Below are 72,089 nucleotides of genomic sequence, written 5' to 3' on the forward strand. Positions count from 1 at the left end.
ATTCCTTTAGTGGCAGTATTTGAACCTAAAAACATCATTCATTTTTAGAATTAATAGTTATTAGCTAGAATACTTAAGTAGCATGGTTGTAATTGCCACAAAGCCTTAAAAATATCAAAAGTCAATGATGGAATGAACCAAATATCCATCCATTTTCTGAAACAGCTTGTCACAGGCGGTCCAGAGCCTGTTCCGGAGGCTACAGGTGCAAGGCAGGGAACAACCCAGGATGGGGTGCCAACCCATCGCAGGGCACACTCACATATGAACCGCTGTGGGCAATTTGGTAACTCAACATGTTTTTGCCTTGTGAGGGGCAAAATTGCAGTATCTGTAGGAAACCCCACAATGAAACAGAGAGAACATGTCATCTGCACATACACGGAGCCATGGCAGAGGCTCGAACCCTGGTCTTAGAGGCATGAGGAATCAGTGCTAACAACATCATGCCACCCCCTGAAACTGAAAGGTTCCCTGTTACTAACTGATGTGTATATATCTGATGTAATAAATGCCCAGTGCGCCAGTGACTTGAGTAACTCCACAAGCATTCAGGCCCAACCCTAACTGACAGCTGGCTGCAGTGGCCGTCATCTTTCAGTCACTGACAGGGACTTCAAACAGGAAATTGCCTTATGCTACTTGCAGTGATCCGTGTCTGTAGACTCTTTACCTGGCTACATGGAAGACTGTTCATGGGGGGGGGGGTACACACCTCACTCCACAGTGCTTGATTAATGCTGGATTATGAATCAGAATGGGGGTGGCAGGTAGGGGGGGAAGGAGGCAATGCTGCAGTCACCATATTTGGGAAGTCGACCAGGATTGCCTTTAAGCAGCGGGGCTGAACTCTTAACCCCTGTCCTGTCACAGCTGGGTAAGATTGGGGAGGGGGGCCTTCACTAGAGTGCTTTTGCTGACAAAGGTGAGAAGGAGATTTATCTCTCTCCCTGGTGGGGTTGAATGAGGGTTTAGTTTATCCCTATGCACTTGTAAGGTTAAACTCGCAGATTTCCTGCTACAGATGTACAGGCATTAGAAGCTAGGAAGTGAGGACCAGGCTGGATGGGGGAATTAATATCCATAGAGAGCAGAGGATGCAGACAGGCTCCACCCTGTAGAGCCGACTACTGCCATCCCATCCCTTCATTACCAATAGATCCACTGACAACTGGAGAAAATACAGCTCAGCACTTATCAAGGTCGGCGTGAATCTGAGACCCAAGGCGCCGTTCGTTCCCGACCTCCTTCAGCTCCGAGCTGTTTCACAGCTTTTACAGACTCCTGTCAGAGCTAAGCTGACGGTAGGCCTCCACTTCCTTTCAAAATGGTTTATATCTGCCAGCCAGGCAGCAGAATAAGAAAAGAGAAAACAATTCCAAGAACTAAGTGCAATTCTATAAGGAACCTAAGATTAAGCGAGACCCAGCCCAACCATCCAGCCGTTATCCAACTAATTACCATGGAGACAGTCAGAGGGAGGCCTGGAGCCTGTCCCAGGCAGTACAGGGCACATGGCAGGGGCGCAGCATGGACAGGATGCCAGTCCATTGCAGACTACATTCTCACACACATTATTGGCAATTTAGAGACATTAATTAGCCTAACCGAGTGTCGACGGACCAGAGGAAAAAAACAGCATGACATGCATCATCACTATGTCACTGTGACCAACATAATCACTCTTCATTTAAAAAATAACAGTTCTTAGAATCAAAAACTTCCAAAATAACAATTAACTGAACAGGTTTGACTGAGATGACCTTTGACCTCAATCTGCACTTCACGACATTCTGCCCCTGGCAGAGAGGAAGTGACTTTCCCCCTTTCACACTGGGAAGTGGCCTGCTTCCTGTTTTCACTGTTACCTTATCAATCACATACTAATTGTACTGTGGCATTCTGGGGTATGGAGTAATGAAAGCTCTTTTCATTAACCCTTTCGTATCTCACTGCTTCCACAGTGAATTATTCACTAACTAATTAAGTCCACGTAGTCAAAAAAATAGACTATGTTTTAAAGAATGCATTTTCAAATGCATTACGTTTATTCCCTGTCGACTCACTTTCCAGTAATCACCAGTATTCTCTTTACTTGAACATACTGTTGCATGCTATACACAGAAATTAAGGTTGATAAAGTAAACCTTATCGATCAAGTTCTTGAAAGCAATTCACTTTCAAGCAGTTTCAAACCGAGAACTTTTCACATGTGACACAAACATTACAATCATCATGCTATGGAAAATAGAGATAACAGAGATAACAGAGATAACATCCAGAGAGAAACACTGAACGTTCTAAACCAAAGAGAAATTACTACTGATGCTATGGAGATACTTGCCGTACTAAGTTTTCAAAGACACAAAATGGTGGCCATCTTATAGATGTTTATTATATTTGCGATAATTGCTTCCATGCTGCTCGGCTTGAGAAAACAACAATTAAAATCCAATCAGGCACATCCCAGGACGCCCGTGTTCCGCTCACACAAATCACACATTCCCGCTACAGAGGACTCTCAATGTATGTAAGGCACATATAGTAACAGTAGGCACAGACAGTTATTACAGCTTGTATGAAAATGATTTTCTGTATTATTTATACATGCTGGCTTTCCATCCAAGGTGTTCTCCAGACTGGGCCCTGGGATACGATCCAGGCTCCTCCTGTGATGCTACACTTGATCAGAATTTGGAAGATGACTGGATTTGAAATCCTTAAATAGTAGCAATTAATATTATTAAATAAGATCAGTGTGTGGGTGCTATATAATTTAGCAGTATAAATAGAAGGGTGTTGCAGATAGATGTGAATGTGGGAGCCCACGGCTTTGTCCATAAAATTCTAAGACATGTTATTGTGCACTGATTGCATCCACTTAGTATGTCAACAAACATAAAAACTTTGTACCAACTCCAGTTACTGCAACAGCAGTGGAACAAGGACTGTGTTTGTACATCTATTTGAAGTTATATACAAGCACATAAATATATGCAATTCCAAGAAGACTTAATGATGTGGTTAACAAGGACCGTACTCCCACAATTTCTGAAAAATAAAGAAATAAAGAGAGAAAGAGCAGTCAGAGATCAGAGCTTCACCGTAAACGATCTCTCGTTTCCAAGTGAAGAGGTCCAACTGGGATCCCACACGCCTCCCAGGATCGGGCCCTGTCCCATGGCACAAGCCCTTCTGAGAACCATCAATCCCACCCACCCATCTCAACCAGCCAGCCACCCACACACTCACCACCCCCCCCACCTCCCCTCTCACTGGGGCTTCACAGTGGCTTCTTAAGATACAAACCCCCTTGGGCATGAAAAAGACATGAATAAATGAAACCAGGACAGGACCCTAATTACTTTCACATTTATTGCGCATGCTTAACCTTTCTTCCTTTGGCTGGAGATGTCTAGCATGAAGATAGGATGCGGTTCTGAAATGCCTACTTAACATGATAATGACAAAAAATGCAGAGAACCTTAAACTTGAAAAGGGGGGTGGGGCTTCTGCCCTACATCAAAGTCTTGTGATGAACCCCAAAAACTAAAACCAAGATATTTTGGTTCCTAGGATAATTGCAATTACAGTCACACACTAGAATGTCTTGTATCTGTTTAAGAGGCAATCAGATTGGGCAAATTCCAGAATAATCAAAAACCCTTGTATAGAGCATGTGTAAATGATATATATTTACTCTTTAATCGAAAACATACAAACAGGATATAAGGTTTTGGGAACAGTTTCTTAAAACATCTGGCGTAAAGGGACCACAGTTAGTAGTTGTTGAAGGATAAAGAAGAAATTATTACCAGAGAAGGTGACATTTTGGTGCTTTACTGCGTCATACATACCAAAGTTGGGAGGAACACTTTTCAATTTACCACGTAAAGTGTTTAAAACCGGGGACTCTGGAGCAGCAGAGGCATTTTACGCTTCTTCTTTCAGCACATTTTCATTTTCTCACGTCGCAGTCGGTTAATAATTTGTCGAATAATAATTTGATGAGGTATTCCCATGAGTCCGCATATCCGCCTTTGACCTCGCGCCTCCGGCCGTCTGTCGGTGCCTCAGAGATTATTCCTTTTGAGCCTAATTAGTTGGAGAATTTGACAGGTGACTGCAGCTGAGTTGTGGGGATATTTTGCATGTAACACTACGTCAGACCTTCAGCCATCTACCAGCTCCTTCATTCTTTGCTGAGCACAGAACAGAAATGCAAGGCTCAGTTAATCACTTTCAGGCACGCTGGCATTGCAGCACCCCCCCCCCCATCCCCCACCTCCATGGGTACAGCGGTGCGGCCCACAGCCTGTCCACCTCGCATAGTGGCAGCATTGAGCTGGTATGACAGCGTCCTGCAATGTGCAGCATTCCAACCACTGCTTACTTTATTTCCTGTTCTGGCTTGGTGCCAATTCTCCCCCCCCTTACACTGACATGTTTAGCTGTTGACTTCCGTGTTGGGGGGGTGGTTGAATCATGTGTCAGGTGTGGGTCAGGGCTTGGTTGCTGCCCTTGCACACCACTGCTAAACCAGCGGTCAGGCAGCGCACCTCCCAAACTCGCCCCCTCCCTCGACATTCCGCACACCCCGGTGCCGCTGTCCGGCCTGCTCCCCCAGCACTTCCCCGTGGAGTGACATCACGGGACGCCTGCATGAGGAGGTGCTGACAAGCACCCCTTCGAACCACTATCCTGCCATCACACATTCTCTTTACCCCACTGACTGCTGCCATATTCACTAGCGTCTGAGTGGCGACTCGCTGATCCTGAGAGAGATCCGCCTTTGTCACACTCAAGTGCATTAACACGAGGAGAACACGAGGCCTCCCACGGTGACATCCAGCGGTTTGGAGAACTGAGAATAAGAAATGAGGTAGTGAGACAAGCCTCTGAACTGGCTGCGCTTCAGCTGCACGTCCCGATTGCAGCCTCCGGATCAGCCGGAAAGACTCTCCCTCATTGCACTGGCGTGACACTGGCCCGCACTGGCACAACACCGCTGTGTCACTGCATTCAAGCCAGCCCTCGAGAGATGAACGCCAAGCGGGACATGACCCCAGCGCCCCTCCAGGGTCCAGTGGCTGGCAGGCGTGCGTTTGGGATTCTGTGGAATCACACTGCTTTCCCGCACTGGTACCTGTGTTTTCGTGTGCAGGCTGTTTTGTGTAACTGAATTCATGCAGCGTTATGCACACGGTGATTCTGCGAGCCACAAAAATATATAAAACTGACCATAGTTACATATTTTTAATAAAATGTTTATTTAAAAATTTCATGTAGCAGTTTCTGATGCGACTAGAAACAAGTCGATTAGTTTTTCAGTTTTTTGTATATATGAATTGTTTTTATTGTATATAAATAAATGGGTAGACTGGATATGTAAAAAAAAAATATTTTTCTATTTTATTCACAAAAAACAATGGATGGAATCATTTCCATGAGCAGTACCACACATTTGAAAAGTGCAAACAATCCAATAGTTTTATAGTAAGTTAATAGTTTATAGTTAGTTATTATTATTATTATTATTATTATTATTGTTATTATTAATAACAACAATAACAATGACAAGACTTATTATTATTATAATTACTATTACAGGCAGAAAATTGCCTTACAAAGGACTTGCATTTATCTATGGATTGCCCTAGCAATCCGTGACAATGTCCTGGATATATATGGATGGATGGATGGATGGATGGATGGATGGATGGATGGATGGATGGATGGATGGATGGATGGATGGATGGAATTTAATGATGTTTTAATGAAAGGTAGAGAATATGTAATATGTACTTCAATCACCCTTGCTGGACAATATTCAGGTCAGATGGTATTTAGCCTTTTTTAACCGAGTGTCAATGCAAGAAGTAAAGAATTTTTCTTTTGCTTACAGGAAATGAGAAGGTCAACAGAGATCTGTCAGTCAAGTGAGAAGACTGCTGTTCCTTCATACAAGGCTTTACTTAATGAGTGACAGGCAAGGAATGGTATTCACGTAATGGAATAAGAGGGAAGCAAATGCAAAATTATCCTCTCGGAGTTAATGTGGAGAACACAGGGTTTGTTTGAGAGTCCCTGCGTGTTTCGGATGCACATCGGGATACAGGCCAACGGAGGAGAGATGCACCATTGCGAATCCTTTTCTGAGAGGACATTGGCTGCAGGTATCAATGTTTGGGGAGGAACCGCTGGATTCGTTGAGGAAAAAAAGCGAAACTGCAGGGGGAAAAGCGAATGAAGAATGAAGAAAAAAAAATTCTTTACTGTTCGGCGAGGCCCATGTGAATCCAATTGACTGTGATTCGACCTCAAATTCTGCATCGTTTCCCCACAACCATCTGGATTCAATCGGCCAGCCTGGTTCTCGTTGGAGCGAGGGTAGAGATGGAGGTGGATGGGGCCTGCATTTCTTCCCAATGTACTGAACACAGAGTTCCTCCCAGTGAATCTCACTACTGCAGGGCAAACGACTCCATGGAACGTCACCGCCGCTTCTAACAATTAACTCACCTTCTATCCTTCATTCTACCTTTGCTGGAATTGCTTTGACAAAAACACTTTTTTTTTTTACAAGCGATCACATCTACGTTGACTGACAGAGGCAGCGGTCATATTCCCTGAAGATCTGTATCAGTCTGAGATGGAGCAATGTGAATCCAATTAGCAAACCACCAGAACTTTATTGAGATGACTGGATGAATTGCTGCTGAATTTTTATATATTTTTTTGTTTTCTCGTGACCGTATCTGAAGTGAGAACACATTTCTCTCCTCCATCACAGGAATATTTCGGAGCCATATAACAGGAGCATGAAATATCTCATAACTTTATTTGAATATATCGAAGTGAACATGTGTTTCTGTTAAGACGCACTACAAAAGACACCTGCCAAGTAGAAAAGAGAAAAAAAATAGAAATGGGATTTCTGTTGGTGGTTTGAAGTGATGGTTTGATGTCTATCTTGCGGCTTGTTCTCCTTCTGAAACTTGGCTCACTGCAGACTGGCGAACACTGTTCCTCGGGATAGATTTCTGTCGTGTTACAAGTGGAAAAAAAGCCCTGTGATATCAATTTTTTTTCCTAGAACATGAAGTACATTCATTTATCTGTAACACGTCTTTCAAGTTTCATTTCACATTTTAACATGCTGATGTTTAATGCAATTCTGCATAACCTGTGCCGGACGGTGGATGGCAAAAACGATGGGCTGAGTATGTGTAACAGCTTAATGTCGTCCATGAGTCAGGCCATTAAAAGAAACAATGTTCAATTCTCTTCATTTATTTTTCTCAGAAGAAACACTTAGTATTTTTTGCTGTTGCAATATTCTCTGGAAATTGTTGTCGTAAAAGTCAAAACATATTTTTTTAAGAAATTTCACTACTTCCCTATGACAAGGCATGACAGGAGTTTACATTACATAAACTGCACCTTCATAATGATTTTATATTGCATTCAGAAAACATTCAGTACACCTTCATAATGTATTCATTAAGTATTGAGAAATCATTCATAAACATCATGTATATTAACAGCTGTAATATACAAAAATAACAAATATTATATAATAATAACAAACATTATAATTGTATAATTATGTAATGTTTGTTATTAATATATATTAAAGCTGTTAAGGGATGTTAGGATGTTAAAGTGTACTTGCATGCTGCTTATGAATATTCTATGAATGCATTATGAAGGTGCACTGAATGTTCTATGAATGCATAATGAATGCATTATGAAGGTGCTCTTAATGTATAGCACTACCCATGAAAACAGCCCGCTTAATTGAGGAGTGAGCTTTCTCTTGATTTGTCTTGATTCTGAATAGTTATTTTATTGTTTTGTTAGTATTGGCCATCTTTGAAATAGTGACGAATGAGTGATGGATTTTGGCTTCACTGTGGGTCTGATATTTACCACAAGTGTGATGTATAGTCTAGTAATCTTTTACTGCAATGGACCATGAGGGGGTTTTTCTGCTAAACTCCAGTCTTCATGCCCGGTCTACTAATCCTGGACATCGCTAATACATCACATCATTTTCCTAAAAAATAATCGAAAAACTGAACATGACATTCTGTCTCCTTTTGCTTTTGTTCTTCTGAGAAGAGGTTTTCTGTAACTGAAACCACCTGTAGATGAGGAATGATCCCCATTCTCATCTTGAGTTAAGATAAGATGAGATACATACTACCTGCTACACATCAGTGTGTTAGAGATGCAAACGTACTGTCCAAAATGGCCAGTTGGGTTTTTAATTTCCATCAGGTCCCTTCCTCCTCAACAGATGTGTGTCATAACTTCACTGAAGCTTTCATCAAATAATATGATCAATTATCAAAGAATATGTTTAGCATTTCTTTTGTCGTAACACATGCAGTTAGCCAAGAAGAGGAATCCAAAGACCCTAGGTAACTATTTTATGTTGTGAATTATGTCATAGTGCTGCCAGTGTAATATGTGTGTTTTTTGACCATCTTGATATCACTTAGCAGTTGCATGTTAGATGTCAGGTGGAAAAGCATTGACTATTGGCGCTGAAATTGAAAACGAAAGCCCCACAGCAGACAGTTGATTCAGATCTTCTTGTCTAAATGTTGAATCGGCCACAAATGGAAGGAGAAGTAGAGACCATAATTAGCTTAACATACAAACTCTTAAGCCAAATCCTATTAGAGAGACTATCAAAACACAGTCAAATGGCCTGAATTCCTCCAGTGAGCTCAAATTTAAAATATCTTAGCCCCTTCCAAAAATGTCAGAAAGTTTTTTCTTGACTTTTTTCAATAGCCCACCTTTGGGTTTTAACCATAAAAATGTGAGTTCAACTGAATGGAATAAAGGCATCTGGTAAATTATTTCCAGATATATCAGTCCTAGTTTAAGGTGCAGTAAAGTCAAGGAAGACCCCCTCCATCTTGACACCCCCTTCCTCCCTCCCTTACTCGGAGATGACTCAGCAGGCCACTGGAATGCGTTCACAGGTCTGAGCGGGTGAGTATATACCGATGTTTCCCAATTCAGTCCTCGGGGACCCAAAGATGGTAGGGAGGGGGCAAAACCATGGGCCAACTGTGGACCTGATTGGGAAACTCTGGTATAGACTATCTCCATTTCTTTATTCGCATGCGTGAAGGATATACTGACGCAAGGCAAGCATAGTCATCATAACGTGGATAAACAAGTAGCTAAAGCTAAACAACATATTTATTGCACTCTCGAGAGACATATTTAACGAGTAATAATGCATTTTAAAAACCTGAAAATGCCTTGGCCAACAACATTTCCTCGGCAGCTAAGAAGTATCACTAGGCTGTTAAATGTAATTTAACAGTTGCGAAATGTAAGGACCCTTAGTGTGCCTTCATTTACATTCCAGTATTGCATTCATTATTACATTTCACAGGCCAATAAGGGCTACGTTTATTACACTGCAATCTACGCACATGCAGACTGAGTAGTTTTTGAGACAAGTTTGTGTGTGGTCCAGTCCATACAGAATGTTTCTTAGAATGCCTACTGATGCAAAACTGAAACCAAAAGAATTTAAATATTATAGACATGCCTAGGATACGCTAATAAGGTTCCAGGGGTAACTGCGAAGTGCCGACCCAAATATGACAAGACAACGAAGATTCGATATAAGCTACCCTGCTGGCTCTTTGGTGCTTTCGTGCGAAACTCCCCCTGTCGTCCCTGACTCCTAATTACGTCTGAGGCTTTCAAAGAGGTCCCAGACTTCCCGCTCGTTATATACTGGAAACCAGACAAAGGATCCAGCGGCTTCACTTCAGCAGGCATTCTCAAGGGACACGAGAACAGAATTACACCCCACAGACTGTGACTAGGAGGTCTGGACACAGGGACTTACAGGGTTGCCAGGTGGCACAAGGACAGTTGGCATGGCGTTTGGAGCCTTTGCAGCATTGGAGTCACTGCTGGGACAGAAGGAGGGATCCAGGGACCTAAAGGCAAAGTCCCCGGTCACAGTCATGTGACAAGGCAAGACAGGCTAAAGCTGGAGCCAGTGAGAAGTCCAAAACATTTGAAACTCTCTCGCTCCAGAGCAGAGAATCCTGTCCAAATCAGGAAAAAAGCAAGATGTACAGGAGGGAAAATAAAAGAGTAAAAGAGAGTCTGTGTGAGAGGTAACGAAGGAGAGTGGATTGGGGAGGGGTGGCTCGGCTAGGGGGCGGAGAAATAATTGGAAATGACACTCCCAGTATGAAACTCCATACCGAAGGGTTCAGGCAGAGTTTACAAGATCTTGGCTGCTGCCAATTGCGCTGTGAAATCAGAACAATGTGGCAGAACACAGGCAGGAAATAGCAGGACAATGCACTCCAAGTGGCACAAACGGGCACTTCAGCTTCCACTGGCGATCAGATGGGGAACATGTGATTCATTAGTGATTCATATCTTCTCTGAAAGGTTTATGACTTTAAAGGTGGTACGGGAACATGAAGGATCACAGATGAATCAACATTATTTTTCCCTGTGCAGTGCAAATGCATATGTCAACTCCAGAGATTTGACATATTTTTATGGTGTGCAGTGAATTAAAAGTCTTTCTCCAACACCATTGTTTGTCCTTCAAAGGATGTCTTACCATATTTTTCATCTTAATTTGTTTTTCTTAACTAGTAACTACTGCTACACTTAAAGTTTGACTCCTCTGTGGGAATTGTAATGGGTTTAATGCTTGATGTGGTTCAGTCATGCATTCGCCACAGTTATTCCTATTGTCTGTTACGAAACAAAATGATTATGACATACATACCACAAACTGAGAAATGCATTTCAAAAGCCTTTCATGTATTTTTTGCACAAATGATTGTGAAGGTGTTATCATTGGCATAGATGCACTTCAGAGGATGTTTTAAGCTCAGATTTTGCCGGTGTAATGTGACATTCATTAGAAAGCATTTGCGCTTTCATCTAATAACATTTTCATATTTCATGGGGTGAATGAATGAGTGTGAGAATGGTACATCATCATCTCATTGACCTGTGGGTGTTTCATGACTTTTTTTTAAATCTAAATATAATTTACATCCACTTTGCAACATCTGTGGTATCTTGTGACTAATGTCAAAGATGCAAACAGTGAGTTATCAATAGGTGACATCACATCTTTCATCAGATCCACAAACTTGCATCTTGAACACATACACACCATGATGTTTATCCCAGAAGAAGAAAAAAATTAGCTTTTTCTGTTGATGTAAGAACCAATGGCCATATGATGTTGTTTGTACTTCACTCTTCTTAAGTTCTGTTATTAATAACATTAAATATTTTTTCCGACGTTATTCCAAACCAGACATGATCGCCACCCTATTGAGCTGCTTTTTATTGAGTTTAGATAAGTATGTCAGAACCCAATGTTCACCTTTTTCACTGAAGTGCATCAGGTATAACGTAGGGTAATAGAGACTAAGAGAAGGCATTGATGTCATTGACCTCATTGCTGCTGAGTTAGCGTTAAACACTGCGTCTCGCCATTTTAGCATTGCTAGTAAATGTTATGTGAGATCTGAGCCCAGAGCTAGGCCTTGTCGCATTGTCCAGCTATAATGCCGGATCTTAAAATCCTGTCACCACTCTTCCCCAGTTTCTTTGTTAAAACTTTTAAATCCAGTGTCAGCTTGTAGCAATTACCGAAAATTGAAAACTTGCCTCTCCAAGGCCTGTGATGATGCGCACAGTCCCCCAATATTAGTACATAATTCTGGAACGCCGAGGCCTGTTGCATTGTATGTTTCAGGCCGTAAAACTGACAGAGCGCAGACTTTCTCATCAATAGGGGAAGAGAAAGAGGAAACGGAGAAATGGAGGGTAAAAGAAGGGCCACAAGCAGCCTTCCTCAGAAAAAACCATCGAAGGCTGCCATTGTTAATGTTTTAGTGTGTAACGATTACTGATATTTGCAAGGGTGGACTCCTCTCAGAAAATAAGCTACTTCTTGAAAATTTTCAATGAATTATAATTAGAATTTTTTTTCAATGCATTTGAATTTTTTTAGTGAAGAAAACAGATAATTAAAAAACATGACAATCAAAATATTCTGGAAATTGTTTTTGAATAACAACAAGACAATCAGCAAATCGCATCATCCAAACCAATAAGAGCCAAAGTGATAGGAGAGGATGTTTAGTGACCCTTTATAGCTGCTACCACTGTAAATTCTAGTTAGCCATAGTCCTCAGTTGATTGAGATGACAGATCCCCCCCCCCCTTGAATTCAAACAACCATGTTCCTCATGCAAGAAAATTAGCCAAGCAAATAGTCAGTGTTGTAAACCAGTGCCTGGTATAGCCTTTCTGTGAAAACACAGGCTATATTTTTTAATTGACATTAAATGTCAGCATATGTTGTACCAAATGTGTCTTTAGAGTTTCCTTGCAGGTTGAAAAAGTCAGACACTTACTGGAAAACCTGCGTGGTTTGGCCAAAATACTGACGGAGTTCAGCACTGACACCTCAGGAGTTGAATTGTGTAAATCCTCTTAGTGTGGCTATTCGAAAAAAACAACATGTTCTGATACTCCACTGTCGTTAAGGAAAATTTTTCAAGTACATGGGCAGACAACGGAGAGATGTGTCAGCACTAAACTAAATTCATCCATTTCCATGTCTCTGGCTTCTATGCACCAATGCCACAGTTACAGTAATCTTTGCCAACATCCAGAACGAATTTGTAAATATTAACAGCGCGATGTTAGTCTTCTTTTCTCATAGGCTTAATGAAAAAAAAATCAGATCTCAATAAATGATCGTAATTAAAAATATATGGTTATAAACTGTAATGGAGAACTATGTTTTACATGTAATTACAAAATGACTGAAATGTACGTGGACTTTATTCCATGGGGAGACAATATTAATTATCTCCACCTGTGTGTTCATGGTAGTTAACAAGTCTCAGACCAAGAAAAGCTCCTTGTCCAATTATCGAAATACATATTTTTCTTTTCTTTACATCAACAGTTTCTTGCGATATAATTCCTCTCAGCTGCATATTGTGCAGTGATATTCATGTTTTAATTGCTTTCTAGGGGATGTAAATCCAGAGGGCCAATACCGTTTTTTTTTTTTTTTTTAATCTTTGAATAAGATCTTTGTGTTTCTATTGTGGAAAATTGGCATGATGCAGGGAAGCATATCAGAATTTCCCTCAAAAATCCTGAAAAGACGGAACGCGTCTGGCCTACGGCGATTGTGGCACGACAGTGACTAGCTGTAACACAAAGTTTTCTCTTCAGACAACAATGATAGAGCGCTACCACCCCAAAATTATCTCTCTTTCCAAATATCTGCTGCTAGACCAGCTCCCGAGCCCCTGCGGTCGGAAATTTGCATTCCGAAGGGGAAGAAAATGGAAGAGACGGCCTCATTGTTCTGTCTCGCAGATGATAAGAACTTCAGGGCAAGTGTAGTTGAAATGCAGGCATTTAAATCGATCAGTCAGCTGGCAGAGGCACAGAGGGATGAATGGAGGGGCAGAGACTGAGCCAGCCTGGTGTGCGTGTCGCAGAATCCCTGTGCACCAGAAAGGCTTGCAGGGGCTCAAACTCAGCCTTGAGTCCATGAAGTCCTCCGACGTGATCATTATATGGTGAAACGATATGCCTGATTCTGGTTTATACTTTTGTTTCCAGCTATTAACTGGGAAGTTTTCTTTTGAACACAGGGAGGAGACCGAGCCTTCAATGTCAAATCTGATATAACCTTGTTAATGTTAAAGTTGGAAACAGGTTTTGCGGAAAGGGCCTTTCAGCTCGAATGCCATTTTAAGCATCTTCTTCCCCGAACTTCCAGAATTCCACTGGAAAGTTCTCCTGAACACTTTGGCTTGTGTATTCAAATCATATGCTAATTGCCTCGCTCTTCCAAAAGCGAGTTATCGCAAGAGAATGCTGAATTATGTCAGCCCCCTCTTCTAAATCCCCCCAAGCTGCTGACTTATTGATCCATCAGAGAGATGTTGCCAAACCGGACTGCAAATCTTATAAGTCATTTCAGCTACCAGCCTGATTAGTATTGCACATCTGTAAGCTATTGTTCCTGTGCTTTCGCTTGTTTGTTTGTTTCTCTCCATATGCCCACAACAGTGTGCTTGCTGCTTTCCTTTGGTGCTGTTTTGTAATCTTGATTACTTAATGAAATAAATATTGCCAGTAAACATGCATAATCTCTCAGACAGGGAAGCAAATGGGCTTTTGCTCAGACAGGTAATGATGATGCAGAGATCTTAGCTTCCTGTACATCATATATCCTAAGCAGGCTTCCCAGACTCATTAGACATCCAAAGATCCTGTTTTTCACGCCCCAAAAATCCCATCTGCAGGCTTCTTGATCTCCTATGTGTTGCAGTTTAGCCCTGATGACTGCCTTCCTGTTTTGGGTCTGATACCCCCCATGCCAGCTGGAAACTCACCCTGGCCTTCTGGCTACTGTAAATATCCAAGACCGAAGAATCGGCCTTTGAAGATTCTCAAAATATAAATATCATTTTGAGAGCGCTAATTTGCTGATGCTGCAGCCTGAGACCGGAATATGGCTTAACTAGGCCTTGTGGGGGCCCCATCACTTCTTATATACAAAGTCATAAACTTAAAATTTGAGCTGGGTATGTTAAAATCAAAAGAGACTAAACATTAAAACTTTAGAAAAATAAACCATTTGACAAACTGATTTAAAGTCCTACATGATGTTTGGTTCATTGTTAGAGGCCCTTTGCAGGAAAATGCTGTTTGATCTAAAAGTCTTTAGTCTGTTTTATGCTGGTAGAGCCCCTTTGGAGTCCCTGTCTACTTCAGGCAGAAATGCTGCGGAATACAAAGCAGTCCTGTGTCGTGTCCCACCCCCGCCCCCTCCTTTTCAATCATCCATCTCACATTCTGTTCCCCAGCCCCTGAACTGCAGGTGCGGACCGTTCCCATTTTTGTTTTGGACCGTTTTGTTTTCTGAAACAGGAAAGTCATACGATAGGTAATGCTAATGTTATTAGCGTGATGCAGATACCATGAGCAGTGGGTGGAGGCGTGAAACAAGGGCAGAGAGGGAGAAAGGAACATGTACCTTTGCCATGTACAACCTGTCCAATGCGACACCACTTTGCCTGAGATTACAGACACATAGATAGATAGATAGATAGATAGATAGATAGATAGATAGATAGATAGATAGATAGATAGATAGATAGATAGATAGATAGATAGATAGATAGGAAAACATATGTATAAATAAATTACGGAAATTATAAATTAAATATGCATCATTATAATTATTTAAAAATAACAAAATATAAGTTATTCTAAAATAATATAAAATACTATTCGAATGAAACAAAGTATGAAAATAAACATGAAAATCTAAACTCATAACACTTTCATAGCAATTACATTCCGTGGTAATGTAACAGCATGCCATCAGCATATCCCTTCATAAATGATTGAAGAGATTTAATCCACAAAACATTTGACTCATGATCTATTTGACATATTTAGCAGATTAACATCTCATGGAAATTCCCAGAGCAGGAAGTGCTCAGTAGCAGAAATGCAGCGAAGTGAAAATTAAATGAGGAAAGTTCTTCAGAACTTTCAAATTTGCCCATGTGGACCTAATAGAATGATGCCACCCCAACATGTCCTTAAGAGTATCCTTAAAAACATACTTATCAAATATCCCATGCACTTAGGAGACAATTAGATGATAGAATTATTTAGAATTAGGCATTAATTCCCAATCCATCCTTCAAGACAACATGACTGATTTTGTGACCAGTGTCAAAAGTTTTTTTTTATTATTATTTCTTGTTATTATTTGTTGCCGGCACCCGATTTAGGGTGTGAAAGTTTATGATATGAAAGAAATTCAACAAAGGTAACCTCTGTTGGATGCTGGCATAGTGGTGGGTAGTGTAAAATATCTCAGATAGGCCAACAGTGTTCCAAGGTAAATTTGCAGTTCTCAATTCAATATATTTTGGGTTTTCTGTTAATCTAAGCATAGAGAAATTGGACTTAATCACACATTTAAAAAACAATCACCCCTGCAGGCTAACAGAACCTTGTCAGTGAACTAAGCTGGACGTGACCTCTGAACGTAAGCTTACGGTATCGTTCTCTTTCATCTTATTTATTTTGTGTGTAGCATGACAATGAAGAGACAGCAGGTGTGAGACTCTTATCAGGCAGTCTGAAGGAAATCCACACCAAGGTTTCAGTTTCTGGAGAATAAACGGCTTGTTGTGCAATATGGTCTCGAGAAACATCCAGAAATTCTCTCCTCGAGATAACTTCGCATTTTATCTATGAACATTCAACACAGAGGTTTTGTTTGATGAACCAAATCCCAACAGATTTTTGGAGTAAAACCTTCTCGTTTCCATTCTTGCTATATGTATATTTTTTTAGATTAAATGGAACACGTTTCCACTTACACACATTCTCTACATGCTGAATCAAGCAGACTTTATATCAGACACATCAGCATTCAGAAATTCCAAAGAAATCAAATTCCCACTTCAAGATATCCAAAAGGAAAACATATATAAGGCGGACATCGCACTCCATGATTTTCTTTCTAAAATTTGTACAATTCAAATTGGAAAATATATGGGTGGTGTTAATGGCAGAATGCTTTGCGAAGCAACATTTTAGTTTAACCAATATTTCCCATATTACAATTGCCGTATACTGTATAATTAGTCGTATATTATATCGCATTTTCCTCATCTTATTCTTTTATAACAATTTATTTTGATAAAGGGGAAAGTTTGCCAGCTTTGAAATCTTAGCTGTACAAATTCAACTACATCAATGCATGTGGAACATTTGCTTCTCGGTGCATGAGATTATTGCGATTCTCAGATGTCAATCATAATTACGAGCGGCATCATTTATTATGTTTTCAGACTATACCTACACCTATATATACAGAGAGGTAGCTATAGTGTAATGGAGGGATCCCTGCTCAAAATTATAAACAGCTCCCTAGGGTCTTAAGTTCAGCATATCATAACACTGCTGCTTGCAAACATGGAGTGGGGTATTATTAACCCAAGAATCCGTCTGACAGCCGATCGCGACGTTCAGTGAGGCGTGACAGATACGCAGATACTGCACCAGTGTTAGGATTTTATTTTTTTCATTTGTCAGAAAGGTTGTTTACTTTCTTACTAAGTGTTTTTAACCGAAATACAAGCGCGGTGAATACCTGCAGTGCCATGAACTTTTGCACCTATTCATATCTTTTTCCGCAAACCTTTGCGCTTCTTCTGAAACATTTCCTGAGGTTCTGTCAGATAAAAGATTGGCATGTGGGAGCAAAAATATATGAGCTGCTTTTTCTTAATGAGTCTGACTTCTCATTTGACAGTTCTTGTGTGTGTGTGTGTGTGTGTGCGTGTGTGTGTGTGCGTGTGTGCGTGTGTGTGTGGATTGAATTTACATTGTGGGGACCAAAGGTTGCCATAGATCAGGATTATACCTATACAAATGGGGAGTCCCCACAAAGATATAATTACAAACCTGTGTGTGTGTGTGTGTGTGTGTGTGTGTGTGTGGATTGCATTTACATTGTGGGGACCAAAGGTTGTCATAGATCAGGATTATATCCATAGACTGTATCTGTGTGTGTGTGTGTGTGTGTGTGTGTGTGTGTGTGTGTGTGTGTGTGTGTGTGTGTGTGTGTGTTCAGCTGTCAAGGTGTGGAGCTTGTGAATTCCAGAAACGCTGTATCATTCCTGCACCTGCCCAGGATTGGAGACACACCCTGGAGTTCAGCAGCAGTTCAGAACCTCTCACTCACTCATTCACTCGCTCACTCACCTTCCCTCAGTTTTATCTCAGCCTATCCCTTAGTGCTTTGCATTCCCTTTTCAAATTATTGCATAAGGGATAGCATGTAGCTCGGTAGGTTATAGGGCTCTGCGGTCATGCTCAGTAGGTTGTGAGATTGAAACCCGTGGCCAGCAATTGCTGTGGGGCGCTGCTCTGGGTGTCACTGGAAGCTGAGTCGCCCTATTTATTGATGTGCGTGGAAGTTAATTCATACAGACCCTTGAGGAGTTGAGTTCCATGTAATACTCACAGGTCACTGCATATCTTTTCAGGTTAAGCACTAATCCAATGTGTTGCGACCTGTGTAGAAAGACATTGAACTTGGGGTATTTAAATGTGGGAAAAAATTCCTTTCATATCATATTCTTTTCCATGTCATCTTCTCTCTCTCGACAGTGTGGACCCATTTACAGATAATCTTCACTGTGAAGCCGTACAGCACTCACACCCCCCCCCTCCCCCCCGCCATGTCCACAGGCATGAGGAGTCCCCAGTTAAGCAAAGACAGTCCTGCAGATATTTCTGACATGCATTGATTCTGCACACCTGTGGAGAGGCATAGAGGTGAGAAGCTAGTACCTCATCATTTCAGTTTTTATGGAAGATCAAATCCAGTCAGTTCTGGTTTAAGAACTTGCCCTTCACACAGAGATTTCTCTGGGTTCCCAGAATCTTTTACTAGTATTATGCATCGTAGAGCAGGAGTACTCAATAATTTTTCCCTGCAGTCCAAATTCCATCGGCGACATACTTGTCCACTCCAGCGTAGGGTGGAGCAGACTGATCGATCCCCAGCTGCAGAGGATCAAAGCCCTAACTTCCTTCCAATCATCTGTCGAGAAACATGTTTCTTAAACTGGATCATACAATTTAGTTCAAAGTGGTAAACCATGACCCATTCTTGCTCATGAAAAGCTGATCCTTTCGGTGATGCTCCTTGTATACCCCAGCATGAGAGTTTCAAATGTCCAAGACACTTTGTAAACATTCTACAATGTTCCCAATGACATGTTGTCCCTCTCCCAGCTCTTTTGGAATGTGTTGCAGGCACTAAATCCAGAAACAATTATTAAGAAAAAAAAAACACAAAGTTAATAAGATAAAATGTTGAATTTCTCTTATTATTATTGTTTTCAATTTGGCAAATACCTGCGTTCTGTGTTTATTTGCATTTACATATTGTACCACCGTTTTTGGAAGTGGGGTTTGTATGCTACTAACAGCTTTAGACATTGGTTCATCCCAGCACAATGTGCCACGATACACTGGCGAAACTCCATTCTCACGACATCCAGACTGTATAATGCCCCTTTATTGAGAAGCTATACCATCTAGATACATAGCTTTGAAGTTCTGTTCATGAAACCACTTCACCAAATTTCACTCAAGAAAAAATAATTATAAAAAAATTAAATAATAATAATAATAATATAAACAGAAACAAAATGTGCAGATTACTTCAGTTAATAACTTCATTATGTTTCCTTCCAAATGACACATGAAAAACATTTGAAATTAAAATATAGTGCTACATCTCACCAAAACATCCTTTCAAAGAAAGAGGCAGGAAAGAAAGAATTCTTTTGTTTTTAATTAAAACAGTAAGAAACGTGATGCTTTGACATTCACCCGACAGAAGAGTCTGGCCCTTGGAAACGTGTGTGTCCCCTTATCCCTTCCTTCTGTGATGATTAATCCAGTCAAACAGTTCTAGAGGGGCGGAATCGGAGACATCACAATTCAGAGGGGCGTGCAGCTCCATTGAACACGCATGACAATAGGGAAAAAACACTCTTGATTTCAATTTCATGAAGTGGTGCAGATTCTGCACATTAGGCATCTGAGAGACCCCCCCCCCCCCTTGCCCTCAGATGTGTGAGGACCCTCACTAGTTCAGCCTACCGTACTGAGTCGAATCACCAAATGCAACCCGGATTAATGCTCATCCTACAGGTGGATGCATGCCTGCAAAGATAGGCTGAATGATTATCAGCTAAAAAGATTACCTGAGGCATCTTAAACCATACAGGAATATACAGAACTGTTAATGTTGCCTGGCAAATCTGTTTGAGGGTCAGTTAGAGCAGCACATGTGTGACAGTGTGAGGTTTTAGGGAAGTTGTCACAAGAGTTATCCCTTTGATGTATGACATCGTGAAATTTTTTATGTGTTTACTCCTTTCTAACTGCTTTTTCTTGTGAAAAAAGAACCATTAACCCTGGCTGTACTTTAATGTTACTCAGCCATGTGGTGTCAGAAGTAGCATTTAAAGGCCAGAAGAGTATTTTCTGGATGGCTGTGATCTGCCATTTTATTAGGCCTCAAGATGATATTATGAATTGATGAATAAATAAGAAATGTCTCCCTTGCGACCCAAAACGCCTCACATAACTTCCTGTTGTTTGTTGTTGCCTATAATCTGTGTAGAAGAGCAAAGGCAAGAATTTGGCTGTTTTTCTCCCCTTTGAATGTCCCTCTGTATTGGTTTGTGATTTGGTTTTAAGCTTTGATGTAATGATGAGGAAAACACATATGGTCCCCATTGGACGTTGTTTGTTTGTGTGATTGTTTGCCGTGGTTGTTCCTGGTCCATGCCCACTTGAAACGAATATGCAAAACAAAGCTTTTGAAAGTTACAAAAACACAAATTATTTTTATTAGTTTTTTTCTGACGTCAAATACACATTTTATTAGTTTTTGTTTTTAATTTACATTTTATTTCCCTACAAAAAGTAGGCAATGGCATTTCACACCAGTGACGACCTTATTTTTTAACCTAAATATGTAGCAACTTGTGTATATTAGGCATCTGATTGGTTTTCATCTTCCTTGTATTATTTATATAACTTTGTTTTAGTAATTTGTCTAAATGTTTTGAAGTTCTGAAGTATCAAAGGTAAAAAAAAAGGTGAAATGGTCTGGAGAATATTTAGTTAACACTTTGTATGAATACCCTGTCTATGAGAATATAGAAAAACATACATAGCACAATATAATACATTCATAAAGCATTATAAACATGGTTACAAATATTTATAAAAATACGTAACACATACGTAACACATAACAAATACATGTGTATTATGCATTATGAATGCTATATGAAGCTCTCATCACAGTGCATTATAGATACCTTCATAATGCCTTACAAAGCCTCCATAATTCTTATGCCGATCATTATAACACATTATGGAAATATTTACAATGCATTATAGATGACAGCTTCATTGGAACCTATCAATTATTATACTCAACACTTTAATGTCTTAAGGCTGTCAAAAGAAGGTGCTGTACCTTGGTGATGCAGTTTGAAGATACACTTTATGGACAAAAGTATTGGGACACCTGGCCATTACCCTGTAGAGCTATGGTGCAGCAGGAAAAAGAAAGGAGGCAGTCAGCAAAAGTCGAGCGCCAAAAAGCAGGCGTCTTTATTTTTGCGTGCCTCTCACAGCGAAAAACCCGCTTCCCCGTCTGGGCATATGTAATCAGCACACGCTGCACACAGGAGCAAAGGCAAGGGAGAATGAATTCAGCCTAAAAGATAGGAGTCCCTACAACACCTACAGGAACTTTTATGACATACCATTATAAATCGATAGTCATCCATATAGAGTTGGACCTCCTTTGTAGTATAACAGCTGCCACTCTTCTGGGGAGGTTTTCCACAAGTTTACAGAGTGTGTCTGTGGGAATTTTTGCCCGTTCATCAAGAAGACAATTTGTGTGGTCAGTCATTGATGTTGGATATGAAGGCCTGGCTCGCAATCTTCACTCTAGTTCATCTCAATGGGACTGAGGTCAGGACATTGCAGGCCAGTCAAGTTCTTCCACACCAAACATCCAACCATGTCTTTATGGACCTTGCTTTGTGCACTGAGGCACAGTCATGCTGGAACAGAGAAGGTCCTTCCCCAAACTGTCCCCACAAAGAATTGTCCAAAATATCTTGGTATCCTGAAGCACTAAGAGTTCCCTTCACTGGAACTAAGGTGTCTAGCCCAACCCTTGAAAAACAACACCATATCACTTTCCTTCCTCCATCAAACTCAACGGTTATTAGGTAGGTAACGTTCTCCTGGCATCCGCCAAACCCAGACTCATCCATCAGACCGCCAGACAGAGAAGCGTGAATCATCCCTCCACAAAAGACATTTGCACTGCTCCAGAGTCCAGGGGCAGTGTGCTTTACTCCACTCCATCCAGCACTTGGCATTGTGTTTGGGTGATCATGAGGCTTGCATGCAGCCACTCGGCCATGGAAGCCCATTCCATGAAGTTCCCGGTGCACAGCTTTTGTGCTGGGGTTAATGTCAGAGGAAGTTTGGAACTCTGCAGCTATTGAGTCGACAAAGTGTCCCCGCTCTGTTACTTGATGTGGTCTGCCACTTTGTGGCTGAGTTTCTGTTGTTCATAAACGCTTCCACTTTGCAATAATACCACTCACAGCTGACTGCGAAATATCTAGCTGGGAAGAAATTTCACAAACTGACTTATTGCAAAGGCGGACTCTTATGACAGTATAACAGTTGAATTCACAGAGCTCTTAACAATAGCCCATTCTTTGAAAAAATGTTTGTAAACCTAACTGCATGCTAGGTGCTTGATCTTATACACCTGTGACAATGGGTCTGAATAAAAAACCTGAATTGAATGATTAAGAGGCGTCCCTATGCTTTTATCCATATAGTATGTGTATAAGGCATTTTAGATGACAGGTGACCTGCCAGTCTTGGTTTGCCCCACCTGGTAACCCTTAGTTGAATATTTATCTCCTTTTATATGTCTTACGTGCAGTGTTGTGTCTTGCTACATAGTATTGTGTCCTCATATACACCCCCCCCCATGTACTGATTTGTGTAGAGTTTGCATATTCTGCTCAAGACTGGGATTCTTCCAGGTAGTCTGCTTTCCGACCACACTCCAAAAATATGGTTGAAAGGGAGTCTCTAAATATGTATGTATTGTTATGCGTGAGCATTTGCCCTGTGACGGTCTGGCATACTCTGCAGATGTCCTGGAATGAGCTCCAGGCTCAAAACGTCCCCATGTTAGATAAGGCATGATTTTGACAAAATAACAGCTAGGGAAATTTCTGAATTTAGGGTCCGTTGAGTTTGATTAACACAAATAACAAGCAGAGATGGAGATGGGGAGAAAAATGGATACAGTCATGGTCCTTTATGGTGTTTTGGATAAAATCACTTTTATGTGGCAAAATTAACTGTGCCAGGAGAGTCTGAGAATTCCCTTCCCTGTCTTTGTCAGGTTATTTTACATGCAATCTTTAACTTCAAGAAGAGAGCACAAAATACTTATGTTTTTCTTTAGCATTTATTATAGAAGTTTATAAAATTGCCAAGTACATTTAAGATCACGGTACCAAAGACAGAGAGAGAGAGAGAGAGACAGAGAGAGGGAGAGGGAGAGAGACAGAGAGAGAGGGAGAGGGAGAACAATACATTCAAACAGTATTTAAACTATGTGAAATACAGATTTGCAAAATGAGAGGATTTTGTGTACAGACAGACTGACAGACACTCAGTTCAAAGCACAGAAAACATGGTCACAGAACACTAAATATTGACATAGCTCCCCAAGTGCTTCTGTTTTTCATTAATATCAAATGAATGCAATGATAATCATAAAATAATAATTATTATTGGAATAACAGAAAACAATATTAACATTTAAACACTGTTTACAATAAAAGGAAAATTCATATCATACTAAATATAACAATATTTACCAACAAACTTTATTCATACTAAAACTCTATTCTGAAATATATAACAAAATAGCACTTAAAATAATATTTAATACAATAATAATATTAATAATAATAACAATAATAATATTAGGATATTAGACAATGTAGCAATGCGTTACTCTATGGCTTTCTAAAATGGAACCATGGGCAGATCCCTCTTGGATTTCACAAATGCCTGTATTCGGTTACAAATTGCAATTCTCACTTGCAAACTATCTCAGCAATCTAAAACTCTCAGTTACAAAATTGTACACACAAAGCAGCAGAATTTTTCACTATTTCTGAAAAAAAAAAAAACATTATCAGTGGTGTTTGTCACAGACATAATGTTTGTCCTTTAAACATTATCTGTTAGAAACATAATACAAAAAAATCCTTCAAAAAGCCAACCATAACCACGTAGAACCAGGTCACCTCAAGTCCTCCCAGGTCCCCCCAGTTCCCCCCCCAGTCCTACCAGGTCCTCCCAGGTCCCCTCTGGTCCTCCCAGGTCCTACACCTCCCAAGTGTCTCCCCTGAGGCCTCATGCATTTCTATTTTTATTTTGCATCCATATTATGAAGTTATGCTTTTTTTTCTTATAATGTCCAGCTTGGAAAGTCCTGCCATAGGAATTTCTATGAAACATGATTGTTCTCCCAGGCAGTGAGCTCCTCTTCCTGTTCTCCACCCCTGCGCCATGACAGTTTTCATTCTCTTCCTCGCTTCTGTTCCATCCTCTTCCATCACAGATGATTATGTTCGCTGGGTACACAGTTCAAGGCAAACGGCAGCACAGTGCCCAGAAAATCCCTCGCACGCACGCAGGCACACACAGGCAGACGCACACGCACACTCAACGCTAGCCAGCTAAAATGTGACATCATTGTAAAATAAAAAAGCACAGGTTACAGATCCCAAAAGACGAATACCGGTCTACGTGCAGGTCAGCTACAATCAGAAAGAGTTCCTCAGTCGTCTGTGCTCTGTTCACACCTGAGATTCGCACAGTCCTCTTCCAGTAATCCTCCTTTTCCTACGTTACTAATTCCTTTCCTTGAAATAATCTGCATCACTACACGTCTACCTAATTCACTCGGACTCCTTACTATCATACTCTGTTATTTAATTGTCCATCCAGCTTCATTCGCCTCCTAATCTTTCTGTATAGTCTTTCCTTGTCTGGTCAGGTGGGGGCAGGTGTTTGGCAGGGGCAGCAATGAATGTATGGAGACAGAGGCTTCCAGCACATGAGAAACTTTCTCCAGGTCCTCCTTGCTCAGAGAGTCTTTTTCTTCCAAAGAACCGTCCCTCAACCTGCCTTCCTATCCATGTCATACCCCTTTTAATACCCTGATTACCCTCGCTTGTCTGTCTCCATGACTCCACCGACCCCCCACCAGAGATTCCGACTCCACACTGTGCATTATGTGTTATTAGATAACTTTCATTCTTACATATATGTTGTTTATTTTTTATGTTTTTTTTTAGAAAATGAATAAAGACTATACATTTTTGGCAGCTTCAAGTTCTCCTCCTCAGAAATGTCCAATGATGCAAAAAATAATAATTTTCTTGAAGTCCACAGAGGTTAACTTCGGGAATACGGAAAATGGTTCTAATGATGCCTGTGTCCTCCACCTTCCCTCCTTCTCCCGGCCGTTTAGACGGCGGCGCCCAAAATCTCGTCGGACTTGGCTATGATCTCGTTCTGGTTGGAGTCCAGGCCGAAGAACTTGACCCGCAGGCCGTCAGAGGGATGCACGACGGGCACGGTGATGATGCGGGGGAAAGTCCGGGTGGCAAGCTCAAAGCGACTGCTACCTGCCAGCTCGATGGCCAACAGACGCAGGAACAGGGTGGCCAGCTGCTTGCCCAGGCAGGTGCGAACCCCACCCCCAAAAGGCAGGTAGTGGAAGCGGCCCTCCTTATCCTCACCGCGTTCCTCACTGAAGCGCTCGGGGTCGAACTTCTCCACGTCCTTGAAGACGGCCGAGGTGTCGTGGGTGTCCCGGATGCTGTACATTACACTCCAGCCCTTTGGAATCTGCACTCCCTGTTAAGCCAGAGTGAGGGAGAGCAAAAAGGACAGGAGACAGCGCACATGGAGAATGAGGACACCGGCCAGGAATGCTTCCCAAATTCCAGTTAAGCTCCAGTGTAGTTAAGGTACACTTTTGATTTGTTAAGATGTAACTATTCAGGAGAGACCTAATTCATGTCCTCTAGTCCAGTGTTTCCCAACCCAGTCATCGGGGAACCCCAGACAGCCCACGATTTTTGCTTCCTCTCAGCTCCCAACGCACCTGTACCAGGTATCCGGTGTTTCTGATTGGCTTTGACCTGGGAGGGAGCAAAAACGTGGACTGTCCGGGGTTCCCAGTGGAGTGGGTTGGGAAACACCACTCTAGTCCATCAAATTTTATTAATTGGGTCATATTTTGGGTACAAATTAAAACATATTAGCCTTCAGTGACTGGAGTCATTCAGTAGGGTTGAGACAATCATAAGGGAATAGACTCACGTCAAGCTCGAAAGTCTGCATAGCGGTGCGGTATCCCCCGGAAACGGGCGCGAAGAGACGCAGCACCTCTTTGATGACACAGTCCAGGTACTTGAGGCTGCAGACGCTGTCAAGCCGCAGCGCCCCCTCACAGAGGCAGCCGTTGTGCAGGAAGCCGCGGCTGCGCAGCTCCTCGCGTAGTTTCTCCAGCACCGGGGGGTGGCGTAGCAGCTGCATGATGAGCGACGTGCTCGCGCTGGCTGTGGTGGCGAAGGCGGCGAAGATCAGCTCGATCGTCGACTCCTGGGCAAGAGGAGGACAAAGAATAAGAAGCCATGAGTTGGCGCTCTGCTGGAAGCTTCGCCTGCTGTCGATCCCGCGAGCCGGGGAGCCGGCCGGCTGCTGCGCACATGTGGCGGCAGGCCTGCTGTTAACACGAGGGACCGTAAAGCGCAAGCAAGGCAGCGCGACCGCCTCAGCTAGCGCAAGACTCGCTTCGGTTAGGACGGCGAACAGATCCAGACACGGGGGGGGAGGCTGGACCGAATGGGGACTTTATTTGGGCTGCTGAGTTTAACAAAGTGGGAGAGAATAGCAAACATAAAAGCCTGGTACTTCAGCTACAGAAAAAGAAGGACATAGGCTGGGTAGCGAGACGGTTATCGGGTTTGCAGAGGGGGAAACAAGGTCGTGGCGAATTCAACAAACGCGTGCTACACTGTGACCTGCAAGCCCACACAAGCCTGCCGTGCAAGATGACCAGAGGGGGCGCAGTGTAGCCACTCCGATCTGAGATAACGGACCATATAGTCGCCAGCAATGGATTCACCCAGAAAAACAGGATGACCCGTTAATCTCAGAGCTGCTGCTAAATCAGGCAGGTTCAGCTCGGCTGGGCGACATCGCACCTCACACAAGCTGTGGCAGCATGGTGTGAGAAAAAGGTGACTCCGCACCTAAGTGAGGACAATGTGAATAGTGTCGGGGGTCAGAAACAATATGTTAAAGCCCACAATATTGTTAGCACATGTTTGTCCGACCAACTACTGGCGGAGGATGGAGGGTAATGGAGGAATCTGCTCCATCGTGCTCAACCCTCAGACACGGCACACAGCAAAACACCCGAGGCAGGACTCCATCTTGGAAGCCCCATATAAAAAGCATCCCCTGTCACATAGACAATTAATGGCAAGGACACCCACTCAGCAAATCCTAATCCTCCGACTCTGACTTAACTGAGGATTATGGGGATACCTGCTCACAGCTGCGTATGGTAATGCGGCCTGATAATCTGAGAAGAGCCTCTTGTTTCGATTCGCAACAGCGCTGTATAATCCTTCGCTTAAACAGCAAGTCACGGAACTCGGAAATTAAAACGATGTTTGAATCACCACAAAAAGTAGACTTCCTGGTTTCTGTCCAGCTGCTGCTGGGAGAGAAATAAAATAACAGTAGGACAACTGCCATTCTGTAGCTGTCAGTAAAGATCACTAAATAATTAACGTTTAACTGCCGCTAAAGCTATTCAGCAGCGCATTATTATGACCACATATAAGTCCTTGTGGGACATCCTCTATATTATATCACCAATATGCCACAAAGAAATAAAACCAGTATGGTTCTCCAGTATAGGGACATGTTCCCACTGGATGCCAGTCTAAACAATAACAACTATTACAGATGATTAATAACTTAAGAGATTATTATTTTATAAAGAAATGCAAAATAAAAATGAGTTTGCTCTCAGTAGTTCCACTGTGACAAATGGGTTTTATTTTCAAGTCAATTTTTTGGGATGAGTTTTAGAAATTTAACGTTCTTCTTTAACTTGCATGTTAAGTGAGATTGGATTCCCAATACATATGATAATGTGTATTGAGGAAGCCTGATTCTAGCAGTCTCATTTCAAAAGCAGCAAAAATGGACTGAGTTTTGAAATTTATCACATATATTTATCATAGGTATGTTTCCTAGTCAAGAACCACAAGAACAAGGAACTAAAGAAACTCTAGATGATCACATTTCAAATTGAGATTAGGACCCTAATCGCTCGTCCAGCTACCTTAAGCTCCTGCATGGTGAGCTCCATGCCGTTCTCATTACTGCTCTCCATCAGCACATCCAGTGCATCGGTGTAGTCCTTGCCCTGGCTGCACAGTGGCTTCTCACGGATGGCCTTCTCGATGGCCTTCTGCAGAGCATCTCGAGCCCGGATGCCCTGTTAGGGGGGAAATCACATGACATCATACATGTCAGTTACATCCTAGTCTGTACACTGCAAACACTGATCAATATAGCTCACTACAGTAGACTTTCCAGTTGAATACTTTCAGAAGATTTATACTATCATATACTGCGTTACTCATCTAAATTTCAAACTTGAGAGTATTTTACTCTTCTTTGAGAGTAAAGCTTACAAGACTAGTATTTTGATTAATCCAGTATTTGATGAGTACTTCATGGTTTCCTCAAAGGCTCCACTTGGAAAGCATTTCTGACTCTGCAACCCTAACCCCAACCCTAACCCTGCCTTGTACTAGAAATGGGAAATCAACTGAATGACAGCTTACCCTCCTGTAGCCAGTGAAGGGTAAGTCTATAGGCAGGGAGAAGAGGTTGTCCACAAAGTCCTGGAAGGTATCGAAGAGACTGCGCATCTCCTCATCAGAAACACGGAAACCCAGTAGCACTCGGAGGGCCATGTGGAAGGAGAGGCGCTGGGCTTCGCGGTAAACATTGATGGGTTCCGGGTTGCTGCTCCACACGCGTAGCGTCTCCTGGATCACCTGCTGGATCTTGGGCAGATAGCTTTCCAGAGCCTCGTGGCTGAACACCTTGGCAAAGACCTGCATAGGGGAAGCGTTACTTCATTACATTCCTGTAGTGCTCAGGACACTTTGGAAGGCAGACATTAGTCATAAAAGCTCATCACCTTATAATGTGATTAGTGTTACGTCACACCAACTGAGCCAAGAGCCTTTCACCCATCTTTGATAAAACTATTATTGCTGGGGGGTTTTGGTTCATCTGTGGAACCCTGGCCTCACTGTAACATCACCATTGCCATGGATCAGTAAGCATAAATGCGGCTGATCAAGCACTAAAACAAGAAAATCCTCCAGGCATCCTTTTCACCAGGGGCAAAATGCTGTGATACTAGCAGATGGTTTCTTCTCCTGCTTTGAAAAGCGCAGCCTGCAGCCACAGCTCAGCTGCCTGGGATGCTTGAGGTCTGAGACAAGACTTTGACTTGGCACTCACCGCCCGCTCTCACTCACAGTTACAGACGCAAGCAGATACCCAAATACCGCATCACTTATTAATCTGCACACTTCGCTTGTTTACCTCGTTAATGATGACAGCCGCAAAACTGCATTTTTTAACTCCCATAAAACAACCAAAGAGGAAGAGCTTTATAGAAATATACCACACAGCCCCAATGAGGAGATTAAAACATATAATCCAACAGGCAAGCATTAATAGGCAAACGTGAAATTAGTTCACGCACGAAAACTCACTCCTTGATTTGCGACAAGTGGAAAGTCTAGCCAGCATCACAGCACCAGCCGACCTCTATTTAACACACCCTTGCTGATTTGGCAAAATAATTAAGGCATGTGGCTTTTCAGACAGGCATGGGTTAGGGTTCAAAGAACAACTTCATGATAGTTTGCATAGGTATGATCGTAGGAAACAGCTTTGGATACCTAAAAATAGCCAATGCACTCATGGACTCGATAGTTCAACATCCTTTGTCATTTTACTAAAAAATTAACACAGTAGCAGTGTGACTTAAGATGCCAAGAAATACATTTTTAATGTGTTCTAACAAATATACTCCAGCTTTTAGGCATTGTTCTTACATGCAGTCTGCTGTCTTGTCCTTGACAGACCACAATGAGCTTATGAAGCAAATATTTGATCCCAAACCATTTCTGACTCACAGACAACCCCAAAGGGCTCACATTCAAACAAGCTCCTGCCAATTAATCCTTGGAGGTGAAACCTTGGGTTTGAGCAGGCCTCTCTAGCATCCCAACTCGCAGACAACACAGTCTGACTGCAAGACTATCCGCTGTAGCTTATTGCTCACTTTCACCACTGCCAGAGCTGTTGGTGAACCACAGCTCACACACCAGCAACAATCACCTACTTCATCTGGATCCTGTCCTCCATGCTCACAAGACATTTGTCATGTTCTGTAGCTCACTTGCTCATTCTTCTACTTTGCTATTTAAATTCTTTATCACAGGGAGAATGAACTTGCCCAAATATCCCACCACTTGCCTCTGAGACTCATGTCAAGGGTCCAGCACAGATCTTTCAAAGAACTCTCCTAAAATCTCCTAAAAACCAAATGCTCCCTTGTTGAAGCCACTTTTCAGGTGACTCCCGCATCATTTATGCTCTGCAGATCAGCTGTTAATTCTGTGCCCTGGTCTGCCTGGGTCAAAAATGGAAAAGGAGCAGAAGTCGTGAAGGGATCACCACCGTCATTGTCACTAGCTCTGTCAGTTTCACGAAAGCAGCTTTCCTGATGCCTTCATTTTTTTCAATGGAAAGTTCACATTTTTTCTCTCGTTTTCTCCCCACGTTGAGGCTGAATAGAGACGAAACACACTCATGCAAGTGGGAGAGTTTCCTTCTCTGTCAGCAGTCCCTAGGAAAGGTAAGATTTTCCTGGCCTGGTCATTGCATTTCTAATGCACTTCACTCGCTATGGTTTGTTTGGTGAAATAACATCCATGTTCCCCTTAAAAACTCCAGCTCCGACTAACAATAGCACTTTTTATGCACCATCTCCGGGCCATCTCACCCCAAATACCTTGGCCCTGCAAAGGTTCTCCAGAGTAGTAAAGATGGAGGGACAGTTGGGCTCAGTACATGCATCGTCCTTCCTCTCCCCCACACTTTCCCTCTCTGCGTCACTTCTCTCCTGTCTCCTTTTCACTCTCTTTGTCCTTCACTTGAGCAGCTTCATCTTTGGATCATCAAGCACCTCTATGCCTCTCGCTCTCCCTCTCTTCCTCTCTAGTATCCTCCCTTGCTGCCTTTCTCTCATATACTGTCCTCTGAAGGGCCCCTGGGTTGAATGAACAATGGTGTACTGAGTGCTGGGTTACCGTGGCAGCAGGAGTAGTGACATCATGGACTGTGCGATCCCTAGCTAAGTGGCAATGCTGCCGAATTTGCAACCAGTTGCCAAGCCCCCCCTCTGCTCACCTCCACCTGTATCTTAAGGTGGCTATAAAGTGTATATGAGGTCATGCTCCTCCAGGCTGCCATACCCACCAATGACTACTTCACCCTTATCCAAAAAACATCATCCCATTTCCCATAGGGCCATCACTAAATCTGAGCTGTCTGTCACTTATCAGAAATGCAAAAAGTGCCTCAGTCATACAGTCCATCTGTAGGCTGAACTGCACAGATCTGCCCCTGTAATTCGTGCATCGTCCTTGACAGGGAATTAGAACCGTCCGCCTGTCTGACTGTTATACTTGTGCTGCACGAACATGAAGTAAGCGGTCACGAAACAAGCTGCTGAGGTCTGTTCTCAATATCCTGTTAAAGATACAAGGCAGTTATTATCAAAAAGAACTCCCTGCTGTTGTGTCATTAAATAACACATTTTTGTTTCTCTAAATCTGATGTGCGTAAATCCCGCTACTAAATTCATTCAAACTCACCAGCCAACACTGATGTTGTCCTATAGTAACCTCAACTGCTCAAACACCCCATAGTCCTTTAATAAAGACCTCTCTAAGTGTATGAATTGGGAATCAAGAGTTCTTGGAACAAATACAAACTCCATTTTGGTGTTAGCACCTAAGGTTCTAACTGGCAGTATTAATGGCTCCCATAGTTGAGCAGAGAGTCATGTCGACCTCCTGCGTTCAGATTCTGTGCAACCAAGGTGCCGTGGACCTGAGCATAGCTAAGGAAGATGCCTAAGGGTGATTCAGAATGAGACCCTAACAGTGGGTTCCTAACCTAAGAGCAGAGCAAGCTCATTACTGGGGGACAGTACAGATGTTCCCTGAATTGCTCGCTCCAGCACCTCGAGCTGTGCTGTGTGAGAAGGCTTTATTTCTCTAAATGCTTCCACGTGTTGGGTTTTCCTGACGCTCAACATTATTCGAGTCATATACGCTACAGTTGCAAGGGTATTCATTTCCAGTTCACCTCCAGTTCATCTTTAACCACGCTCCACCGAATATCAATTAATCAGTGCCATCGTCTTATATGTTATATGATATATACAAAACGCATCCACAATCACTCATGGGATCCTTAGTGCTGTGTAACTCCAACCCTGTTGATGACACATAAGGGATTCACAACTGAACATGCATTCAGTGAATCCCCAGAGAAAATGGCTCTCCCCTTAAAAAACAATACAGATCTTGGAGACAGCATCATACACTGATTTGTTACACAGGCCCTCGACCAGAGAAACACTCTTAAAACTATATTACTGCACAAACAGGCCCATTACATACGTACCAGGATGGGTTCAATAATTTGCCACCAGTTATGAACTTTTATAACAACATAAAACCGAAATGCTTTATGTGTGGCGATACAACAACGATCACAAAAAGTGCCTTGTGATAAAATGAAATGTCCCGCAGGGGATGGGGGGGGGGGGGGGGGGGGGGGGTTCACAGAACTCCATCAAACTTGGTGGTTTGGACGAGGAAGGCAGACTGGCTTCAGGCCACACAGCTGGCGAACAATCATGGGTCTTACCTATGACCTACAGTCCTCTGCGGCAGAGGGGGAGCCCCGGCTGGCATGCCGCCAGGGACTGCTGCAGAACTCTGTCTCCGTGTTTTCCCCAAAGGGGCCAAGCACTCCTCACACACGCATGCTTTAAATGGGTATCTGTCTACAGCTACACGTCTCGTCAGACAGGGAGATTCCAGACGTCACCTCAAGGGAAGCTGGGATGCTCCTCTGCTTTAATAAACTGCAGCTCTCTGCCATCAGCCTACTAACACTAAGCATTTAGAGTCACCCATATATCCTAAATGATGCTACTTTATTGAGGGTGTCTGGCTTAACCGACGCATGAATATCCCTCTTTTATGTTTTTTATTTTCCTCTTCCATTATTTCAATGCCACCCCAGTCGCACAACCTTCCCCTTCAGTTCTTTAACCCCTTGCTGACTGCATGGCATTCCCTCATCCAGTAATTTGAGCTCAGGCAGAAAGGAGACAGCTGGAGATTAAAAGAGTTGCGCCCTCTACTGGACAGAGAGGTACCTACACGCACGCGGTATCACAGCCTTTTCAGGCTCAGCTGGCTCCTGTGCCGTCTCACCTACTTTTACTCTGCTGCACGTCTGACTGCACAGTCTAGCCTTTGTGTCAGGCTCTATGCTGCCTGAGCCAACTCTGGAATCATTCACTGAATTAATGTAATCAAATAATGTTGTCATTTTTAGGGACTGTCTTATGTTTGCTTTCAGCTTGTTGGTCTAGCGGGCAGAACCGCAGCTAAACGACTACGCACTGAAAATCGGGCGCTCTGTTTGTTTTATTGCTCTTCAGATGTGCAGCTTTTGTTCTGTACCATCTCTCCTAAATATATAGCAATGTGCCGTGTACCATAAAGAACAATGACAGGAGCCTGTTTTAGATGGTAAATTATAGAGAAACGAGAAAATATACAAAAAAAAGAGAAGCTCCTCTCTGCAATGCAAAAACCGCCTGTGGCTCCGCGTGGAGCCTCACTGGAGGTCGGCACACGTATTCAGACTCTCTCCGTCACGCTAGAGTCGTAGCGGGTCCTCCGTCGTGTCTGCCGGGGGCCTAATTTCAGCTGGACAGGGTGGAGACGAGGGCGAGCTTCCGTCGATCTGTCGGACCATGAACTCTGTTTGACTCACTGGATCACCCGCTAACCCAGGAGCCCGGCCTCTCTGAATAGGGACCAGTGTTTGAACTTGCAGAGAAATGTATTATTGTGTGTTTCATGACCTCTGGTTTGTAAGCCATTACCCAGAGGAAACCCGACTATGATAGAATACCGTAGGGGTGTCTGTGCTGCTATGGCGGACCTCTCGTGCGCTTAGTAGCAGGGGAAATTGTTGGATTTTTGGCAGTATCGTATTCTCCAGTGTTTTTTCACATGGGCTGTCTGGCAGCTCAGTTTAAGAGTTTGACTAAAAGCTCTGCTCTCTTTCTCCCTCTCTAAAAATAGGGTAGGAGGGATCGCTCTGGTGAAAATGTGCCGAAAGAAAAATAAAAACAGGTTGGGGAAAATGTAAAATAGACATTTAGGAAGAGAAAGAGACAGAATGAGTGAGGGACAGTCGGAATTAAGGTGCAGATATGGAATGGAGGGATGGAGCAGTTTGGCTTTAAGTCTACGAAATAGAAGTCTTTGTTGCCTTGAAATGTATATGCTTTCATAACCTGAGTATCAGGTATCTGGAAGAATCACCAATAGTCATAATGATTTATCCCGGCCAAATAGTTTTTTTCCTGGAAAACCCTTCACACTCGCATTTTTCCTGTATGGCTACCTAGGGAAACTACATAAAATTGGCCTTTTACTGAGCAGAAAAGGCAGCTGTGTGTCATGGGTGGCCTATCGTGAAGTGTCTCTGTTCGTCCTCCTCCAGTCCGGCCTCATGCACGCCCCCAGGAACGTGGCTCATGCACGACTGGGTGGGGTAGTGGGGGCGATTAGTGCCAATAGGGCTGCGGTCCTGTCGCTGCTCTGTTATTGTTATTGTTGTGAGTGTTGTTTTAGTCTTAAGGCTTTGTGTGCCAATAGTCTGCGGACAGACCTGGTGGGTTTTTTTTGACCCACAAGCGGAATGTTGGATTTGTCAAAGTTCAAGTTAAATTCTGAGACTCCCCCTCCCCCACACATTTGCTCCATTTTTTTCTGCAAAATCACCGATGCCTGTTTACGGCTTGGGAGGAGGGGGTAAAACACTGGAGGAGCTGAAGGAAGAGGTAAAAAAAAAGCCTTCTTTGTGAGCCAAATGCTGGCTGACTAATTACCGGTCATTAGGGCTTGTGTGAGGCCTCCCAGACCACAGGGATTAGCTGCTGATTACAGCCCATTGACCTTTCAATAGTACAGGTGTGTGGGGTGAAACTCGAGCAGGGAGGAAAGGCTCTCTCAGACAGGCCCATTCTGTTCCGGGACAATGGCGGGGCAGAGGTATGCTTCCCCAGGATAATGAAAAGAACCCCTGCCCAATTTCCTGTAATGGCTTGATGAGGCGCTGGCATTGACCCGCGGGGATGGTATCGGCCCTGATCTGGGCAGGGCGAGACAGTGACGCGAGCTCCTCTTGTTGTTCCCTCCCCAACATCCAAGAAATGGTGCTTTTTCTCACGGTGGTCAGCCAGGCTGCATTGCAACGTGGGACAGGTGCGTACACACCAGCAGACAGACCGACTCTCATAAGTTTCTGAGCTTTCTTTGTTTTATTCTGTTCTTTTTTTGGTACTTGGTGTTATAATCCTAATGAAGTTCTGAGACATTGTGACTGATTTTGATATAAATGTTATTTAAGGCATAAGAATTTCAGCCAAATTAAGAGGCAAAGAAACTATAAGCCATGCATCAAGTTGAAATCCATTGCATCCATTGAAACTTCCTGTTTCCATTCTACCTCCGGTGTTAAGGCAGAGAAGAATTGTGGCTGGGGAGCAGGGAAGTAGAAATAGGAGCAGGATTGCGTTTCGTATTAGTGAGGAGATGAGGCAGAGTGAGAGATTTGCAAGTTGTTCCAGTAACCAAAGAAAACACATTTTTTTGGACATCACTCTGCGCAGGTGGGCTCAGGCTGTCAGGCAGCGTGGAGGCCGGTTGACGTACCTTCCTCCTCTTGCGGTGAATGTCCCCGATGGAGTTGGCCAGGCTGTTGGGGCCCAGCAGTGTGGCCGTGCTTTTTGGCCATTCCACCGTCACCAGGCTGTGCTCCCCCATCAGCACCTTTCGGACATTCTCGGCCCCCGTCACCCGAATCAGCGGCCGGCCCAAAAGGTGCGTCTTGAAGACGTTCCCATACTTCTGCCGCCGGGACGCATGAAACCCGGAGCCCTGTTAACAGATGGTAGGGGGGGGGACACACACAGGGTAAGCAAGGGTAGCAACCCTGCTGGATACATAACGGGTGCTGGGAAACCTCCCCAGTTTGCCCGCAGATTCAATGCCACTCTTCAGCACGAATGAACACATGTATATCGAACACTAATGATAATCGACGCAGTGAAATGTATTACAAACTAGCAGGACATTTGAATAATTACACAGATGCGATTCATTTAAGAGAAAAACGGTTCAGTAACAGGCTAAAGGATCACGCGTGTGGCCAGCACTGGAGGAACTGATCTAATGAGCATGAGCCTATAGTCTGAGAGCTGTTTGGGAGAAAGGACCTGATGGAAACCCATGACGAAGTCCAAGGAATTGGCTGCCCAGCGATGAGTCATCGTCGCTGGGGCGACAGGGTTCATTAATGTCACTAATAGCACCGGGGCTCAGGGATCCATCTACCTACGTGCACATGAGTGGTGGGAGTAGCTGAGAATAAAAAGCTACAGGCCTGCTCTCCATCCCTCAGTTCCAATGGGATTAGCATTGTGCAAGTAGTCGTCATTTATATACAAAGGTGTCCTGCAGTATGGGGACATGCTCTTCAATGCTTCAATGCATCCCTTCAGACCATCCTTTGCTCATTTGAATCCTGAATGACATTTAGTAATAGGCATAACCCCTAATGCAGACTACAAATGGATCATACGAGCAGGATGTGGCAAAAGGAGAGCCTCTATGATGGGGGGGATATGTGGGTGCATGGGGGGGTTGTCAATGTTCACCTTCCATAATCTGAATTTAACCAGTTTGAGCATAGCCTGACCAGTATAATCAGCGGCCAGTCATTGTCATTAAAGCATCTGAGGAAATCAATTGACGCGTGACCTTCATCTCTGCGTCCCTCTTGATCACACACTTAGACCTGCTGGATTTATTCGTAGCCAGCTCTGGAATAGGAAAAAAAACTGCCCTGGAGGGGTCTGCTAAGCCTAATTTCACTGTGAAGATAAACATGAATATGAAACGCAAACATGATGGGCATTGTTCTATGGAAGAAAGCCTGCGATCCAGCGCACCCTCGTCAGGTCTCTCCCTGCTAACACGGTAATGTGCCTTTTCATAGCCTCGTACTGACCTCCTATAGCATTGTCCAAAGGCAACACGAACACGTCGGCTTGGAAGCTGCACATATCCCCATGTCAACATAAACATATTGACATGCATGGGGTAAGGGTGACAGTATCTCCCACGTGTGCAGCAGAGCCAAGACAGACATTCAGCAATGTCAAATGCTAAAGGAATGGCAGCTGGAGAGCCCGTGAAAGCGAAAGAGTTTTTTTTCTGTTAAATAGAGTGTAATTGCCGTCACCTACAGGGGTTATGGCAGCACAATAAAGACTCTCTGTACTGAGCCTTCCAGGCAAAGCAAGAGCAATTCCCTGTTTCACCCCAAGATTCAGGTCCATTCGTCAGCCTGGATGAACACGTCAGTGCTTATTTCGGGGCTAATTTTAGAAGCATCGTAGGTTGTTCTTGTTTGTTTGGCTGTTGGCGAGGACTTGGCCCTGAATGCCTGAAGCCTTATGGGAGCAGGGACAGCCCACATATATGGCTTTTCTGCGAGGTGCTTATTAGACTGTACCACGAGCGTGCCAGTCTACGTGCCAAGGGAGGCGAGGTGTTCCTGCGGGCCTGTCACAGAGCCTCTGGTGCATCCTGCCTCTTAGTGGCTCACTGCTGTCCTTAGCAGGGTTATGGATGGACAGCCTGAGCCCTTTACCAGGGAGAGAAGATGTCGGGACTCTGAAACATGCCACGCTCATCTCCTAGGCTCCTCCCAGCCCAATCTTCACCTTCACCTCGCCAGGTGCTGAGCTGCTCTTGGGTAACAAACGAATGAGACTGTGAATGAGGGCTCCACCAGTGCCCAGACATATCAGTTTTCCACTTAAGGCAGAGCTCTTGTGTCACTTGCGGGCTGAATAGCATTTCCATGCCTCAGCTACCACTTTCTTCCCACGTGGCTGATGCTGAACAGCCCCCCCCCCCCCCCCCCCCCCCCGGTCAATGTATTTCAAGCGAGCCACGATCTATCAGCTTTCGGGTTGCGTTTTTACCTGGTGGTCAAAGCAGAAGATTTCTCAAAGAACACCAGAGAAGAGAGGACGTATGAATCAGTTTTTCCTAGTAGAGCATCATACGGCCCAGAGCAATAAAGGGTTCTGTAGACATGTCACCATCACAACAAAGATATTCCATCTTTTTGAAGTGACATCCAGCAATTTTAAGGTCCCAGACTGCTTGGCTCTCTGGTTCAGCAGGTCCATGAAAGCGACCATTAGTGGAAGATGAGGCTGAGCGTGCAGGCCTGTGTGAAAGCGCTTGATCGGCGGAGCTCGATCTGTCAGACCGGGGGAGACATCATAATCGGTGCGCCTGGCCCCGTGACTCTCTCTCTCCTCCGTCAGCCTCGCAGGCGCTAGTCCTGCACTCACTGTTGACCTACTGTGTTTTTACTTCTCCTGTGTATTTCCTGAACCGGCTGCCCTCTCCCTTTTTCCACATAAATAAACCTCAGGGCTTGACGGAGGGCCAGTGCTGAGGCCAGGCGCTGGGGTGTGGGGAACGGGAGGTGGGGGTCTCCTCGCGGTGGCAGCATGGTGCATAAGGGAGCATGTTCCCTGGGAACAGGGGACACCAAAATGGCCGGCGTCCCGCCAGCCAAGGAGCCAGTGACAAACATCTAACGAATGGCGAATGGATGGGGAGACACCAGTTACTTTCCAAGGAGATGGCGGAGCCAGTGATGCAATCTGTGACATCACGGCCGAATTGATGCCAAGGTTTGGATCTATTGGCCAGACAGAAAAGGGCCCTCCACCCAGAGGATGCAAAAGCGTGGAGGGGTAACCGCACACTCACATGGAGTCGTGTTGGATGGAATCGATCGGCAGGGATTCCGGCAGGAGTGCAAGAAAACACTCTAAGCGAGCTCAGGGTCCCAGGACTCTCTAGGGTGAGGGAGTGGGATGTGGGTGGAGCTTGGGGCGGGAAAAGGTATAACTGTTCGGCTGTGTAAAAACATACCAGTTCCATCAAGGAATAGGGCATCTATGTTTTTTTTTCTCGTGTGTCCCCATCCCCTGCACACGCCGGGTCAAAGCTCGTTTCATTCGCTAAGGCTACTTCTTTTTTTTTTTTTTCGGAAACGACCGCGGACGAGCACAAATGCTCCGAGGGGGCTGGGCAGGGACAAGGACCCCTTTCAGGCTGGGCCGCTACGGCCCCCCCCCCCCCAGGCCTGACTGGCGGGAGCCCGGCCGACATAGTATGTGTGAAGCTCTGACAGAATTAGCTACACACACATGCGCATACACACACACACACACACACACACGGTCCGCCACAAGCCAGTCACCAGAAACAGGACTTTGCTTCATACTCTCATAACCCAGTCAGTGACAGTGAGAGTGGGGGTGGGAGAGTGTGTGTGTGTGTGTGTGTATGTGTGTGGGTGTGTGTGTGTGAGAGAGAGAGAGAGAGAGAGAGAGAGAGAGAGAGTAGGGCAGCCAAGGGATTTTTGCTGTCTAATTCATGGTCGTGTGGCACCTTGCCCTGGAAATAGCACGGCCTTGGACGTCAGTGTTTACCGAAATGAGCAGGGAGGGGCATAGATGACATTTGGTTTGAAGGTGAGAAATGTCCTCCACTGGTCTCAGGGCAAAACAGGGGGCAACTGATGTGCTACATGGCATCAGGCTCTGGAGAAGAGCCACTCCATGAGAGCACGGCCCGTTGGTGTGCAGGCACTCGCGTCAGGGCCCCTCACTGGCCTGGGTCTTCGGATGAATGCGGTCCCATCACATCCAAACTGTAAAACTCATCCACAATCATATGGCACATCTCCCCTTACAACTGGACCCTTCTGGGATAATCGGCACCCAGGCTTAATGTATAATGCGCCCAAATCAGCTGGCGATCCATGTCTGAGGCGAGAATAAAACAGATCCATTCCATTTTCAAATCCGTTTTCCGTGCCACAGTTGTCAAAGCTATTTAGGCTCAACTTTTTGAAAGCCGAGGGTGTTCAGAGGCTTAACAAACAGATGGATGGACGGCAAGGTCCGATGGATGGATGGATGGATGGATGGATGGATGGATGGATGGAGAGATAAAGCAGAGGGATGGATCTGGACATGGGCCTAGATTTTAAACAGAAGCAGCTGCCCGCCAGAGCTGGGTCATGTGTCGGTTCAGAGAAATATCTGCTCAAAAACTCAGTTCGGCTCTGACATCAGACAATGCCTGGTTCTGCCTCAGCCAGGACAGAGTTAAGATATCGCTCTCAATAGTTCTTTTATTTTTAAGAGAAATTTATCAGATATTTTACAAGAGGTGCAATAAAGGGAACTGCTTTTTTCCAGCAGCCCATTCCAACGCAGCTCAGGACTAAAAATACAAATTTCTGTGTAAATTGGACACAGGTCGAAACTCCCAGCATATAAATGTGGTCTTTGTGCGGCAGTGGGAATGTTATACAAATGGGCCTTTTATTAGGACCACAAAAAAAGGCCTGTAATTATGTTTATTCACATCAGGGCAGGGGTTATCCGAACACTACGGTCCTTACGGTGGGGGGAAAAACGAGGAGGGGTGACTGAGCAGTCGCAGCCAGGAGGGGGTAAAGAGAGGGAGAGGGAGCAGGGGAATCCTGAACCACGATGTCCCAGTGTGACGGACAGAGAATGCGAGAGAGAGAGAGAGAGAGAGAGAGAGACGGAGACTGCAAGAGGCAGGGATTTTTATAACTTTTTATACCTGTTTGTGTTGGCCTGTCTGCTCTTCCTTTGGTTTTTCTGCCTGCTCTGTCTGTTCACGCAGACGCTTGTCAACGCCTCCTCTTGTCAGTTTGTTGCATGTGTCCCAGCTGTTGTAGGTTCCCGCACTCGCCACGTGCACAAAGGCCACCTACCCACCTACTGACTGTCACTGTTTACCAAAGCTGAGCTGCAGGTACGCTGCAGCGGTTTATTTTCGCCCTGGATGTACAGCGTGTACAGTACAAATAACGATAATGTGACTATTTACTGAAATAGCCCTTTGGAATCTCTCAGGAAGTGTACATTGGAAGTGGTTCAGCGAGGTTATACAAACCCTGGATGAGGCGGGGAGGGAAGAGTGGTTGGTGGTTGAGAAGTGTGTGTTTGTATATGTGTGTGTGTGGGTGTGTGTGGACGTTTGTGAGGGGGGGGGGGAGCTCAGGGCCCCTGTAATTCAGCAATCAGTCATCGAAGGATGTCACCCCAATGCAGACAGGCTTAGGGTGCAGAGAGCCCTGAGCGGGGGGGTCATTCTAAAATTGCCTGCACATCACCCACAGACAGGCAGCTGAATTCAGAAGGAAGCTCCCGTGGCCCCCGCAAGGGGACTGCGCCCGGGGGTGCGAGACAGGCTACAGGAGGAACATTTTCTTTTCTCCCCCTCACAAAGAAAATTCTGGAGGGAGAGCCAAAAAGCGCAAGAAAAGGGAACAGAATATACAAGGGAAGTGGGGGGGGCAGAGTACCCTGCGACCTGGAAGCGGTACGAGGGGTGAGATTACGGTTGTTCAGTGTGGTGTGAGCGCTCACCCCGGGACCCCTATTGTCCCACCTCCCCCGGTGCTGCCAAATCCCGCTCGGCTGTGCAGTGCCCGTTTTATCCACCGAGACAAGAGCCATTTGAGGGGCGCTATGTGTTCCAGGGGTGAAAGCAGGGGCACGACACTGCTGTGCCAGTCACTACTTTAATCTGGTAAAGCCGGGGGGGGGGAGACAGGGGTCTCTGCTGGGGGCCGGGGGCTTTTAGGATTCTAGTCCTGCCTTGCATGCAAATTGCATCTAGCCTGCTCCCCAATAGGGTTTGGGGCAAAGACCCCCCAGGTCTGAAGAGCGTAACCCCAGGGGGAGTTATTTTGCTAAAAACCAGTGATGCTTCACTTGGGTATTGCGATAGTCCTGCCAAGAGTAAGCTGTGAATATTCCCCGTCCAACACTCCATATCATTACCTACAGCTCATCAGTAACACCTCACAGTACCGTGAAGTAGACTGTACTCCATGACAAACTCAACAAGCAGATTTCTGAGAAACTGAACACTATTCATATTCATCAGGCACCTAAAAACCTTCTACAGTTAGCAGTTAACAAGTTAACTAGAAATGTATGGTTGACCTGCTGTCAGCAGCACAAAACGGTAAAACTCCACAACAAACGTAACATACCATAAGAACTGAAGAAGAGGTTTGAAGATGTAATCCCACACGGACGCTGTAAACCAGCCTCACACGCGTCACCAAAAACACTGGTGTTTGAAACAGAGGCACCTGAGGGAGTGTCTCAGATGTGCTGTTAGGTGCTGGACCAACGGCGAAGAATGAGCACAGCCCAGAAAGGCGAGACGACAGCAGGGGGGCAGGTATTAGTCAGGCATATGCAGATATGCTATCTGAGAGCGGAGCTGCAGTCCTGATGGTACTTGGTTCTGCGCTGAGAGTCATGGGACCATCATCCTCCATGTCGATGCACTTGGGTGCAGATCAGACAGACTGACGGAGATATTTTTAAAACAAGTAATGTGGAAGACCTCTGAAGACCATGGGAATCCTGCTAACATTAGTCATCACATTATTTCCAAGCAGGATCTCTCCATAGATGGAGCCCTGTCTTATGTCCTACGGCCCCAATGTGGTTTTGAACCACTGAGCATTTCTCATCCTGGTCCTGGTTCCCATTCGCACGCACTGTGTTTCAAATGTGCTCTTAATCAGATAGTCTTAAATCAGCTTTCAGTCAGCAAATGCTTTGCATAATTCATACATTTATCCAAACAAATGTTTCTTACCAGTATGTTTGAAAAACAAATGCAAAAAATATATTTTATAAATGCCATGTCTGTGGTTCCTGTTCATTATTCAATTACAATAAAAAATTAAAATAAAAATTGGCGTGCTGGTGCTTGTAGAATTGCCACAGTTCCATTTATTTATTTATTTTGGAAACAAATAAAATAAACTAAATCGATATAAAGCTTCATCATACAAAAAATTATTCATACTAAAAATTCACAATAAAAACTAAAAATCAAAACTTCATTCGCATTCTTAATAGAATGAGTGGTTAAGCAACACTTTAGGGTTAAAGTCATTTAAATTCAACTGCACACTTCAACAAAAAGTAAGAGCTTAGTACACAGAATCTGCCCCCAACACTGGGCCCAATACAGCCTGAACCTAAACCGTGGAGGCCAGTCACTGGTAAGTCCGTAGACCAAGACTGGACCTAATGTAGCACAATTCAACAAGAGTGACACCAAAGTCCCACAGGCCTGAATTAATGGTGGTGAGGCAGCCCGTGTCAAACAAGGCAAAGTGCATGAACGGGGCAGGGAGTTCAAACCGGTATCCGTGACCAGGGATTCGCAGCAACACAAGCCTGTGCTCTGTTCCCCTTCTTAAGGCAGAGAGGCATTCGTCACCCTACGCCATCTTCCTCAAGCTCAATCTCTGGCTGCCACCGTGGTCGTCACCGTGCATCAACCTGTCCTAGATTGGAACCCCCCCCCCCAAATGTATGGCTTGCTGAGATGTGAGTGTCTCACACACTTGGTCGTGGAAGGGTGTGGGACCGGTGATTCTGGCCTATATAGATGGCTGGGCTGTTTATTATTATGCAATGAAAAAGTTAGGGTGGTTCAAAACCAAGAAACCACAACATCTCATTCAGCTGAAAGCAATAATAATAACAATATCAATAATAATAATAATAATTATTATTATTATTATTATTATTATTGTTGTTATTATTATAAACGTTGGGGAATGAAAAAGGCAGAGCTGTCAGACAAATAGGTACTTGCAAATGCTGAAAGAGTAATGAAGATCCCTCTGTAAATTCCATACGTAATGAATTATTAAGAAGCATGCCATTTTGGAGGGTCTTTCATTCCAAACACTTCAATCAAAGACAGAAAAAAGGCATCAGCGAACAGCACAGGTGTCCCTGCCCCCCCACCCCACCCCTCCTGCCCCCGCCCCCACAGATCCCCACCCGACCAGCCCCTCCTCCTGACTAGTGCCCATGGCCAAGCCTGACGAGATCCTGATGGACCTTCATCCCATCTTCGCACCACAATTGCTTTTAAACAGCTGGCTGGGGTCCAGCTGGACACGCCCCCTTTTCTCCGTCCCATTTGCCTGCCAGTGCATACGGCAGAGGGCAGCTACCTGCACTGCGCGCCAGAGACAGACAAAAACTCCACGATCACACCCCAGAAAGTCCTGATATAGAAGTCTGTTTAATACTATAGCGAATCAGTAATCCCACCCACAAAAAAAATATTAGCCGAGATAATAATTTAAATAAAGAACACTCAGACACATTAGGCAACAGTTAATCCCTGGGAGAGCGTCTTGGAAAGCTTGGCGAGTATGCAGAAGGCAAGCGAAAAATGCGAAGAAGAGGTTTCAGCTTACTTTGTCTAAATGGGGTCCTCCCCGTGATTTCTGCGCAGCGTTTGGCCGCGCCGATTGCCAGGAATCGGGAGCTTCGACGCGACGGCGATACGATCAGAAACCCTCCAGTGCGGGAGAACCGGAGCCGGAGCGCGGGGCTGAGCGCTGTGACGCGCTGAACTTGAGTTCTTGCCGCAAGGCTTTCCGGAGGGCACGGCGTACAGACGAAGTATTTCTGAGGTTTGGTCTGGGGCCATTTCAAATCTAATTTTTTTTAAAAATCCCTCTATGTTTATCCACGACGAGATCGGTGTAACTTTCCGACGCTTTAGTTCAAATGACCATTTATACTTCCCAGATCACTAAGCAAAAGGAATTACCGACCACTCGTTTGAATTAAACTCGTTTTACGGGAAGGGTACCCCAGGATTGGATGCGTGGCTGAGATGGTGCTTTTACGCTAGGATGGCTTGCCGGGGGACCCGCTGCGGCGCGCGCCGTGAAGCAGAGTGCGGGGCGCGAATGGGGCGCACGATGGCCCGTCGTTTGCTGTAAAGCTCTGAACGGCGTGAATAAGCGTCCGAGCTGACAGGTCCTATCGCAATCAGACGAACGTCAGTCGTCCGGGGTGGGGGACGGGAACGCAAAAGTTTCTACGTTAGAAACCTTTAACCCCCCCCCCCCCTCCCCAATTGTTATATTAAAACGTGAATGTTTATGAAATGTGGCAAAATTAAAAAGAACAGTCAACTCGTGTAATGCAGAGTGTTGATGAACTACATAAATAAAATATATCTATTACGAAGGTTTATTGCTGTACAATAATAATTGAACTAATGATAATGATGATGATAATGGTTGTAGTGGTAAACTTCTTACATTTTTAAGCCGCTTGCCAGATGCAAAGAAAAGCTCTTGTGGAATTCAGCCAATGGAAGTGAAAGATTGTCTTCTCTTGAAAATGATATCTCGAGCTATAAGAATTACTCCGATAACACGGGATATGTCCCCTTCCTCTGCTGTAATCCCACTTTAATCATTTCCCTTGTACTGTTGGAATGGGTGAAATTGCAGCAATTGAATTTGACTGCCTTGGTGCCAAGTAACTGAAACGATTATGCTCACGTTTACCTTATAAGAGCGTACTCACAATACCATTGTTTTAAACTGAAATACGTCATTAAGGAAACCACGAACACATGGACTGACATATAAAACAATAAATAAAAAAGCATATGCAAATAGCCAACTGGTAATTTCATGAACGGCTTTAGATCACGAAATAAAAAAAGTTAAACCACTATCTCTGTTGTAGAAGTTATACCGTGAAAACCCTGTCTACATCACGTTTTGAACTAAACCTTACAACAGTGTTACATTTAAAACTCCAGGTATGTATTCCATACCGGGATTAACAATCCTCCGTTCCAAGTACTTATATCACAGTTGAGTAGACTTAACTTAATCATAGAGTACTGGTGCACAGATTTCAGGGGAAAAAAACTTTAATGGATGTACTCCCGGAATGCGTAACTGTACATGGAGCGAAATAAAACATCAGCGCTGGTCAGCAGAAGGTTATGTTACCATAAGCGCAGACAGCGCGCCGCTGCTCTCCTTACAAACGCGCACTAGGATCAAATGCAAGTCAGGAATCGCTTTTCTTACTCGCAAGCTTCTGTCTAACAGATTACTGGCCATAGGAAGCGCAATTTTACTTTTTCCAAACGATAAAGAATTTTCCTACCAAAGAAATTCCGCAAATTCCGAAAACGGTGCGTCTTCGAATTGAACGAATGTGAAGGATTATCCAGGACATCTAAAGAATAAAATGAGTTTTAAAATGCATTTTCTAGCATTTGTATGTATAGAGATCGATAACAAACTATGAGCAAGTACGACTATGGTTAAATCCACGGATATGAAGGCGCACGTGCACAGTACAGCGTGATGCGCTGCACCCGCGAGTTAGCATCAGTTTACCAAACCTCATTCCGATATTCTTAAAGCACGCATTTGCCTTCCTGACACTGGGCATCTTCCGACACAGGATCGATTTTCTGAGATCCACTCAGCCTTTCCCAAAGCCCAAAGAGAGGAATAAACCGAAAGCTGAGAAGAAGCGACTAAGCGAAAGGAGGAGGAAAGAGGGGAGCTGAGAGCGCGCTTACCTGGAAGAGCCAGTGGCAAGTCTCTCCGATTATGGGGAATCCCATTGAGCCCTTGGGCATGGGCAACTTGCAGCTCTTGTCCCGGGTGGCGGTCCATCGCAGCTGCCACAGCTGCTGGGACACCGCCAGCAGTAGAGCCATTGACACCAAACAAGCCGCAAGAGTGGCCAGAGCCGAGACCAGGTCAAAGCTTTCAAAAAGCATGGTGTTGCTGCTTAAAGGCTACTAAAGTAGTGATGAAATTTGGCTTAATAATAGTAAAATAATCAAAATTATGCTGACGGTAACTTTTATGGTATTATTACTACTACTGCTAAAAACCGCCAAAAAAATGTATTACTTATGCAATTATAAAACCCAAATGTGCTGTTTAGTTTAGTTCTCTGTCCCTTTCATTAGATGAAATCTTTGATGTTTATGAAGAATATTACAGTTTACTTTCAATTAGTTGACTGCAGGACAAAACTTATCGAGATATATTTATTGACTGCTGAAAAAAACATTTTGTCTAAATTTAAGTCACCGTTAAAGTTAAGGTTTTAAATTTTAAGTCTTTTTCTCCCTCTCTCTCTCTCTTTTAAAAAGTCTTAATGTGGCTAGCTTCAGAATCACAGGGAAAATTGTTTCTGTCAAATCTATTGATTAAAATGTGGAAAAAAATATGAAATTATTACAAGCCTACAAAAATATCGCCTGGTAATTGACTTGCGGTGCTATCCTAAACGGTTTTAATTGATTAAAATCAAATTTTGCTCATAAGGTACAAATAAATGTCTGAAATGTGAATAATCCTTTGCAGTTAGCGCTCAGATGCTGACGGCTACAAGGTAAAAATCTTCAGCTGGTGATGAGTTTCTCGCTCTCTCTACCTCTGTTTTACTCCGTCCTCTCTCTCTTTTTCACATACAGTTTCTCAATGTGAATTCGAGTCGCAAAGCGAGTCTCCAATGTGTGTTTATATAGAGGAGGCAGCTCAGTGGCAAGCGGCCAGGCTACAAGCGGCTCCCCCCCAACCCCACCTCCCCCCTCAGCCCCTTAACCACCCCCCACCCCCCAATCGAGGCGGGGTGAAAAGTGAACGGGACGAGCGCTGGAGCGTGCGGGACCTGGACCAGCGCCCAAAGAGAGGGAGAGAGAGGGAGCTAATAAAGGGGGAGAGACAGAGAGGGTAAAAGAACGGAAATGGGGTTAAAGTTCTTAAGATTTTTATTTCTCGTCCTCTGCTACCGAGAACTTATCACCTGCGATTCTGCAATATGTCTGCGCGTAAATCATTCCGACTTAAACAGCGCGGCAAGCTTTATGTTTTGGCCAATGCTGGGTGAGATAAAATCTCTTAACGTCTACGTTGCTACCTTTATTTAATTAAATAAGTGCAAACAATGTTGCCCTCGGGTAATTAAAGGCTATAATAGACCGCCTTCACAACTACCAATTTTATGTGAAATAGCCTAGTGATGAATACTAACAGGAATTATAAACTCTGGTGACAGGCAACATATTCAGATTATTAATGTCGTAGCTGTTAAGTAAAATTTAAAGACTGTTTCGAACTGCGATTATTTGGCAGTCCTGAACTCTCCCACCACACAAGATAAATGAAAATAAATAATTATAAACTCCCAACAGTACGCAGGCAAGAAATAAGGGAGGTAAGCAAGGCTCAGACGCGTAATATCAGGGAGCGCTCCTGCAGTGAGGGATGTTACGTAGTTGTGGCAGTGCCACGATCTGTGACTACTACACGAATCATTTAGGAGAGCCCATATTTCGAGAACGAAGGTGTACAAATGATGGAGTGACCTGTGAGCATCTTGTAGAGACCATGAAGTCACCGGATCCAAAACGCGCTGAAATGCTTTTCTGTGCCAAAAGGCGCATTCTAAGGCGCCTCTTATTTCTAAGGGTCAATTTAACTTTACACTAAGATGTTCACGAAGCTGTCGCTATAACACATATTCAAAAAACGTGTATTAGACCGAGGAATTGAATACTTCGTTTTATGTTCATTTGTGCGATCGATTATGTGGAAACAAACTCAATATTTGCTTTGTGAATAATGTAAGTCCATAAACTTGAAATTCCCGTTTCTTGATAATTAAAGTAACATAAAAATTAAATCCAAAGTTGTCCCAAGCAGAGACTCGCCTTCATTGCCACGCTGCAATGAAATTCAATGGACCTGAGTTCCAATTTATGGTTGTAATTACGCATAAGTTACACAATTACCTTCCGCCCTCCAGACCGCTATCTATGACCTCAAGCCCACCTCGTACAACTTCGATCACCCGCTACTCCCCTTCGCAACCACTGTCCAGTACCTGTCCTGTACATGGAGATATTTTTTCTTACTTTACAATTAGCTGTTTTATTACTGTCACGGAGTGCTCCATAAGCCCGCGGAATTGGTTTTACACTGTAACGGTCGCGTAAAAATCCAGTCATTAACACAGTGAAAGCAGAGTAAATCCATATCTCATATTCTGCTGGGCAAATTACTAGTTGAACTACAATTTATTAACGACGTCTAGGTAACGAAAAAATAACTTTATATAACTCGATAAGTCTGAACAGTGCCTGTCCTTGCAATATTGACATTTATGAAATGCGCGAAAAGAAAGCCTTTCCCTAACACCAAGCAAATGACTTATTTAAAAGTTCTTGAACTGCGGTTAAATTTAAGAAACGCTCATGCATGTAGCCGAAATGTGATATAAGAGGTTAACGTCATCTCATTCATTCTTGGAAGAGTTAAAAACTGAGGACTTCATATTCTCTACCTGTCCATCTTTCTTTAAGGGCTTTTTTTTCCCTCCAACTTTTTTTCTATCCAAAGTAAATGTGCCCAATGTTTGCACTGCGCAATGTAAAGGATTTCTGCTTTTTTATTATATTTTTCTAAGAAATACTTCAGCTTCGTAGTCGAGTAATGGACGGTCTAAAAATATTTCTATTGCCCTATATTGCCGCCTAGTGGTGTCAGCGCAGAAGCGCTCGTCGCAACTGCTCTCGACTTCGTAAACCTACTGCCTGGGTCGGGTGAAGTTCAAGATAAAAACGACCGCCGTTATTGCGTCAGTTTTATTAAAAGATTGGGTTGTTCTTTGGAAATGATTAATTCCCGGGTACCGAGAAAACCTCCAAGTAACATATTTAATAACATTAGCTATAGTCTATAAAATATCTCATCTTGATACAGAAAACAGAATATAAAAGGATGTGTAATCTCACGTCGCAAGTATATTTGGCACATATAAAAACATACAACGTTTATGTATACAGTGAAATTTTTGCCATCCACTCCTAACAATATTTTAAAAAATAAAGATGTAACAAAACATGAGATAAAATATAAAAGGCAAATAAAAACAATAAAGTACAAAAAAATAGAAATAATACACATATATGTATTCGCATAGGTCTGATTTCCTGCCATAAAATGCAAAGTGATAGATGAGCAGAATAGTGCAAGAACAGAACGAATGCGAGTAACATTCGTCAAATGAAGCGGAGAGTCTGTTGTTCTGGGATATATTATAATTTTAGTTTTAACATTGGAAATGATTAGTTACTAGGTATTGAGCGAGTGTCATATATAAAAGAAAACAAATCTTCATGCTGTTCAAAAGTCAAAGCTTTTTGTAACGGATTGTACCGTATAAATCGTCTTCTTTCGCTTGATGCACGCATTTCACTACCGACAAAATGCGAAGTTACCCCAGACAGCGCAAATTACTCACTTTGCGATCACTTTATAATTTCTTCCCTCCGTGTCATTTTTCTGAATTTGAATATAAATCTAATCTAGCCTATAATCAGTACCCAAATCCTATACGAAAGATCGTTATTGAACATGCAAAATTATAACACTTCTAACCGAGTCATGTGCAACTTATGTATACTTTTCAGTTTTATTTTATTGTTAAATAAAGTTAGCTAATTTTCCGTTATATCCTGTATTTGTAATACATTCCTGCTTGACAGTAATCAACATGTAATATATTGCGTTTAACTGGTGAACGACGTAATGAACCGTTTATCATTACAGTAAATTTTTATTTGCTCGCAGCCATAAGTGTCAGAAAGAAGTCAATTTGAAATAAATTGTGCGATCGCTGCCTGTGTCTCTCTTTCCAAATGCATGAAGTCTGACATAGTCTTTGCTACACACAGGCGACTCTATTTGCAGGACGGTTTGCGGAGTCCGCGGGTTTGCGCCCGTGCGCCGTCACGCCTGCTGTGTGCGCGGCGCAGCGCGCTCAGTCGGCGGGGGTGAGCCTCTCCTACGTGCGAAGCTGAGCTGCTCAAGGAGGGGGATTTTCTGTCCTCACGAAACTGGAAACAGAGCCATAAGATCACGTTATGCACGAAACAGAAATATGTCGCATTTGTGCGCTATTTAACTTTTGTCTGTGGTTAGGGTATTTCAGAGCATCAGTTTGTGTAGCCTACAGTTTATAAGGGAGAGTTCAGAGTCTGCGTCTTTTAAAACTTTATCGTTTGCCTACATGTCTAATTTTATTACTCGATACTTATAAGCTTGTGTCCTCGTGGTTTTTTTCTTTTGCCGGTAGTACACAAGCTAATTACAAATAATCCAAATAATCCCTGCTGACTGAATTATACGGATGTGCATTCTGTGGCCACTTTATTAGGAATACATAGTACCGTTTAGAACCTACTATTGCTACCACACACACTTGAACAGAGAAGCCTTTCGACACGCCATTGTTATACTGAGATGTTATTTTTCCATTTGTGAATTTCGCTTAGCTTTAAAGAGACTATCGTCAGACCTTTAACAAGGTGTTTTCAGCCACAGAAATGCAGTCGACCGGACGTTTTTGTCCATCACAGCATTCTCTGTAAATTATAGACATTTTAGTGCGTAGAAGCACATTGCAGCCTGGAGGGTCTGAGCTGTTTTATCCACCACGTCCGAGACCAACGATGACGTCACAATGTTCAGTTTGGCTAAGACGTCATGCTTAGCCAAACACTTACTGGACCTCTTGACCTGCCTGCATGTTCCATATGTTGGACTGTGGCCACATGGTTCAGTGTTTGGATGTTGTTGGTTGTTTGCATTACCAAGCAGGTGTACTTAATAAATTAATATACTGGCCACTGCGTGTATATTATAACCAAAATGTCTCACCGTATGCATGTCCATAGCTGTGAATAAAGTTTACTTTTACTTCGAAAAGCAAGTACGAGGACCCAGAGGTTAAGATAAACAGAAGCAAACCGTTACAGGTAGCAAACAACATGTTTGCGCCGTGTGGTTTACAGACAGAAATGCTCACTATACTTTGGTAATGACTGTGTTTTGCAGTGGATGACCTCGGGAATACACCTCGGAGACCTCGACGCAGTCGTCGGTACACATCTGGGAGCCGGACCCAAGAGTGCAGGCTGTCAGAGGGAGCTGCTTCAAAGGTGACGTAAGCTTGGGAAAGAGCAAGCGTCCTTTTCAAAGGCCAGTTATGCATCGAGGGCCATACATTAAAAGGTTATGTGCAGGCGGCGCTCAGAGCAATACCGTCTGCTTTGTGTAAAATCATCTAGCGATGCTTCCCTTTGTAATTCTATAATGTATACAATAGTATTTCTCCTGAAGAACATCTTTTAGGACGATAGAGCTCTATGGATGTTTGCTGAGAGGAAACCAGCTGTCTCACAAGAGACTCCTCTCCTATTCTGACTTCACGAATGTCTCAGTGCACAGGACTGGAATGGGGTTGAAAACCTTTATGCAGCAAAAACTGGAACAAGCAGGTTTTGATACAAATCCCTATAGGCCACCCGTCTTACTGAGTGATGGGTTTTCATTCGTTTTGTCCTGGGTAGATAGACAATTGTTGTTGTGTATTTTCATATTTATAATATGATATGATTCATAATCAAATATAACATGTCTATTTTGATTTACTGCAAATGAAGCAGTTCACCAAAGTGTTAAGAAGTGCTCACCCCCGATCCCCTCAGATACCCAGTACTGTTTGTGTTCAGAGCCTCATACTTCATCTGATTGCAACTTAGTCTGTGAAGTGAATCTTTTTGCGAAGATGAACAAACTTAATGGTAATAAGAGTGAGAAAAAAAGGGGGTATAGTCTAACTTTCTGAGGTGAAAGTATCTGGGTTTTTTAATGACTTAATCTCTGTACAGTCTGGGGATTGAGACCAAGGGATTTGTGATTTATTATCCTAATAGTGATTAATTCCCTGCTTTAAACTACATAAAAGTAAAATTAGTACCTTTTGATCTCCTAGTGTAGGTCACTCTGTTCACTACAAGAAACGTCTGAATTATTCGCCCGTTTGTCAGAGCGCGAGTCCATTGGCCGCAGCCTGCAGAGGAACTTCTCCTCATGTTAACTCTTTCCAGAAGCAATGACAGTCATATCAAAGCACAACTTCTCTGCGGTCGGTCTTGTTCCAATTATTCAGAGTCATCAGCCTGAGCCCATCTGTGGGGACAACCAGACGGGAGAAAATCCAATTAGTGGGCACTGCAGCTCGTTTACATGAGTGAGGTGGGAACGTGTTGGTGCTTTGGGACCCGCTGATGTCACCCAAACAGCAGGGACCATTTCCTGTTATGTGTCCCCTTGTTCAGTCACTCTGGAGCACTAAAGATCTCCCCTGCCTTCACTGTAAGAAAAGGCAATTAGACTGAGCACTAGTAGGGTATTATGAGAGTAATTAAGAGGAGAGTAATTAGACAAAAAAAACCAGGGGTACAGCTACAGATTTTGGTCCCCATGAAAGCCTAACATGTTGGGGCCCTAACCCAGACCAATCCAATTATGTTTCAATTTTTTTATGGCCCCTGTGCCTCTAGGGCCCTTGGAATTGTCCTTACGGCACGCCCTTAATGGCGCCCCCTGCTGGAATGACATATGGGATATTGTTATTAGTTTACGTTTAAACATGTTTTTGACAAATTGAGGTTAAAAAGTTTGGAAATGTTTTTTTTTGTGTGGGAAGTAATAATATTCTTTAGTGAAGAAAATGTAGATTGGAATTGTCCTTGTTAGTTTAATCTAATTATTTATAAGTGAAAATATGTCAGACAGTGGGCATCCAGAGTCACATTTAAGTAATTATGATATGTTGGCCACCATAATACACTACTGGAATGTCACATTTTAGAAAAAGCCCCGGAACCAGGTGTCACACAAAGGGATGGTAAAAGTCAGTCTTCATGCCTATGTCCATAGTGAGGGTTTCAAAACAATCTCAGTTTGAGAGGACTGATCAACCAACTTCAACTACCATGAAACTACTAGCAGTGCCATCTGAGTTTAACGTTCGTAAGAACGGTCTGGAAAACAGCCAAGGAAATCAACCTTGTACCTCTTAAATGAAAGCAGTTTAAATCTGCCTCCAAATACTAAAATAACAAGTTAATATACCATAACATGTACGAATGTCTGGCCTGCGTTTCACTGACCTTCTAAATGATTGCATAACATAATTGCCTTGAAATACGATTCTATTTCTCCAACAGGAAAACAGGACAGTGCGGTGAATATGGCCGATTTGACACCAACACTGAGCTGACTCTGGAACTAAATGGTACCGTATCAGATTTCGTAAGTTCAGATTTAGCGAGGGCGCAAGAGGACTTCAGCTGGAGGTGACGGTTACAACGAAAATCTGATACACTGCATTTCTTAAATATTTTTAAGAAAAGGAATCCTTGAAAAATCAGAGGATCCAATAATATTATTAGACATAGCAGTACTCCTATATGATATTGATACTGAATGTGGCCTTGTGTTAGCTTATTTGTTCAAATGGATGAAAAAGGAAAAGAAAAAAAAGCTAAATTCTCAAAAATGCAAAAGTACAGATGCTACATGTAGTAATTGTTCCTTCAAGCTGGTTATATTTTTATTTATATTTTTGAATCTATTATTAAACCTTTTACCGTTTCCTGGGACAGTCTGGTATGGTCTTTGTGCCACATGCCGGTTTCAGTAGGTGAGACAGTTTGACCGGCGTGGTATTAGATGTGCAACAGTTTCCCTTGTCGGACGAGTACAATGAGCAGGTACAAAGGGAGACCCGCATCAGTATTGGTTGTTATGATACTTTTTACAGAAAATATGCCCTTATGCCCTTTATAATCGCTCGATCAGATTAAAATAGTGATAACAGAGAAATAAAACAGGACGTCTATGGCGCTGAAGTGAAAGCAGGAGGATAATATTTTTTCCAGAACTGCTCATTTTCAGGAAGGTGCATTAAAGGGAAACTGATGCAGGATTCTATGTAGACTTTTATGCACAGAAGCATTTAGTGCCCACATCATTTTAAAGAATTACAGCCACAACAGTTGGATGCAGTAAAGAAATCACATACTGTCTTTCAAAGAACATCTCACAGTTGTGCATTGTGGCAGATACATTGCATATGCTGGAGCGACACAGTCAATGTGTATCTGTAAGCGTGCCTCGCACCTCCCAGGTTGTAGGTTCCATTCCTGCCCCTGACCATCTTTCGCTGCAGTTTGCAAGTTTCCCTTCTGCTCTTGTTAGTTCCCTCCAGCTTTGCCAGTTCCCTGCCGCACTCCAAAACATTGCGGTTTAGGCGAATATCTACGATTGCCTTTCACTTCTGTGTGTGCGCCCCGAGATTGACCGGCATCCCTTCCAGGGCGTACCATGCTTCTTGGGATTGACTACAAGCTTTCGGTGGCCCAGTATTGGATAAGTAATGATAGAAAATGGATGAATGGGTCAATTTTTAAGCACCCTGCGAAATCAGGAGTATGAATGAAAGGCATTAAGGAAGGTAAGGAGAGTGGTTTGGAACAAAAACTAAAAACATTGATGGTTCAAATCTGCTGTAGCCCTTTTCAGTCGGGATTGATAACAGAATCACTCTTACTTACTAAGCACATTAAATATTGCAGAAGGACTTACCCGATGGAGGTTTTACAAATGGGAACTTACACACTTATAAATGCATATAAACATGATGACTGAGGATGTGTTAGGGTCTGCAAATCAGTGAATAGCATATGAGCTGAAGACAGAACGTAGACAACTGATGTTGGAAAGGGTTCAGAAATGTGCAGTGAAGAAGAAGGTAAGCAGCTTTGTACTTTGGTGCAGTGTTTGAGCATCAAGTGGAAGGTAGGTAAATCACAGTGTTTGGATCAGCAGCCTTCCAGTTGGCGTTCAGATTTGGTTTTTAGTACCCCATTCCTTCCACCAGTAGCGAGAGGCTGAAAAAGGTGACTAACTAAGTGGAGGGGTGAGCAGTGATCTTTCTGACTTGCCCCATTGCTCTGGACTTGTGACACTGAAGGGAGGCGACAGCTGTTGACCTTCTCTGTGGACCACACAGCTCATCAAAGCTTGCCCTTGAAGGGGGTAGGAGCTGCCCCGTGCCACACTGCGATGGTTGCCATGATTATGGATCCCGTAGTGGCTGAACTTCCTCAGATGGCAGAGAGTGTGGTATAAAAACCTAACAATATAACATGACAGGAATTGTACCAGAAAAACACCCAGATGTTTAAAGGGGTCAGATTTGTTTACATAAGGAACGAAAAGTATATCGGATTGAAAACAAGCAAATATGTCATGAACAAAAAAGTTTCAAGTTACATGGGGGGAGGGGGGGGACACAGGATAAAATTGACTGAATATAACTCAGATAATGAATGGGGTGCTTCAGCTGACAAATCCTATACAAGCTGTCTATTACAAAACATAAATCTTTATTCAAACCATCTTCCTGTCCAGAAGAGGACTGTTTGCGGTACAGGAGCACTTCTGTGGACAGGGTAAATCGGTCTGAGGACACATGCATGCAGACACGCTGGGGCTCATTCAGAGATCATCCAGTTAACATGAGTCTGAGTCTCTGGGTTGCTAGAGGAAGCTCAGGAAGCAAACACACGTGCTGCTTCTTAATACATGTATTCAATGAAATTCTCCTTCAGCACAAATACTGTAAATGTGTGTACATTCTGATTTGAATCTTTTGGAAATAGCTATGATTTTATTCAGCAACTTATCTGGCCAAACTCCTATTCTTTAATTGAAAGCCAGCCTATTTTCTGGGAGATTTAAATAATAATGATAATTCATGATTTATATAGGGCAGTACTAAAATACAATAGTGTTTTTTGAATACTTCGAAAACATTTCCCCCTGATTTTAAATAAATGCAGATGGTTGATCAATTCCCATAAGGATATAAGAAACAGTCATCATTTTCTCTGTATTTCTAAGCCCATCAAATATGCAGAAGTTACTAATCATGAGTATCAATGTGTTAATACAAGTTCAACCACATGCCAGAAATCCTCCACACATTTCACGTTGCATTTTGAGGGGACTTTAGTTGTTTTGCTTGAAAAGGAATGTTATCTCTCATTAAAAGAACAAGTCGATTAATCTAGAATGAAATTACACTCAAGATCAAATAGTACTCATAACACATAAACATTATACGGCTTGTGCAAAATAATTCTGTGGTTTCTGATTTTGCCCAAAAGCAGCCTTTTGATTTCATGGTCAAAAACAGCGTTCATCACTGAGATAATGGGAAGTATTCCTGTAACCGCTGTGCAGTGCACTGTGATTCCTGCAGTGCGTTTCGGCCTTACTGTGAATATGAAATGGGTGACAACTGCACAGACAGACGGACGAACGGATGGACAGACAGAGAGTAAAATGGTAATCAAATCATCAAAGACCAGTGAGTAGCTTCCTTAACCCAAATAAGGAGATAACAAGTTCTTGATAAGTAGTTCTTTACTATCTACTTTGCAATCAATTGATACTTATCCAAATGATTTGAATTTTACTATGTAAACCTACCGTTTTGAATTTTTCTCTGTATGGTGTGAAACTCATTCCTTACATGCCTGATGCTTAACCCTTTGCTATATGAATCTGTGAGATCTGGCTGTGAATTTTCCTGCACATTCAGGTAGTTCTACCTTTATAAATGATAAAAATTCATATGAAATAATATATCATCATTAATAATTTATAGTCTAATACAAAATGTTTCATTAATGATTAATTCTATAAACCAGGATGGGTCAAATCCATCATGAGGTATCCATCTCTGAAGAAGACATTCCTAGGTATGGAGACTGCGGACTGGATGACAGCACCATTAAGAATCCATTCAGCATCGGCATGAGCAAGATTGATGGATGATGTGGATTATGAGCAACAGGGCCACTGGACACAGACTGGCACAGAGCGCAAAGCGAGACTGAGAGCAAAACAGCTGATCTCCTGGGCTTCAGCCAGCCTCTCTATGGGCATTGAGCAGCCTGCTTGCCAGGCTGCAGAACCAGGCCGAATGCTCACCGGTAGACAGGCGTAGAGCCTCCACAGCCCCTCGCCTCATGCCCAGGCACTGTGAATGGCTTCCGTATCTCAGGCTATTAACTAATATTAAAGTGTTATTAATATTAATTGCTTTTTTAAAGGAATTAAATGAGGATTGAAGACCACCACCCTGTCTTTGTTGTCCAAATTTAGCACATAAATTCTGTTAACTTGTTTAATCGTGAGAGACATTTAAGGGCTTTTTGTGAGGTTCTGTGGCCAGTCAGGACAGACAGGTTTGCAGTGAGACTCAGAGCCAATCTTCTGTGCTGCAGGGAACAGTCAGCCGACTGTGCCAAGACACTCAGGTCTCTCAGCAACGCTAAGGAGTGACATCGGTGGCTTGTGAAAGGAAACCACACGGCACAGGGCCTACTGCCCCCCCCCCCCCCCCCAAATTCCTACCAAAGCATGTTGAGAGCACACTGGGGGCAGAGGGACACGGGAGTGACATCTGTCAGAAGGGACACTGCTTTCAGTGGGGGCCGAAAGCAGTCGCAGTTTGACAAGGGAGCATCTAAATGTGAAGGTGGCCCTGAAATGTGTCTCATAAAAGGGGAATGGTCCATCCGAATGGGGGGGGGGGGATATAAAGTCACAAGTTTGTTTGCTTTTGAAAAACACAGATTTTATTCAGGCTTTTATTAATAACATTATTATTATTATTATATGTCATCCGCCCTTTTTATTCATGTTCCAAAAATTACCCAGTTCAGGGCAAAGGTGACCCTCCCCCTTCAATCCACAACGATAAGTAGCCAGACACACCAGCAGATACACTGGTTTGTGCCAAGAGGAAAGGACTTTTTTTCCCACTCATTGCCCCATTTGTCATGCAGTGTGTGAGTCTACATATTTCTGGGCAGATGGGGTATTTGTGGCTAACGCGGACTCATCTGGGGTGTGGGATTTTCCCTGCAGCCTGAGCCAAACCCCCATCATCAAGTTGAGTAACACACCCTCTATGCTGTGGATCAGCACTTCAGAAACTATACTGCCCAGTCAATCCCTAAATTCCATACTTTTAATTCCCAGAGATCCCTGTGTATAGCACCAGGATCACCCTTTCATGATCACTCAATCTTTTGGCCATTATTAATCGTTATATTGCTTTAATAATATAGTAAATATGTTTTATTGGTTACAGTGTGGCACTATGATTCCTATATCTATAAACTTTGCTATCAGACTCACATATTGATCAGTCTTGTACAGATTAGGGAATCGTTTGCAGCTATCCCATAATGGATTTTATTTCCCCATTGAAGAATCTGTCTTGTGAATACACACACCGAGGATTTGATAAGTAGATGACATCTCCACAAGGCTTTGGAGTTCGACATTACTCCATTTTTGAAACCATGAACTTTAATCCAAAGGTTTGTTTTGAGATTGACAGAAGATGAATACTCATTTTAAACATCCCCATCTGGGATGTGAATCCCAGCTCCACATATTGTGGACTCTAATTAAGTCTGATCTAAATATGGCTGATAAAGAAACATTCTCTTAATTAATCAGATGCACAAGGAAGACCAGATTAAATAATTGGTTCATGAGTTCTTTGGCTGTGATGACTCCACCATTAATCTGACTAGACCATGTAGTCTACGAGTATAAAGTCATGATCCAAAAGGTCTGCCAGGGATTGGCGATGAGCTCCCAATGAATCACTGAATGAAATGGTCGTTTTTTAGCAACATAAAGTGACAAGGGTTCAGTTACAAGGTGCTTTGTGGTTGAGCAAACGTTGAGCCCTACTACTGCCCTGAAGTCAAATTAGACCCTCACTTTTAGCCCAGAACTGGGCAGAGTAGAACTGAGGATGGCAGATATAAATGGCACTGAACAGTAGACAGTCTTTGAGACTCATTTTCTATCACGTGCTGTGGAAACTGAATCCTTACTGAGTTCCAGAACACCGTGGTAAATGACCGACATAACATAGGAGCAGTCAGTAAACCTGTTCCTTCACTAAGACTCTATCAGCCTGTCACTCAACCTCTCTCACGTCTGGAGGAATTCCCGATCCCCATCAGGATTCATAATTCCGCGCAGCCGGGAACCCATAAGCCACAAAACGCCCTTTGACCAACCAATTGACGTAACGCTACTGGGCGCTGTAATTTCCCTAAAAAAGCCTGGGAATGACATCAGAACCATCGTCAGAGCTTTTTCCTTTAAATAACAGCTATCATTTTATTATATTCATCAACAGCACTGGGAGCCGTCCAGCAAACCGGAGCAACTGGAACTGACTGGAATACCAAACATGTGGCAACAGTTTTGAGAACGGGTTGAAACACAGCTATTTATAGGAAATACCCTGTGTTTTCACGCTCATCTCAAACATCAGTTACATCAAGTGGAGCCATCATTTTACCATCAGCGTTGGCAGAGCTGTTCCTAAAACCAAGTAGCAATAAAGTTATAAACGGTACAAGTTGTGCCATTCATTCAGAGTTAGAAAAAGGTTCTGATATCATTGTCCGTAAAACGTTACATTTAAAATGATTCTCATTGTTTTTATAGGCTGAAGATGTTCAGATTTGTACGAGTAACAGTACAATGCACAGAGGTCAGAGTTTCCTGGTGTTTATTTTGAAAGCTGCATTTCCTGCTCTCCGTGAGCACTGACCACACAGACACAGTTGGTGTTTTTGTTACCGTACTTATCAGAGCTTCCATAACTCTGTTTTTCACCCCGGGGGCGTCATTCTCTCCATCGACAGTCCGCGCTAATTTGTTTATTTTGTAGTCGTTTCAGTGCATCCGATTCCGGCAGCGAGACCGAGACATTTCAACGCTGTCATTATACAAGGGGGGGACAACAGGATGGGCAAAAGTGGGTAACGGAACAACAGGCAGCTTGATGGGTAGAGAGGGTGCGAAGCCTACTTGATGGGAGATTGTTTGGGACGTATGTAGCGGCAGGCAGACAGGGCTGGGAGAGGGGGAGAGAGATGGGGGGGCTGGGGGTCAGCAAGGCCCCTCCTCAAAATGCAGGTACGTGACGGCCGGTGATTGATGTCTGTGACAACCTTGAGCCCAGCGGAGCTGAGTGTAGTAAATATCCTTTCATAACCAAGTGGTTCATTCACTTGAGTGAAAGCAAGACGGATGAGGCGGTGACCAGTGCTCCCAGTCCCTGCTCCACACCCCGACAACGTGGGCCACTCGCCTTGTGTGGAAGGAAGTGATATTAGCATATCCAAGCCCCCCTGATGTGGTCTCTCCTCTGTTGCCCCCCCCCAACCAGCTGGGCCTAGCATGCTGGTGATGGATGAGTCCAGGATGGGGCGGGGGGGCGTTAAGGAGATGAAGAGAGGCTTTCAGAGACGGACGGCATTTCTCCTCCCGCACATCGTCTCCGTTGGCACCCGGGCCAGAGGAAGACGCGCAGATCGGCGTGTTTGTCTCAGCGACCTCTGACCCTCGCCCCATCCATTAGCCCTGAAGCAGAGCTGGGGCGGGGGCCGGGGAGGTTTCGGGCTCCTCGTTTATCTTCATTACAAGAGCGGGGAGCGTGTGCGCGCTGTCCAGGCCCGACTGCCCCTTATTCAGCACGACCCTCCTGTCTTCTCTTACCTTCCACTTCCTCCAGAGCCTTGTTTCCCAGCACTATCCATATTCCTCATAAACTGGACTTCCCATACGATACATACTGCTTGCTTTCTTGCTCCACAGTACACAGTCATTTTGTCCCAGACACCTGAACATGCGCTCGAGCAGCAATAAGAACAGTCATCTGACTGGCAGTAAACAAAAGCAGCGACTGCCTTACAAGTCCTTTGCACACTGATAGGTTTAACATCACAGAAATCCAATGTAAGACAATCAATAGAAAGTCGGTTAAACCAATAGACAAGAGTACAAGACTCTCTAACTATGGGTTTTAAAGCCTTTTGCTACCGTTTTCTAACTGAAAACAATACTTGTGAATGTGTATTTTATGAGTGAGTCACTCAGTAATGTTGGATTAGATGGACATTTTCAAAGTTGGCACATCCTTGTTGTCAAAGACATCAGAAGTGCAGTGTTGTACCTGCCGGCTTGTTTTTGCAGAAATCACTCCCTGACATGTCTGCTTTGGGCGGTAACAGTTGTTTCTGCTGGGGTCAGATCAGGGCTTTGCACCAAACATGAAGACAGCTGGTAGAAATCCCTTCATTAGTACCATTAAGTGTCACAAGTGTAAAATGTGTACAAAATGCATAAAATGTAGGCTTTAGACAAAACTATAGGCTAAAACAACACTATAGAGATGCCTGGTTTTATGTACAACTTCTTGGGGTGACCAGCAGGTTAAGCCCATCTGATGGTGTGGATCCCACTGCCCCAGTGCAGTGACAGGGACCCCGTTCTGGGAAAATGGCACCATCCTTTGAATAAGACATAAAATTGAGGTCCTGACTCCGAGCTTATAAAAGATCCCTTGGCATATTTTGAATGAGCAGTAGTAGCCCAAAGTCCTGGATAAATTGCCCACTGTGGTCCTATCAAATTTGGCTTCCTAATCATCCCCTATATCTAACTGGTGAATTCTCTCCTGCCCCTTCACCACTTTAGTTACTATGTGGTGAGTGTACTGGTGCAGAATGACTGCTGTCACATCATGCAGGTGGGGGCTACACAGTGGTGGTGTTTAATATAGCTCCCCATTGGTTTCGTAAAGCGCGTTGGGTGTCTTGAAAAGCGCTAAATAAATGTATCATTCATTCATTCGTTCATTCTTTTTATTTCTGTATAACTGGGCACTCTTACCATTTCTATGTCCAGCTGTTTTTAATTTTTAAGAATGTTAAAAATGATGGCATAGCATTTATGTGTCAAAACTGCCAAGTGGCATGTTGAAACCTGTGAGGATGGAAACGCTGAGCCTGATTGCAGACGAACAGCACCAGGCCAGCTGCCAGACATACTCCGCGTAGCTTACGATGATGCAGAAAGAGCTAGAACCGATGCAAGCTATTTTTAATCTGCCCCTCAGATTACAAAATACAAAGAGTGCTTCTGCACGGAACAGGGCAGGTTTGCTCAGAAGCAGCTGCATTTACATAGTCATCTAAAATCGACTGAGGTGTGACATCATGCAAATGCATCAGGCGTCACCGGTGCCTCGCTCCCAGTCTTTCATGTGGCTGACCAGGCACTACCACATTCGATTTCTCTGGATGGGACAGTTCCTGACTGATTTATTTTTACCTGCTTCCGTAAGTGACAAGGGCGAAAGGACACAATCGAGCTTTTCATCACTCATTAAAGCAGCTACTTCTCTTCCTTTTTGTGTTTCAGACTCAGCCGCACGCTATTCTCTCTGTATTCCTTGTGAATCGGGGTCAGAGAAAACAAACCATCAAACTCTGGCAGCCTATTCCGAAGTCTTGTCCCGATCACTATCATGCTCCATTCGCAAAAGAACTCCGGCCAATAAGCCAACATGCACTAAACCTGATATTTTCTTGACTTGATCTGCAGCCCATTCAAAGACTGCAGTAAACCTTAAAGAAAATCACAAAGTCCCGAAGGCAGAGGGCTCAGAATTCATTTAGCAAGTATTTTTAGTATGTTTTTAATAATGACTTCGATCTTCGATCTTCACCAGCTGCATTCTCAAACATTCATTTAATCGCTGATGCAGATTTTATGAGAATAGATTAGGGGACCTTATCTTAATCTGAACCCTGTGTTTCATTCTGTGCTGGTATGATGCAGATTGTAATTTCCACTTCAAACCGTCAGGCCCATCTGGAAATGGCAGGGTGGGGTACCAGGCCTCATCTTTGTGGAGAGAGAACAAAAAAATAAAGATGCATGGCAGACACAGAAAAGGAGAAGATGCACTGCTGTCTCCCATTACTATGCCTGGATAAATTCTTCAAAGGCCGCTGAAAACTACCTTCCGGTGCTGGAATATCACCCGACTCATTTATGCTTTCCTGTTGACAAGCTGGACACCAGAATGGAGCAAACACACGTTTGGTAGGTTGGCGCCAACTTCACCACACGGCTGCACTGCCGGCATCTCGCATGTCCATTTACAGACATCTGTAGAGGATACGTCACCCGTCAAGTAAATCGTTCCTGGGCAACGGCAGACAGTAAACTAGCGAACGGTGTCCAGGTACTAATTTATTCTTTATATTTAGACACATACAAACTACACTACAAACTCCCTTAGCCTCTAAAGTTGCTGGAATCCATTCATTTTAGATAAGCACTAATCCAAATACGGATCACAGAATAGAATGTGGGCAGGGTTGGGTCCCAGTCTAAGCTGTATGTGAAACCATTAAACAAATCCCGTAAGAATGACAGGGCAGCGATTTATAAGTAACTTTATTGAAGAAGAGCAGATTGGTGGCTTGGTGGGGGTACTTTGGCTGAACGCCTCCTGGGCTGTCGATTTGCGAGGAGTTTGCATGGTCTGTCAGGGTTTTCACAGAATACTCCGCCGTCCTCACATAATCCACAATTACGCAGTTTAGTGGCTATTTATGTCCCAGATTGAGGACTAGAATCTCCTCCAGAGTGTCACCTGCTCTTGTCTGGAAATAGTCCAAGCCGATTGATACTCTATGTGGGACGTATGAAGAGGAGAAAAAAAACTTCACATTTCTTGAACCAAGATTGGTAATGATTTGTAGAATGAAAATCATCAATTTTTTGTTTGGGTGTAAATATGGATTTTTTCACCAGCATCTACTGGAGGATGTATGTGTACCAGATGCACAGCATGCACCTGGATCCTCAGAAGACTGGCACACAATGTTAGATACCGGTTGTTTACAGGATTTTTCTTAGAAAACTGAGGACATGTTCCCTTGCTTGGCCTTGCATGGATACATCAATGCAAATCAGTGATTAGAGCAGTTTACCAAGGCAAACATGCGAGATCTGTCAGCGCTGGAAATGTAGAGCCTCGGGGTGACTGGATTAGACCCCAGGATTGAGTGGGGTGTCACAGTCTCTTCAGACCAATCCAATGTGGATTTGGGGGAGAGCACTAGGATCTGTGGCCACAGAAAGAGGTTCAGTACCAGTCAAAAGTTTGGTCTCACCTACCCACAGAAAGATTTATTTGTGCAATTTTCTACATTTTAGAAAAAGAGTTGTCAAAAATATAAAATATTTGGAATTATGCACAGACCAAAAAAGTATTAAACAAAAAAAATGTTTTTGTTTTTTTTTTTTGGGGGGGAGGGGAGTAGCATTGTGGGTTAGGACTCAGAAGGTTGCTGGTTCAAATCCCATGGTTGGTAGAGTGATGCCACTATTGGGCCCCTGAGAAAGGCCCTTAACCCCAATTGCTCCAGGGACTGTCTGATCCTACTTTCTCCTCTATGCCAGGTTCATGAGGTGGCCTCCTGTGATGCTTTGCCAGCTGTCCTGAAGGGGGGCCCACATATATGCTAAGCAGTGATGGACTGCTTTTCCTTCCCTCCCAGGTTAAATTCCTACAAGACTTTGTGCTTTGTTTAGATCAGATAGCCAGGTCACGGGACAAACTTTTGACTGGTACTGTGTATTTAAGTATAAAACAGTCTTTTAAAAAATGCAGACGAAGAGCAACATTTATAGAAATTCAGACAATGCACAATACGATATATTGTGTATACACAGCACATGTCATCAGAGGCATTCGGCAGCCGTTTCAAATCCACTTCCAGGTTAGGAGCAGAGGGGACGGTACCAGAAAGCAGAGCTGAAAGCATCCGTCACCACTTGGCTGGCAGAATGGTGTTCCTTACCCCCGGGTGACCTGGATTTGTGCATGTAATCCTTGACGAAGATTGTTTTTCCCACCCCTGTCAAAACATCCCTACTGATTACAAGCCTACCTGGTAACAGTAGCTCTGCACAACACCACGCTAACCACAATCTGCACCGTCACACCCCCTCCCCCACCGCTTATGCGGAGTTCACATGGTGGCTGGGTCACTCAGCAGCTGAAAGAGCAAAGGTCAGCATCTCCCCCTGTTTTGCTGGCTAAGCAGCTAACCTCGCCGCTCGTTTTATGAAGCTGCTCGGTTCCTCTGAGCGATACGCCTCGCATGTTTCAGCAGAAGCCGAATTTGAACCAGGCAGATGCACTGAAGTGAAAGTGCAGATCTTTATGCGTTGGGGAGGATATACGAGGCAGGACTCAGCTTCATCCTGCATGGGTGGCCCCTGCCTGCCCGATGGAAGCAAAACAGATTAATGACCCCTGAACAGTGGTCACACAAAAATCGATGGTGTGTTAGGATCAACAGACACAGGCTGTAAGCAGTAAGATTCACACATCTCTCCCATCCACACCAGTGTATGTTACACATTTCCATAGTATTTTTTCTGCACTACTCTTTCCAATATCCCACAACCATCGGATATGGAGATAAGCAACACCACCAGAACATTAGGTTGAACAAAAGTCAATGCACCCCTACCACAGATATTATAGGAGACACAGAAATGGACAATTCTCATTTGTTCCTTTATTTGTTCATATTTGCATTAGCTTCATTAGTACTACATCACCCTTGGCAACATTAGTGGTTTTATGAAATACAAACTGTACAGTGAGAATCAGTGAAGATCCCAATAACTCATTCACTCTGATTCTCGTTCCAAGCCAACCCTCACAGCACGCACTTCAGGATTCTGGTGCTCACCCGGCCTCTTGCGAACTACGTGGAATGATCTCCAGGGTCATCCTCTGGCCTGAAGTCGACAGTTCTTGTAGAGCCAGTGTCTAGACTGGTGTGGTCATTGATCCACTGATGGAAGCCCACACCACTAACACAAAAAGCCCAAGGCAGAGGCGGCACAGGCTCAAACACACGCCCAGTTCACATAGATTCTCTCTCACAACCACCACCGCACAACTGTACAAGTCTAAAAAAAAAGGATGGGGGGAAAAAAAGACGACAACCGATTCTCCCAATGTCTAGAAATATCCGAGTAAAACTGCACAGAAAGAACAATGTTTTCCCATTTTTGTTGGCGAAGCAGCTTTAAATGATTCCTTCACCAATAATGATCCCTTTATAACAGAACGGCATTGAAAGCCTCACAAAATAAAACAGCACCTCTTCTTGTGCATTTTGCATGGGGGGGGGACCCCCATACAACTCAACCAATATGACTAGATTGGATTTTTCCCCTAGCGATGAACACTGTTTCCAACACATTACTGCTGATACCAGTCAGCGTGGAAGACTAAACAGCAGTGTTGAGCCATAAGTATTGCTGACAAGGCCTCTATTGGCAGACAAGAACATGACAGTAGTGGGACCAAAGTATAATTTTGTCCAGGGCTCTAACAAGGTAGCTAGAAATTTAGGCACACTATAGGTACTCTATATGTCTTGGAGGAGCCCGTTGGCCAATAAAGCCACAACTCGACTCTTAATCGGGAGTCAAGCCGGACAGAAACTGATGAATTCGATCACAGACCCATGACAGAGAAGATAAGCTCCAGGTATGGCAGTCTGCAGACAAACAGTAGGAGCACTTCACAGCATCATGGTACCTGTACGGACTCACTCTCCCCGCAGAGTCCCAGAAGTTCAAAAAGATGGTCAGAAGGAGAAGATGACACATCACCAGGTGTACTTCATCATAGGAGCTACAGAAATGGTGCAAGATCCAACATCTTACAGGTATCTTCTGGAAATGAGACAAGTAAAATCTAACCTGTGTTCCAGTTACTCAGGTTACCCTTGGTTGTGCAAAACGAATAAAAAAAAAAAAAATAGTACATCAGGTATTAAAATAGCGCTAAAAAAACAGAGTAATCCCATTAAGCAGTGAATTTATCAAATGATGGAGAACCCAATATCTGCCACCCTTGAGAACACTTAGTGTTTCTGACTGCCGCCTTTATCGGTTAGACGTGGAGTGCGACTGCTGGATTTGAGAAACACAACCAGACTATGCAAGCCATTCAAAAGGTCAAATGTGGAACATTTTAGGAAAGGAAGCCTCCTCTGTGCAATAGGGTGGGAGATGGATAATGAGAAAAGGGGGGAGTTTGAGTATCAAGGCACACATTACATGAATATAAATCCAGCACTGCCCCCCCTGTGGCCTACGTGGGCTTGGAATAGGCCACAAGTGCACCACCCTCAAAAATAAAGGTTCAGTTTAGTGAGCATCCTTAGCTTCACTGGCACAGCCTGACAGGCAACTGGCAAACAAAATTAAGGGGGTGTGACTATGTGAAGCATGGAGATGCGATGCCAGACAGTGAGAGTCTCAGGACTGCTGAGCAGAGATCAAGTTACGTAGCTGCTTGATCACAGTGTCGATGAGCTTCTGCTTGTCACGTTCGTTCTTGCGAAACTGTGCGAAGACGTTGTTTTTCCGACTCGTGTCCTTCATCCTGCAGTGGGGTGGAGGATGACCTGGTGTTACTTCAATGCACGGAGGAAAACCACGGCCAACGGCAACTGATTCATATGGAAAATGATTATAAACCGATACCCTAACAAGGCCACACTTTGAAAATCGCACAATTCAAGCCATGATGTCATGCAATGAACAGAAGCTCTGCTGCAAGAGGGTATATCCAAGGTCCGCAGATGACAAAGGGGCCACCAGTGGTGATAAAGGCAATGTTGTGATTGTTAAGGACTTATAGTATCCAACCAGGACAGGGAATCTATGCACTGGTGCATTGTATTTTAGGCTACACAATCTGTATAACACCTTAGAGCAGTGGTCGCCAACCGGTCAATTGCAAATTGACAGGCCAATCTTCAAGACAGGTCATTGCACCTACTCTTCACCCCACCCTGGTCAGCAAAATCTACTGAGCTCCCCAGATTACCGTCTTTCCAAACACTTGCAGTAAAAATGGTTGGCGCCCACTGCCTTAGACACCAATATACATGACATATGGTTGACTAAGACCGCAACCTACAGCAATCATTTAACCAATCCCATTTGTGAATTCCTTCACAAGCTAGATCTGGATCTTTTCACCCGCCTTCTCTGGTTGCTACAGGCAAGCAAGTCCCACAAATTTTTCTGCATGGACAATTACGTGCCCATGTCTGTTGCTTGATATCATAATAAATCAAGCGACCAAAATCAGACAAAACGTTTTACCAAAAAAGTACAAAATGTTCCAAATCATTTTATGAAAGAATGAGGCCTTTCGGCACATATATTAGCAAACCAATTAGTCGGGTCCTTCCACTAAGGATGATGGATGGAAATTAGGCTGAAGCTGAATGCCCTCTAGACAGAATTAAGCTCAGTCCCATTAGTCCTGGATGAGTTAACCTGTAAGTGTTGATAGTGGTCCAATCTGGAATCAAACACAGATGAGCAGACACCAGAGTGACTGGGGGACTTGGTGACAGTAAGTTAATGGGTGTTTCCAGCTCTGGGGAGGTCCGTTGCGGCTTTTTGCCAGTTTGTGGACAACTAGCCCCCCCCCCACCCCCCCAACACTCCAAAGCCCTTCCGTCTCTCTCCCATGACCGAAATGTGGGAGCCGAAACGCTCTCACCATAGCGGGGGTGGAGGGAGTCACATGGGCCGCAGACCAGCGCCAAGTCTGTCACAGCGGACTGCGCCGGGATAAAGGCCCGGTAATAACAGGCCGGAGAGGAGGAGCAGGGGGCCGGGAACTGGCGCCACGGGAGCAGAGAAGGCCGGATCACACCATAGGAGCTGCGAGTCCAGCTGCGGTTCTGCTCAGCTGTGCTCCTAACCCCTCAGTGCCGGGCGGATTGGAGCAGTGCAATGCGACTCAAGTCTATAGCGTAACCTAGTGGGTCCATCTCAGATTACTCTCAACCATATTTGTTTCACCAGCAGGTAGCAAAACAGAGTCTTAGCGGAACACTGGTGCATTTTAATATGAGATGGACAAACTGCTTGGAGGGACAAAAAAAAAAACAGTTGACTGTCCTGCATCAAACATGCGACCCAAGAACTTCCTCTTGTTATCAATTTCACTAGCATAGTCTCCGCAGCCATGGTCGTCATTAGCGAGCTCCTCTTGCTGCACAAGCAAAGATATGGTCTCCTTATCAGCCGTGTTCTTATCTCCATGGCGATAACCATCATCCTGAGACTGCCTGCTTTTTTTTTTTTTTGGCATGTCGCATAGAGAGACCAGGACGGCGTGATTGGCTACACCAGTCTGCGTGACAGTCCTACAGGAAGTGAGTGTCAGGCAGGCAGTCAGGCTGCCAGCCAGGCATGGGAAGGCATCAGCACCGTGTCCTCATTTGGAAGAGGCCCCCAAAACACATTGTGCAGCACAAAGGTCAAAAATACAACATTCAACAATATCCCCATTCCTCATTTTATCTTCTAAGTTTAAGAGCCGTCAGAAACATCTAAGACTAAGTATTAAAAGCATTATCCAGATAAGTTTTTTTGTTCATTATCAGTCAACAGATACATATTATTCACTCATACTGCAATGGTGTAGAAAGATTTGTGTTTTACATGGGCCAAACAATGCAGGATTTGCATAGTTTTTCCATGAGATTCGGGAATCTCAGGTTAAGTAGAGTTAAAGCAGCATATCCTCTGTTGCTCTTGAGCAGAGAAAATCTCTTTTCTCCAGAGAGGGGTTCATCTGTATCTGCGACAGAACGCAAAACGCATCAAGACACACAGCTGAACATGCACATGCATGTACAGATGCACACGCATGCATTGAAGAGGGGCCCCCCCACAGTAAGAGGCCTGCAGCGCCTAACCACCAAACAGCTACAATAAAAGCAGGAGATAAAAGACACTGAAGATTTGGATGACAAGGAAAGCCAAGCATGTGCTGAGTCCAGGCAGATACTCACGCTCGGGAAACCCTTCAGACAGCCCAGAGTTCAGCAGAGAGAAAGAACAGCAGTCACTTAATGTGAATTTATGCAAAAATGCAGTGCGTTTGCTGGTAAATGCCCCCCCACACACACATTCTGAATGAACAGTGTGGGAAAAAGTTATGCATGTTTGCAGAATGCAGGATTAAAGCAAGTGTACGCGTATGTTTGTGGAGTACTGGAGCAGCTGGGCTGCCTGTGACTTACTCCCCAGCCGGGGGCGATGTCCCGACAGACGGGTAACGGGGAAACCGCAGGGGCTGCTGCACACTTACTTTTCCAACAGCGCCAGAGCAGTGTGTGGGTTCACCCGCAGGTACCTGCAGGTGGGCCGGCCGTAGTCAGCCAGGTACGTGGACCAGTCCCACTGGGTGAAGAGGTCTAGCAGCTGCAGAGAGAGTTGAATGAGAGAATGAGGGCGATGAGAATCTGGCACCGGTTCATAAGTGACAAGCGCACATGGTCAGAATTCAGGATGGATTTGGTGTGTGCCAAAACCCTCGTCTGATCCACAGTCACAAGAAGCCACAAGACCCAATAAGGGATATCGGTTATATCATAGAAGGATCCTGCTAGTCTGAAGATGCAATGTACCCAGGGAAAGCAGGAACATCTAATACTCCATTAAGGAAATGGTGGGCTGTTGCAGACACAGCACTGGGCTGCCGTGCCCCAGTCCATCTCCATCAGGCTTCACCAGAGCTTCAGTGCACCCTGGGTAAAAAGCGGACTGCATGCTCTGCAGGTGTACAGATTTACCAATGAAATGGGTATGGTACCGAAGGGGCAGTGTTAACCAGCAGACACATCGAAGTCATCAGGGGTATCAAAGCAAAGCCAGTGGGGGTGGGAAGGGGGGCAGAGCTACAATAGCAGGCCTCCTGGGGGACGTGTCACATACAGGGATGCTGCACGGGGCGCAGGTAAGCAGGCATGGCTGGGAACCTGCAGCGAGCAGCGCGGGAGCCAGCAGGCCTGCACCGCCCGTGCCCTGACCCCCGCATCACCCCTCCCGCAGCCCCGCCTTCACCTCCGGCT

The 72,089-nt window shown here is 43.9% G+C and overlaps 2 protein-coding genes and 1 long non-coding RNA gene across 4 annotated transcripts in view; 1 reads left to right on the forward strand and 2 right to left on the reverse strand.

Moving 5' to 3' along the window:
• Nucleotides 1-23,184: 23,184 nt before the first annotated feature.
• On the reverse strand, nucleotides 23,185-47,788 carry LOC125704765 (cytochrome P450 26B1). Of its 2 annotated transcripts, none has more exons than XM_048970768.1 (6): nucleotides 46,854-47,788; nucleotides 35,970-36,194; nucleotides 28,692-28,967; nucleotides 28,184-28,339; nucleotides 26,143-26,424; nucleotides 23,185-25,674 (listed from the first exon to the last, which is right to left on the reverse strand). In XM_048970768.1, exons 1-6 carry the CDS (start codon nucleotides 47,055-47,057, stop codon nucleotides 25,282-25,284), a joined length of 1,536 nt encoding a protein of 511 aa, XP_048826725.1. In that variant the 5' UTR covers nucleotides 47,058-47,788; the 3' UTR covers nucleotides 23,185-25,281. The 2 variants fall into 2 exon arrangements, with proteins under 2 accessions (XP_048826725.1, XP_048826726.1); XM_048970769.1 differs by lacking the exon at nucleotides 46,854-47,788 and adding an exon at nucleotides 44,704-44,841.
• On the forward strand, nucleotides 44,806-55,184 carry LOC125704766 (uncharacterized). The gene is made up of 3 exons (XR_007381237.1): nucleotides 44,806-44,922; nucleotides 52,189-52,292; nucleotides 54,369-55,184. It is a non-coding gene; the product is annotated as an uncharacterized LOC125704766 (long non-coding RNA).
• An 11,497-nt stretch (nucleotides 55,185-66,681) lies between these two features.
• The window catches only part of exoc6b (exocyst complex component 6B), a gene marked incomplete at its 5' end in the record, with an annotated part of 48,190 nt that continues 42,782 nt past the window's right edge, over nucleotides 66,682-72,089 (reverse strand). Inside the window, 2 exon segments of the mRNA XM_048971719.1 lie at nucleotides 66,682-68,590; nucleotides 71,327-71,439. Coding sequence (XP_048827676.1) covers nucleotides 68,464-68,590; nucleotides 71,327-71,439 — 240 coding nt within the window.

This window comes from Brienomyrus brachyistius, chromosome 12 (genome assembly GCF_023856365.1).
Source record: "Brienomyrus brachyistius isolate T26 chromosome 12, BBRACH_0.4, whole genome shotgun sequence".
NCBI classification, from domain to species: Eukaryota; Metazoa; Chordata; class Actinopteri; order Osteoglossiformes; family Mormyridae; genus Brienomyrus; species Brienomyrus brachyistius.

Bases quoted from the DNA above. Each gene is read 5' to 3' on its own strand.
- LOC125704765 (XM_048970768.1), bottom strand. From the start codon at position 47,057: ATGCTTTTTGAAAGCTTTGACCTGGTCTCGGCTCTGGCCACTCTTGCG. The intron at 28,340-28,691 runs GTAAGCTGTCAT...CCCCCCTAACAG, and splicing joins CCTTCACTGGCTACAGGAGG to GGCATCCGGGCTCGAGATGC. The intron at 25,675-26,142 runs GTGAGTCTATTC...CTGGCTTAACAG, and splicing joins TGCAGACTTTCGAGCTTGAC to GGAGTGCAGATTCCAAAGGG.